General features: G+C 35.9%; 6 protein-coding genes across 12 annotated transcripts; 1 reads left to right on the top strand and 5 right to left on the bottom strand.

The window, feature by feature from the left end:
• Positions 1-7,536: 7,536 nt before the first annotated feature.
• Positions 7,537-10,517, bottom strand: LOC120008687 (transcription factor MYB20-like). The gene is made up of 2 exons (XM_038859070.1): positions 10,430-10,517; positions 7,537-8,345 (listed from the first exon to the last, which is right to left on the bottom strand). Exons 1-2 carry the CDS (start codon positions 10,515-10,517, stop codon positions 7,537-7,539), a joined length of 897 nt encoding a protein of 298 aa, XP_038714998.1.
• A 2,202-nt stretch (positions 10,518-12,719) lies between these two features.
• Positions 12,720-13,126, bottom strand: LOC120008529 (transcription factor MYB122-like). Its single transcript, XM_038858884.1, has 2 exons — positions 12,991-13,126; positions 12,720-12,853 (listed from the first exon to the last, which is right to left on the bottom strand). Exons 1-2 carry the CDS (start codon positions 13,124-13,126, stop codon positions 12,720-12,722), a joined length of 270 nt encoding a protein of 89 aa, XP_038714812.1.
• Positions 13,127-27,208: 14,082 nt separating this feature from the next.
• Positions 27,209-34,173, bottom strand: LOC120009247 (DEAD-box ATP-dependent RNA helicase 46-like). Its single transcript, XM_038859744.1, has 9 exons — positions 34,003-34,173; positions 32,595-32,942; positions 31,842-31,994; positions 31,613-31,681; positions 30,816-31,085; positions 29,897-30,247; positions 29,445-29,722; positions 28,431-28,790; positions 27,209-27,788 (listed from the first exon to the last, which is right to left on the bottom strand). The coding sequence occupies exons 2-9, from the start codon at positions 32,910-32,912 to the stop codon at positions 27,722-27,724; spliced, it is 1,866 nt and encodes a 621-aa protein (XP_038715672.1). The 5' UTR covers positions 32,913-32,942; positions 34,003-34,173; the 3' UTR covers positions 27,209-27,721.
• A 1,891-nt stretch (positions 34,174-36,064) lies between these two features.
• LOC120009708 (shaggy-related protein kinase epsilon-like) lies at positions 36,065-42,146 on the bottom strand. Of its 6 annotated transcripts, none has more exons than XM_038860393.1 (14): positions 41,944-42,146; positions 41,176-41,260; positions 40,323-40,538; positions 40,121-40,213; positions 39,682-39,741; positions 39,323-39,595; positions 38,474-38,548; positions 38,329-38,385; positions 37,525-37,665; positions 37,378-37,428; positions 37,166-37,261; positions 36,982-37,065; positions 36,524-36,626; positions 36,065-36,419 (listed from the first exon to the last, which is right to left on the bottom strand). In XM_038860393.1, exons 3-14 carry the CDS (start codon positions 40,449-40,451, stop codon positions 36,337-36,339), a joined length of 1,245 nt encoding a protein of 414 aa, XP_038716321.1. In that variant the 5' UTR covers positions 40,452-40,538; positions 41,176-41,260; positions 41,944-42,146; the 3' UTR covers positions 36,065-36,336. The 6 variants fall into 6 exon arrangements, with proteins under 6 accessions (XP_038716321.1, XP_038716325.1, XP_038716320.1 ...); XM_038860397.1 differs by having other exon boundaries at positions 40,332-40,538; XM_038860392.1 differs by having other exon boundaries at positions 41,921-42,123.
• Positions 42,147-43,938: 1,792 nt separating this feature from the next.
• On the bottom strand, positions 43,939-49,736 carry LOC120009371 (GPN-loop GTPase QQT1). Of its 2 annotated transcripts, XM_038859936.1 has the most exons (10): positions 49,362-49,736; positions 48,627-48,671; positions 48,468-48,547; positions 47,827-47,901; positions 46,626-46,729; positions 46,338-46,494; positions 46,145-46,232; positions 45,442-45,514; positions 45,223-45,353; positions 43,939-44,308 (listed from the first exon to the last, which is right to left on the bottom strand). In XM_038859936.1, the coding sequence occupies exons 1-10, from the start codon at positions 49,451-49,453 to the stop codon at positions 44,254-44,256; spliced, it is 900 nt and encodes a 299-aa protein (XP_038715864.1). In that variant the 5' UTR covers positions 49,454-49,736; the 3' UTR covers positions 43,939-44,253. The 2 variants fall into 2 exon arrangements, with proteins under 2 accessions (XP_038715864.1, XP_038715865.1); XM_038859937.1 differs by lacking the exon at positions 48,627-48,671 and having other exon boundaries at positions 46,338-46,527.
• Positions 49,737-53,535: 3,799 nt separating this feature from the next.
• On the top strand, positions 53,536-56,551 carry LOC120009370 (polygalacturonase At1g48100-like). The gene is made up of 7 exons (XM_038859935.1): positions 53,536-53,883; positions 54,246-54,374; positions 54,614-54,784; positions 54,877-54,924; positions 55,012-55,219; positions 55,555-55,745; positions 55,898-56,551. The coding sequence occupies exons 1-7, from the start codon at positions 53,587-53,589 to the stop codon at positions 56,288-56,290; spliced, it is 1,437 nt and encodes a 478-aa protein (XP_038715863.1). The 5' UTR covers positions 53,536-53,586; the 3' UTR covers positions 56,291-56,551.
• The last annotated feature ends 15,148 nt before the right edge of the window (positions 56,552-71,699 follow it).

Here is a 71,699-nt window from a genome sequence, read left to right as displayed (position 1 = left end):
CAAGAATTTATTAAAACCATCACTTATGGCGGAGGAATACCAAGGTTACGGATGATGTGCTATGATTTTGATACTTTTGATAATGCTCACTACAGCAAAATTGGGTCTATTGCGGAGGTTTAAATTGTTGCTATATATGTAAAAAAATCATAGCTAATTTATATTCTCGGTTTCTAGTCATTTATTTACTTTAGGTTTCGACAGTGTCCTAAGGGCACTTGTTAAGAAATCACTATAACATATCATATTATGTTAAGTGTGATGAACAGTCTTTCACCTGATTTTTTAAACTTAAAATATATATATATATATTTTTCGGATTTCAATGCACATTTTTCATTCTTATATAGTGTCCTTAGGGCACACATTATCATTTCTTTTTTCTTATCTATAGTTCTCATCTCCTCTTCAATACTCCCTTCGTACCATTTTAATTGTCCTCTATTCCTTTTTGGGATGTCCCAAAATGCATGCCCATTTCAATTAATTTAAACTAATTTCATCTATTTTTCCTATCTTACCCTTATTTACCCTTAAATTGAAAAGCTGATGGAGTGAATTCCAAAGGAGTCATTGACATCTTAATTGTCCTCTATAAATGAGGGTATAAATGTCAAATTGAAGGGGAATAATGCAATTTCTTAAACTGTGTGTAAAATTGAAGGGGACAATTAAAATGGGACGAATAAAATATTTTTTTTCTTTAAATTCCCTTAAGTCTGTTGGTCACCCATCTACACTCCTCATCATTAGCCACCTTCCCTTTTTCTACGTAATTATTCCTTTTTTCATTTGTCTTCCATGCAATAATGAAGAGGGAAAAGAACCAATCAAAGATTGGCTGAAATTATTTCACCAAATTTGCATCATTCAATGGTGGGGTGAGATGTTGTCAAATCCAATACAATCATGCATTGAATCGTGGAGATTTGGTAGAATTAACTGGACTAATTCCAACCTCCAATCCCGTTCACATCAACTCATTTTCTTTCCCATGTATGATAATCATTCCTTCTTATAACTTTTGTCTTTCCTTGGCATGTCAAGCGTCAAATTTCTTATGCCAAAGGTTATTTCCTTTCAAACCTATATACACGTTCATGTCTTCTCATTTGATTGGTTCTTTTCCCTCTTCACTATTGCATACCCTTTTCATATCCAGTTATTCTTCTTCTTCTTCTTCTTCTTTTTGTCTATTCTATGAAATCACTATAATTACTTCACCACCTTGCCTATCTTTGAAACTTGTCAATTCTCATGTTCAATCAATGCCTTTTATAATGTCTCATGATTTCTTGTTCATAAAATGCTTGACTTGTCTTTAACAAATGGGCTTGTTTCCTAGTCCATTTCTCTCCCTTAGAATATGATGGATTTTGAGCAGTGACTTTTTTTTTTTAATTTTATAAACGAGCAATGGTTATTAATGCTTAGCATTGCTGGGTTGATCATACTTCCAAGGCTGTTAAAATATCAATGATTCAGTAGCACGCTGGATACTACATCCCATGATACCGAACATGACCGTTGTACAAATGATCGTTACTACTTACTAGTGTTGTGTATATATACACAGCCTCCTGTATGTATTGTAATTGCAACTTGAGTCATGGCGCACAGTTGATCGAGCCTCATTTGAGTCTCCCACTCCTGTACTGCATGAGAAGACGCATATGAAACAACCTGCACAGTCTCGCCAATTCTTGATTTCCCCATGGATGAACCATTTGTCTGATGGATATAGAAACAAGAACAATGGAACAGATTGCTAGTGCAAGAGAAGTGAGATAAGGAACTTCTATAGAGAGTAACACAGTTCTAGGGTTTGAAGATCAATTCTCATTCAGTAGGAGACACACACTCTTGCATAACCTGAAATGCTAGACATAACAAAAGACCATATAGTCCTCAATGTTAGATTCATGCCCTTCTCCATCGCCTCCTGTTGGTGTGTTGTTCTCCAGAAGCTTCACAAGCTTCTTTGAAGCACGATTGTTCTATTGCCCTAAGTGTTTTTCTTTGGGTTTTTCTCTTGGTCTCATTGTTCATGGGCCAGCTTTTCTTTACATATTGTTTTGGGGCTTTCTTTGTTTCTATGGACTTCTTAATTTCTAAGCCCAATTGTATTTCTTTTATACTTTGTTTTTATTTCTTTAATTGTCTTGTCCAAGTCAGTAGCCGTTTCTCTCAAACAGGCTACTGACTTATTTATGGCAATCTTAGCCATTTGTACTTTTACTTTTGAACTTTGAATCAAATGAATTCCCTCTCTACAGTGTCTTCTTCTTCCTCCTTTCTTTCCTCTGTAATTGTCTGATACTAATTCTGCAAGTTACCAATTCTAAGTTACGCATAAACATCATTTTATATTATGGTATCGGAGCATATGACTCCTCCTGGAATTCCACCACCCATCCCACCACCACCTACAATGGAAGCTACGAATTTCATGACCAATGGCTACATAAATGTACCATTTTCTGGTCCATCTTTAACAGGTACTCATTTTCCATATATGGGTTACACTAATCCACTACCATCTAATCTACCACCTATTTATCCATCACCTTTTCTTCCTATGCCTGCAATGCCTTCCTCCATGCCTGCAACTCCTGCAGTTCCCTCCATGTCTGTAATCCCTCCCATTCTTCCTAACCTTGCAACAGCAACAACACCACCAGCCATCATTTCCACCCCTGCACAAACACCTGCACCAAATCCTTTTAGTAATCCATATACTTTTCTTCCTAATGACTTTGCTATTAGCAAACTCATTCCTTTGGAGCTTGATGGCACCAATTATCATATTTGGAGTGCAAATTTTCGAAACTCCTTGGAAATCAGAAACAAAATAGGGTTTATTGATGGAACCTTACATGTTCCTTCTCCTGAAGATATCAATTTCCAAGTCTGGAAACAAGGAAACAGCTTGATCAAAGCTTGGATCACTAACTGTGTTGCTCCAAGTATCCTCTCCAGCATTTCTATTTCAGACACAGCAGAGGAGTTGTGGTCAGAAATTAAAGGCAGGTATTCAGTGGCAAATGAAACTAGGGTTTTTGAAATCTACAGAGAACTAGGAAACATGAAGCAAAAGGGGCTAACAATCACAGAATATTATTCCAAACTCAAGGCTTTGTGGGAAGAACTCCAAGAGTATGAGCAGATTTCAAAATGCAATCATTGTGACACTCACAGGCAGGTTCTAACAAAGAGAGATAAAGAGAAGCTCATGCAATTTTTATTGGGATTAAATGAGGAGTATCGACATGTTAGCAGTCAAATTATATTGATGAAGCCTTTTCCTGATGTAAAGACAGCATTCAATGTGATATTACAAGAAGAATTGAAACAAAAGGTCACCAGCACAGAGAAAGGTGTACCATCTGATGTCATGGCTATGGCTTTCAACAAATTCAACAATACTCAAGCAAGCCAAGGCACAAAGAACAATTACAAGAATTCTCAACCAAACAGAGACACAGACAGAATCAAAAGAGATAATGATGGTTTCAGACCAGCTCAAGCAAACAAAGAGGCACTATTTTGTAGATACTGCAGAAAAGACAATCATACTATTGAGAAGTGCTACAAGCTTCATGGTAATCCAAACAATCCATCAAAGAGGTTCAAATCAAATAACAACAATAACAATAGGAGCTATTCCGCCAATCAAGTGGAAAGTTCAGGCCAGAACAGTTCTGCTGATTTGAACAATGATCAGTGCCAGCAGCTCATATCTTTTCTTCAAGCAAAAATGGTCAATTCTGACAACTCTACCCAAGAGCATCAATATGTGGCCACTGCAGCTGCAGTGGCAGGTAACAATTCTTCCTATTCTACTAAATTTCCCACTAAATGGATTATTGATAGTGGTGCCACTGATCATGTTGTGTGTGATATACATTTACTTGATACATATCGTACTATCACAAATGCATTTGTGTCACTGCCAAATGGACAGAGACATAATATAACTCACATAGGCACTACTAAACTCACAGAACATATCACTCTCACTCATGTTTTGTGTGTTCCTACTTTCAATTTCAATTTGATTTCTGTTAGCAAATTAACTAGCAATGATAAATATGCAATAGTTTTTAGAAAAAATAGATGTGAATTGCAGGAGATACTCACTATGAAGAATGCTGGGATGGGAATGACTGTTAAGGGATTATATCTGCTGAATCATGATCAAAGAAGGAATTTAGTTTTTGGGAGTTCTGTGAATTCAATCATTAGCTCTAAGATATGGCACATGAGACTTGGACATCCTTCTGGGAATGTGTCCAAGCTTCTGCCCCTAAAGATAAAAGAGGATTCACATGATTGTGTAGATTGTCATTTGGGCAAGATGAAAAGAAAACCTTTTTGTTTAAGTACTACTCATTCTAAGGAATGTTTTGAACTTGTCCACATGGACATTTGGGGTCCTAGCAATGTAATTTCTATTGAAGGTTATAAATATTTCTTAACAATTGTGGATGACTATTCTAGAATGACTTGGATTTTTTTAATGCATTCTAAGGATGAGACAAGAAAATATATTACAGGATTCATCAACTATGTTAAAACTCAGTTTACAAAAAGAATCAAAACAATAAGAACAGATAATGGTAAAGAGTTTCTCATGTATGAATTATTTACCTTAGAAGGCATTATTCATCAGAAAAGTTGTCCTTACACACCCCAGCAAAATGGGGTTGTGGAAAGAAAGCACCAACATTTGTTAAATGTTGCTAGAACTCTCAGATTACAAAGTAATTTGCAAGAAAATTTTTGGGCACATTGTGTCCAAACTGCAGCTTTCTTGATCAATAGACTACCAACTAGAGTGTTAGACAATAAAACACCTCATGAAATTTTATATAAGACCCCTATAGATTACACCATTTTAAGAGTGTTTGGATGTTTTTGCCTAGCTAAAAACAACAAACCTCAAGGATCTAAATTCAATCCTAAAGGTGTCCCTTGTTTATTCTTAGGATATCCAATAGGAACTAAGGGTTATAAGTTACTTAATCTAGAAACACATGAGTTATTTACATCTAGAGATGTTGTTTTTCAAGAACACATTTTTCCCTTCAAACATAATACTGATTTGATAACATCACATGCTCAAAATGATTCAGTGAATACTAGAAACAACATTACAGAAAATGTCAATACAACACCTAAAGAAGTAGATACAAGAACTAGAAAGAAACCTGCACATCTTGCAGATTATGTCTGTGACATTTCTGCCACACAGCATTCATCTTATTTGCCTTTCTTTGCTGCTATATCAAAACACCAAGAACCAAGTAAGTATACAGAGGCTTTAAAAGATGAACAATGGTGTAAAGCTATGAATCTTGAAATGAAAGCTTTGACAGATAATAGGACTTGGACATTAGTTGAATTACCTAAGGATAGGAAAGCAATTGGATGTAAATGGATATATAAAATTAAGTACAATGCAGATGGGAGTATTGAGAGGTACAAGGCTAGACTTGTAGCTCAAGGTTTTAGTCAACATGAGGGATTTGACTACAAGGAGACATTTGCTCCTGTAGTCAAAATAACAACTGTTAGGATATTCTTGGCTTTGGCAGCCATGAATAAATGGATTGTGCATCACTTAGATGTACAAAATGCTTTTTTAAATGGTGATTTAAAGGAGGATGTTTATATGAAACTCCCTCCAGGTTTTCCGAACAAAAATAACAAATTAGTTTGCAAACTAAACAAATCTATCTATGGTTTAAAACAAGCTTCTAGACAATGGAATGTAAAATGTAAGCAGGCTTTAATCAATTTCGGTTTTACTCAGAGTAGGGCAGACTATTCTCTATTTTACTATAACAAAAATGGAAACAACATAGTACTCTTATTATATGTGGATGACATGGCCATAGGTAGCAACAACATCAATTTAATTAATGAAGTCAAGACTTATATAGGTTCCTATTTTAAAGTAAAAGACTTAGGTCCTCTAAAATTTTTTTTGGGAATTGAAGTTACTACCACAGATAAAGGTTTATCAATATGCCAAAGAAAATATGTTACTGATTTGTTAAATGATGCAGGTCTTTCAGAAGCTAAACCCAGCAAGTCCCCTATAGATACCAATGTTAGATTATCTAGTTATCAAGGAAAACCTCTGGAAGACCCTTTCTGTTTTAGAAGGGTAATAGGTAGACTTATGTATCTTACCATTACCAGACCAGATATAAGTTTTACTGTTAACCATTTGAGTCAATTTATGCAAAAGCCTACAGATTTACACATGCAGGCAGCTAACAGAGTCTTAAGGTATGTCAAAGGTACTCTAAATCAAGGTCTTTTTTATCCTTCGACTAACACTCTACAGGTCAAAGGATTTTCTGATTCGGATTGGGCTACATGCCCGGATACTAGAAGGTCTGTTACTGGATACTTCATCAAATTAGGAGATGCCCTCATTTCCTGGAAATCCAAGAAGCAGAAGACTGTTTCAAGGTCCTCTGCAGAAGCAGAGTATAGAGCCCTTGCATCAACAACTAGTGAATTAACATGGATTCATGGTCTTTTCAAAGAACTACGGATTAAAGCAACAACTCCTATGCATCTATTCTGTGATAATCGTGCAGCTATGCACATTGCCACAAATCCTGTTTTCCATGAGAGGACCAAACACATCGAGCTAGATCTCTACTACACCAGAGAGAAGATTGAACAAGGTTTGATTAAGCTTACCCATTTGTCTACGCATGATCAACCAGCGGATCTTCTCACCAAGCCTCTTTCAGCTCAACGGATTGATCATCTAATCTCCAAGCTGAACATGATCTCCTCCCATGCTCAGCTTGTGGGGGGGTGTTAGATTCATGCCCTTCTCCATCGCCTCCTGTTGGTGTGTTGTTCTCCAGAAGCTTCACAAGCTTCTTTGAAGCACGATTGTTCTATTGCCCTAAGTGTTTTTCTTTGGGTTTTTCTCTTGGTCTCATTGTTCATGGGCCAGCTTTTCTTTACATATTGTTTTGGGGCTTTCTTTGTTTCTATGGACTTCTTAATTTCTAAGCCCAATTGTATTTCTTTTATACTTTGTTTTTATTTCTTTAATTGTCTTGTCCAAGTCAGTAGCCGTTTCTCTCAAACAGGCTACTGACTTATTTATGGCAATCTTAGCCATTTGTACTTTTACTTTTGAACTTTGAATCAAATGAATTCCCTCTCTACAGTGTCTTCTTCTTCCTCCTTTCTTTCCTCTGTAATTGTCTGATACTAATTCTGCAAGTTACCAATTCTAAGTTACGCATAAACATCATTTTATATTAGACTAAGGGCATAACAACACATCATAAATAACATAAGAAAGATATTACCAAACTTAACATAAAATAAAATGCAACTCACCAAACAATATTGTCTTTATTTATTTATTTGACACTCACTCACACCCTTATGAGATTCTTTTCTTCTTGTTTCTTCTTTATACTGTAATTTACCAGTCCTTTATGGGGCCTGTCTTAACAAACCACTCTGTCTCAATCCAGGCCAATTAATGATCGATCAATACCATTCACAATCCCACAAGCACATGTTAGGGCTGTCGACACAGCACGTATGAGGAGAATCAAATGGGCTCTCTTGTCTGCAATTCAAGAATGCTTCTTTTTCAGACTCGCCAGCGCCACCAAATATTTCATTTGAATCACATTCTGGCATCCCCGTTGTTGTCGTCGATCCCTCCTTGTTAATATTCGACTCCACGACGTTATAGCTAACGTCCAAAGCAGCGCCGCCGTCACCACCACATTCGCTAGCGTTGGGAGAGAAAACTTCCCAATTGTTGAACAAATCTAGCGAATCCAAGAACTCGAAATTGTCGAGTGAACTCGACCCGATATTATTATGGCTATCGCTCGGACCCACTTCAGCTGGTTTAGGCGACAAAATGGATTTTAGCATGCTAGTCTCAAGCCGTGCTGAGCCGAGCCGTGTAGCCGTTTTGTTAAGCAGCTTAGCCGAAACAGAGACACCTGATTTTTGGACCACGTCAAGGCCAGTATCGTCAATGCATGGCGCTGTGTGAGTCTTACTATTTGATGCCGAGCCCATCATTGACTGTACGGTGTGGAGATGTCGGAAAGGTACGACATTTGTAGCTAATTTGTTGAGCACGTGGGCCGACCATGAAATGCGCCTGGCGGCGGGCTCACTCTTGTCCTCCTGTCCATCCGAAGTCACGTCGTTGTCAGTCAGAGGAGTGGGCCCAATGGGCTTCGGGGGATCAATACGCTTCTCCGTTGTGCGTTTCTTGAGACGAGTGTTCCAGTGATTCTTGATCTCGTTGTCCGTTCTTCCTGGTAAGTGCCTCGCTATGACCGACCACCATTAAAAAAAAAAAAAAAATACTCAAACTTGTAATATTTCTGTAAGAATTTCATCAGCACTGTAAATATTTCTATAATGTAATAATAGAGAGTCGAATCCACAACTCCCATCTTAATTCTAGTAATTTTTTCACTTGTTTATGATAAAAATAAGGCTAAAAAGTACCTCACAGCCATGAATTGTTTGGGACAAGCAAACAGATCTGTGAATCATCATATCCTACTTCTTAGAGCAATTGCAATGATGTATGTAAATTTGTTGGGGCCAATTATGTATTGGGGATGTGTTTTGCTGATATGGCTGAACCAACAAAATGAGGTTAAATTCATAAGTCACTGAAAGATATCCCAATTTGTAATTAGGTCACCTAAAAAAAAGTTTCAAATTTGGTCACTCAGTATTCTAATTTTAAACAATTAGATTATGAGGGTTCAATTTCGATCAATTAGTTGTCGGAATTTGTTGACATGTCGCAAATTTATCGAAATATGATATAAAATTAAAATAAAAAATGTCATGTGGAATTATAAAAATGATATGGAATTTAAAATTAAAATTAAAATAAAAATGAAACGTGGTATATATCAAAAAAAAACACAAATAAAAAGGTTTGAAAAATAAAAAAAATAAAAAATAAAATTCTCTACCCTCCTCTCCACCTCCACCGCCTGCAAACCCTACAAATCGAAATATGTGTTTAATGTCACATTTATTTGATGAAATCCAACAATTATTTCTAATTAGTATTTGTTTGGTATTTATATTCTTGTTAATATTTACTTTTAATTAATCTAGTTTAGGACTTGGGTTTCGGTTAAGGTATAAAGTCATTTTCTATATAGTTTTGGTCTTCTAGTTTGAGTAAGTTTTGGGTTGTTTGCTTTCGCTATATAAGCCGGTAGAGTTGTACTTATTTTAATCAATCAAAGAAATTAAACAAAAATATAGACTTGTTCTCAAAATCGAGAGATTTGTCTCAACCCAACTTTGTTCTTAATTCCTTTAAGATCAAGGTTTTCATCATTAGTACTTTCATTGAAAGAACTCGTCATGGATTCTAACAAGAATCGTATCAAAGCCAACCTTCAAGCATTTCGCATGGAGATTCTACAACAGTTTGCCCTAATCCAGCAACAACTAGTTAAGCTTGACGACTTACTCCTCAAGAGTAAAGATGATCTAAATAAATTATCAACGTCTATTTTCGATTAAGAAAAAGAGGAAAACTTAAACATGAATTCTATTGATGTGGGAATAGATGAATTATCGGTCCCAATATTCGATGGTTATCTAGATGACGGAGATTTGTTGCTGCAAGAAGAGATCAAGGAAGAAATATTGATAGAAAAGTCAAACATTATTCAACTAGCAAATCCCGACAATATTATGGTGTTTGTTGAATATGTTGATTTTGTCATTCCCAACTGGTTTAGCAAGATCAAGAATTTTTCTATCTCTTTGATGATTGAAGTTAAGGGTTCAAGGAAGTATTGGTCAATGATGCTATTCTCGACAGAGTTTTTACTACTACTACTACTACTCTTTAAAATTTGAGCTTGAGTTTTCTCCAACAGGGGGAGATTGATGCAGTGGTTAGAAAGTTGTTCAAGATGCAGTATCATCATTGAGGACAATGATAGTCTTGAAGAGGGAGGGAATGATGGGAACCAAGAATAGACAAAACTATTATTAATATTTATTTCTAATTAGTATTTGTTTAGTATTTATATTCTTGTTGATATTTGCTTTTAATTAGTCTAGTTTAGGACTTGGGTTTCGGTTAAGGTATAAAGTAGTTTTCTAAGTTTTGGTCTTCTAGTTTGAGTAAGTTTTGGGTTGTTTGTTTTGGCTATATAAGCCGGTAGAGTAGTACTTATTTTAATCAATAAAAGAAATTAAACAAAAATCGAGACTTGATCTCAAAATCGAGAGATTTCTCTCAACCCGACTTTGTTCTTAATTCTTTTAAGATCAAGGGTTTCATCACTAATAAAACACACTTTATGCTTATTCATGCCCCCAACAAATGAGTGGGGATCATCATTTGACCCGTGGGCCTAGACATGACCTGAGATCTTGGGCCAAAGCCAGGCCCGAAGGCTGACACCTCGGGGCAACTTTGGGCTAGTCCGAGCCTGGCCAATAGCACCATACATTATTTTTATATATATGTGTGTGCAGTTGTGCATTGTCTTTGTATTATATATATAGACAGTGCACAACTGCATTGTCTCTCTTATTATATATACAGGCAATGCAATGTCTGTATATGTCGATTATATATATAGACAGTGCAATATATATAATATATATACATACGCATATATATAATATGTATATATCACAACTGCATGTCTATTATATATATAGACAATGCCGTTGATATACAATATATAATACATATATAAATAGTAAATAGTAAAAGTCTGAAAAATAAAAAAAATAAAATTCTCCTCTCTCATCAACCCTACCAACCCCCGCCACCACCACCCCACCCACTCCATCTCTACCCTCCTCTCCAACTCCACCCCTGTAAACCCTACAAATCGAAATACATGTTTAATGTCACATTTATTTGAAGAAATCCAACAATTATTTCTCTACCAGAAGAATCAAGGAAGGGTATTGGTTTTTCATTTTTTAATTATTTAATAAATTTTTTTTTCAAAATGACGTGTATGTGCCACATCATAAAAAAATGACAAGTCAACAAATTCAGGCAAGCAATTGATCGGAATTGGACTAAAATTACCTAATTGTTTAAATTTAGAACATTCAATGACCCAATTTGAAATTTTTATCTTTGCGTTACCTAATTGCAAACTGGTTTATCTTTGATTGACCTATTTGAACTTAACCTGGCTTATTTTTTTTGTGTAACAGAAGTGAGACACAATATTAATTTTGGTATAGTTGTTAGTGTGGGTTAAGTGGGGTCCATGTGTTGGAGCCAACACGAAGGTCAATCATGTCCCATGTCTCCATGCTTAGAGCAACCACAATGGTAAAATTTTGCTGGGCCAACAAAAATGTATTGGATTTTGTGTTTTGTTGATGTAACTGTATTGAAAGATTTGTTTTGCTGATGTGATTGTATTGGAATATGTGTTTTGCTGATATGGTTGTATTGGAATTTTGTGTTTTGGTGTAGTTTTGTTGGGGACAACATGGAGACATGAAATGTTGTTGGCCTCCATGTTGGGTGGGAAGAGATAATGTATAGGTATTTGTGTTTTGCTGATGTGACTGTATTGGGAGATTTGTTTTGCTGATGTGGCTGTATTGGAATACGTGTTTGACTTAACTTTTTGTGTAATAGAAGTGATATTTTCGTTGGCCCAGCAAAAATGTCATATTGCATTTGCTCTTAGCTGAACAAAATAGGAACAATAAATTTGCATCATTGTACACTTCCATTATCATGTTTAGACCAATAAAACACACTTTATGCTTATTCATGCCCCCAACAAACGAGTGGGGGTCACCATTTGGTCTGCGGGCCTAGGCCCGACCCGAGACCTTGGGCCAAAGCCCGACCCGAAGCTTGACACCTCGGGTCAATTTTGGATTGGCCCGAGCCTTGCCAATAGCACGATACATTATATATATACATATATATATATGTAGTTGTGCACTGTTTTTCTATTATATATATAGATAGTGCATAACTGCATTGTCTCTCTATTATATATACAGACAGTGCATTGTTTGTATACGTCAATTATATATAGACAGTCCAATATATATATATATATATATATACTTACACATATATAATATGTATATATCACAATTGCATGTCTATTATATATATTGACAATGCAATTGACATATAATATATAATACATATATAAATATTAAATAATTAAAGTCAGGTCGGGTTTAACTCAAATGCCCAAAACCCGAGCCTTAGGGATCCGGGTCTCATTTTGAAGGTTAAACCCAACCTAAAACCCGCTTCTCAAAATCGAGCTCAGGCCTGAAAAAACCGGGCTGGCCCGATATCGACCCTACAAAAGAGTATCGTTATGGTTGTTCAACCTTAAATTGTTTGGGAGAAGCAAATAGACTCCTCAACCATCATATCTAGTTAGTGGAAAGAGATGTTTCAAATCATTTATAGCTTTAAAGGTTTAAAATTCTGATTTGATGGTTCAGGAACCTATTTGCTTGCCCCAATCATTTATTAGTCCGTACTACTTTTTAGCCTCTGATAATAATAATATTTTATAGGTCCTTAATTTTTTCCTACATTCTAGAGTAAAAAATGAAATAACTGCAAACAAAAACTATATTATATATATATATATATATATATATATATTGAATTTCTATATATATATGAAGAAAAATGAGCTTCACCTGTTGCCTAAAGTAGTTTTAAGGTTGATAATGGTTTGCTCTTCATCTGAAGTGAAACCTCCTCTCTTAATGGCTGGACTGAGATAATTAGACCATCTTAGCCTGCAACTCTTCCCACACCTCGAAAGACCTAAAACAAAAACAAAAACAAAAACAAAAACAAGAGCTAAGTTTTAAAGCTAGCTAGTTATATATGGGGGCTGTACATGGAACTCCAATCACAGGTGTATCAAATTCTAACTGCACACAGATTGATCATCAAGTGACCTGCTTTTTGGGGCAAGGTGCGCCACCCTCCTTCGCCGTGCTCTTTAATGGCGGCAATGAGCTTTTGATCTTCATCGGCCGTCCATGCTCCTTTCTTGAGGCCTACTGCATTGCAACATGGAGGAGTCCTCCCCATTGTTTCTCTTCTTGTACGTGTTTGTTGAGAGAGAGAGCGTTGAGAACACCATTACATATTATCAATAGTGGCAGCAGCTATATAGCTAGGTGACCTTTAATGGGACGACGAACAAGACCATCCACACAAAAAAAAAGAAGTATTAGTGTATCACAAAAGCCCACGTACTTTATAAAACGGGTCAATTGAGTCCTCTTATTTTTTTTCGAGTCATTTAAACCCTCATACTTTGAACAATGGGATAGACAAACCCTTCTTGCTCATTCCGTTATAACGACGCTGATGTGGCGGTTAAATTTATGCTAGGTATTTTTTATTTTTTTATAATTATTGACGTTACAGGACATATGACATTGACCAATAAAATAATGACACATGTCATTTTAAAATTAATAATTAAAATATCAAAAAAATCTGAAAAATCATAATCATCTTCTCCAGTCAAATCTCCATCTCCACCGAGATAACAAACCCGAAATCCACTTCAATTGCCCACACCACCGTACCAACCTCTTTCTCTTTCTCTTGACCAAGTATCCTGACTGTATCCTGATCGTACCGACCCATTTTGTAAAATACAGGGACTTTTTCGATACTTCTCTCTTAATAATAATAGCAGCAGCTGATTGGAGATACATTTATTTTCTTCTTTTTATTAGATTAAAGGACATATTGATTCACCATCAGTATCAGTGTGGTCCACTCGTACAATTCATTAGGAATGGGAAACTATTAATGGAAAATGACATATTAATATTACTTTCAAAACTGTTGGACATCTAGGTCTACTCAAAAAAATTTTATCCCTCATAAGTCCATTTTTATTTTTTATAATATTTAAATCATTTAAATTTTATATGATTCCATTTTTGCCCCTTTTTAAAAGAGGATTAGAGCTAATATGGTTTCTCTCTTGTTACTTTCTTTATATGCTACATCTCTCTCTTATCTCACTACATTTTCTCTCTCTACTGCATCTCTTTCATCACAACAACTTTCTCTCTCCTACCGCCTCTCTCTCTCTCATCACAATAGTTTTCTCTCTCCTACTGCATCTCTCTCTTTACTATATCTTTCTTTCTCTCTCATCTCTTTTTATGGTTGTCGTTTTTGTCCAAATATGGTTGGGCATTATGCTTCTCTATAAGGGGAGTCCAATGGTGATTGTGGTGTTATGAATTTTCGTCAAAATCGATCGGATCTGAAGTTTTTTCAAATAGTAACACCGGTCGACCAATATTACTGTTTTAAAATGGTCGGTCATATCCGGTGGTCGTTTTGGGTCGTACTTGACTGGACATTGTGTGCTTCAATGAAGGGAGTCCAACTGTGATGGTGGTATGACGAACAACCGCCAAAATCGACCGAATCTGAAGTTTTTTTTCCAAATAGTAACACTGGCTGACCAATGTTACTGTTTTGAAATAGTAACATTGACCGACCAACGTTATTGTTTTAAAACGGCCATATCCGGTGGTCGTTTTGGATCGTACTTGGCTAGACATTGTGCGTCTCAGTGAGGAGAGTCCAACGGTAGTGGTGGTGTAGCGAATCGTCGTAAAAATCGACCGAATCTAAGGCTTTTGTCTTATGGTGGTCTCGCCTTTCAGATGGTTTTCCAGGCCAAATGGACAGCCGTTGATGGTGGTGGAAGGTCGATCAGAGTATGTTCATGGTGATTAATCCTACAACCATAAGTTGGGAGCATACTAATCCATTTGCATTTAGTATATTTTTGGGTATGCACTGGGCAAACCATCACCTGTGCAATAACCCACTAATCATGCATAGCCGAGCAAGCACTCCATTTGTCAACGTAAAAAAAAATTCAAGCATTAAATTGTCAATATTGAATCGGTGGATTTGTTCTTGTGTAATTGTAGGTAGGTGCTGTAGATAACTTTCATTTTTTTTTTGGGTAAAAATGGGTAGATAATTGATTCATAAGAGAGAAGAAGAAGAAGAGAAGTATAGTTATTGTGAGAGGGGAATAAGACAAAGGTAAAAAAATAATTAGCATATTAGTGATAGTTTAGAGGGATAAATTTTTTTGGATTGGACTTAAGTGTCCAAAAATTTAATAAATGGTACCGGCTTAGAATTTTCTCAACTTTTAATCAGCTGGTCCAGTCCACTCACTCTCATTACTTCAAGGATTTAGAACTTTTCAGTATAGGAAATAGCATACTTTCTTGATATAATTAAGGTACATGCAGCATGCTCACAAGGTCCAAACCCTATTTTATATATATATATATATATATATATATTACGTAAATGTTTCATTACTAACAAAAACCTAGGAATAGGAAAGGAAACGGTTAAAATATTTTATATGTCCTCATCAAACTATCATATTTTTCTCGATTATGTTCTTAAACTTTTTTTTCTACCTTCTATCCTCAAACTATTGTTCTGCACATCCTTTCTATCCCGATTCAGCTTTTCACTGTTACAGTTTACCAAAACGCCTCCGTTTCTTGTCTTACTGCTGCGGCATCGTTTTGTTGCAATCCCTCAACGCATCGTTTCATTTCTTGTACTTTTTATTATTTGTTTATTATTTCCTTTGAATTCAAGATGACCGTTGGTATCATCTCTGTACAAATACTGCAAGGTTACCGTTTCTCTGTAACTTGCATTCTTGAGAATTTGAATTCATCTGCTTCCGCTCTCTCTCTCTCTCTCAAAATTGGTTTTCTCAAACTATTTTATGGTATCGGAGCAGTAGGTTGGAAGAACCGATCTATGGCTCACGGCAAGTTCAACGCCCTTCATAATCCTTCTACTTCTACTTCCACAGCCCCTGTTTCAGAGCAACCAACTCAGTTTCAAGTTCATTCTTTGTTCCCTCAGACAATGAATCAGCCCACAAACCCTTTTCGAAACCCATACTATCTGACCCATTCAGATTTTGGCTCAAACCTGATTTCATTGACTTTGACAGGAGATAATTTTCATCTTTGGATCAATCATCTTGAAACTGCTCTGAAGGCCAGGAATAAAATCGGTTTTGTCAATGGAACACTCAAAGCTCCAGAGGAAGACCACCCTAATCATGAAGACTGGGTTCAAGTGGACAGCTTGGTCAAGAATTGGATTACCAATTGTGTTTCTGAAGACATAATGGTGAGTGTATCCACGGCACGAACATCACATGAGCTATACATGGACCTGAAGAACAAGTATTCCTCTGCAAACCCCACTAGAGATTTTGAATTGACAAAGGCTATTTCAAACATCAAACAAAATGGATCCTCTATTACTGAGTATTATGCAAAAATCAAGGCTCTTTGGGATGAGCTTTACCAATACAAACAAATTCCTACATGTCAATGTGGTAAGTGCACTTGTCATATTGGAAAGGCTTCTATGGCTGAAATGAACAAGCAGAAACTCCTGCAGTTTCTCATGGGGCTGGATGACATGTATGAACATGTCACTAATCAAATCCTTTTAATGGATCCTCTTCCTGACGTCAACAAAGCTTTTGCCCAGGTGGGGCAAGTGGAAAGAAAACTTATCGTAAATCAAAATGGCAAAAGTGCAAACCAGAAGGAAACCACTGCACAAGACTCTATGGCTATGCAGGTTGGAGTCCAGAACTCTGGAAAGGGATCTTACAATGCTGGCAAGGACTTCAAAAACACAAATGGAAAGAGGAATAATGGAGAAAGAGAGAAGCTCTTTTGCAAGTATTGTAAGAAAACAAACCATACTGTGGACAAGTGTTTCAAGTTGGTTGGGTTCCCTGCTGAGTATGATCAAAACAAAAGACCAAGACAGGGAAATTCAAACTTCAATGACAGGAGGAACAACTTCCATGCTAATCAAGTGGAATCCTCAACTCAGAACCAACAAGGAAGTTCAATGAAAATGTCAAATGAACAATGTCAGCAGTTAATTGCTTATCTCAAAGGGAATATGGGACTCGGAGATACTACAAACCACACACCTTCTATTTCAACTGTGGGAGGTAACAAAATTCTCAATTCAAACTGGATCATAGATATTGGTGCATCTGCTCATATAGTATGCATGACAGATTATTTTTTCTCATCACATAAAGTGCATGATTCATTTGTTACATTACCAAATGGCACTAGGCATAATGTCAGTCACATAGGAGAAGTTAAATTAGGAAATGGATTGATTTTGAAGGATATACTTTGTGTCACAGACTTTAGTTTCAACTTGATATCAGTATATAAGTTAATTAAGGATCAAAATGTTGAATTGACCTTCACCCCAACTTCATGTCGAATGCAGGATTTAATCACATTGAGGAAGATTGGGATGGGAGTCGTGCATAGTGGTCTATACCTGTTACTAGACGGTCTGAAACCAGAAAAGAAAACTTTTGGAGTTGTTAATACAGCATTGAAGGACAATATGTGGCACAAAAGATTAGGGCATCCATCATATAAGATTACTCAAATGTTAGGAGGAGATTTTGCTGCGGAAAGTTGTAATGACTGTGACATATGTCACTTAGCTAAGATGAAGATAAATGAATTCTCTCTAAGTAAAACTAGGACCTTAGCACCTTTTGATCTAATTCATGTAGACATATGGGGTCCTAATGCTGTAACCTCTTATGATGAATATAAATATTTCCTTACTATAGTTGATGATTTCACAAGAGCCTCCTGGATTTTTCTAATGAAGGCAAAATCTGAGGTTAAAAATCATATCCAACACTTCCATAACTATATTAAAACACAGTTTAACAGTAGGATAAAGATCATAAGATCTGATAATGGATTGGAGTTCCAAATGACAGACTACTATAAGAATGAAGGGATTATACACCAAAGGAGTTGCCCCTACACACCTCAACAGAATGGTGTGGTAGAAAGGAAACACCAACACATCATCAATGTCAGTAGATCATTAAGATTGCAATCAGGTTTACCAGAAAAGTATTGGACAGATTGTGTACTCACTGCTGTTCATCTTATAAACAAACTACCTACTAGAACCTTAGACAATAAGAGTCCATACCATCTTCTGTATAATTCAGAACCTGACTACAATAATCTTAAGATCTTTGGATGCTTATGTTACTCAAAGATAGTTAAACCTCAGGTGTCAAAATTTGAACCAAGGTCGAGGAAATGTGTTTTCTTAGGATATCCTTGCAATGTGAAAGGATATAAATTGCTGGACTTGGAATCCAATGAAATTTTCTTATCCAGAGATGTTATTTTCAGTGAGGATAGATTTCCTTTTAAGGAAGAACAAATGAATACTCAAGGGACAGCCCAATCAAATAACCAAACACCAAACATAGATGAATCAAACTGCAGAAATAAAGACACTCTACAATTAGAGACTAACATTCAAGTCTCAAAGAGAAATAAGAGAACTCCTGCATATTTGAATGATTACATAATTGATCATGCATCATATTGTAAAGTTATTGATCATAATGCTTCTCAAATCTGCTCTGATAATTCATATTTTACTGCTTCTATTATCACTCATCATGAGCCTAGAAACTTTAGAGAAGCCTCCAAAATTGATCACTGGTGTGATGCCATGACTCAAGAAATAAAGGCCCTACATGAAAATAATACATGGACTGTAGTTAAATTACCTAAGGATAGAATGGCAGTTGGTTCAAGATGGATTTATAAAATCAAATACAAACCTGATGGTTCTATAGAAAGATATAAGGCAAGGTTGGTGGCACAAGGATATACTCAAACACTAGGCTTTGATTACCAGGAGACCTTTTCTCCTGTTGTTAAGTTAGTAACAGTAAGAACTTTTTTGGCTCTAGCCACTTCTAAGAATTGGAGCATGCATCATTTGGATGTACACAATGCCTTCCTTAATGGAGACTTACATGAGGAAGTTTACATGAAAATGCCTCCTGGTTTTGAAACTCACAGTGCTGAATATGTTTGTAAACTAAATAGGTCTTTATATGGGCTTAAGCAAGCTTCTAGACAGTGGAATATTAAGTGTAAAAATGCCTTGTTGAAATATGGTTTTACTCAGTCTAAGTGTGATTATTCTCTCTTCATATACACAAGAAATACTTCTAAGGTTTTATTACTTCTCTATGTTGATGATATGGCTATTGGTGGTAATGACTTAAACCTGATTCAAGAGATAAAAGACTACATAGGAAAATGTTTCAAGGTTAAAGACTTAGGAAACTTAAAATACTTCCTAGGATTGGAAATCCATAGATCAGATAAAGGCATAACAATTGGTCAACAGAAATACATTTTGGATCTTTTGTTTGATACAAATTTCAGGGATTGCCAACCAATCAGCTCTCCCATGGACACAAATTCAAAGCTTGCTTAGGATCAAGGAGAACCTCTAGAAGATCCTATGCAATACAAGAAACTTGTTGGAAAGCTTATGTACCTCAATGCAACCAGACCAGATATAACCTTCACCATTAATACTCTAAGTCAATTCATGCGAACTCCCACAAGCTGCCATCTCAAGGCAGCACACAGAGTCCTAAGATATTTGAAGGGCACCACTGACCAGAGTCTGTTCTTTCCTGCTAAGGAATCCCAAACCGTTGAAGCATACTGTGATGCAGATTGGGCTGCCTATACTGACAGTAGAAGATCAGTCACTGGTTACAACATTATGTTTGGAGATGCTCTAATTGCCTGGAAATCCAAGAAACAGCAAACTGTGTCACGTTCTTCTGCTGAAGCCGAATATCGATCCATGGCCTCTGTCACCAGCGAGCTAGTCTGGATAAATGCTTTGTTGAAAGACATGTGTATTCAAGTGCAGAAACCTATTCATCTCCACTGTGACAGCCAAGCTGCAGTCCACATCGCCACAAACCCAGTTTTTCACGAACGAACAAAGCACATCGAAATCGATTGTCACTTTGTTCGTGAAAGAGTTGATCAGAAATTCATCCTCCTCAAACACATTTCTACTCTGCTGCAGCCAGCTGATATCTTCACCAAACCAATGACAGTGAATCAACTTCACCAATTCATGTTCAAGCTGAACCTAACTGGCAATCAGTTACCTTCAGCTTGAAGGGGGGTGTTACAGTTTACCAAAACGCCTCCGTTTCTTGTCTTACTGCTGCGGCATCGTTTTGTTGCAATCCCTCAACGCATCGTTTCATCTGTGATTTATTTCTTGTACTTTTTATTATTTGTTTATTATTTCCTTTGAATTCAAGATGACCGTTGGTGTCATCTCTGTACAAATACTGCAAGGTTACCGTTTCTCTGTAACTTGCATTCTTGAGAATTTGAATTCATTTGCTTCTGCTCTCTCTCTCTCTCAAAATTGGTTTTCTCAAACTATTTTATTCTCCACAATCTCGTCGGTTCTAGTCTCCAATCCAGGTGCAGCTGAAGTCACCACACAAGTCGCATCTCTGACTTGGGCTCGACGTGAGGGTGTGAGGCATGGAGTGGAGGATTGCTCTCTGATTTCTGGGTTCATGCTTCGTCCAGCAACTTTGGATTAGCTGGAGCTCGATACCCAGACGACAATAATCGTCGATTCTCCGGCGAGGTTGGCTTGATTTTGTTTTGATTTCAATATTGATTGGTTTTCCTTTTCTTTTAATTTGTTTAAAATTTCATATTACATGTGGAATTAAATCAATTTAAAAAATTGATCCAGGTGTCAACTTCGTCAGAGTATATTAGCCACTTGGATGTCATGTCAGCATTTCACCGGAGTCAACATCGAAAAATTGACTCGGGATATAGAAACAATGTGCAAAACAATAGTTCGAAGATAGAATGAAGAAAAAAAATAGTTTAAGGACATAATTGAGAAAAATGTGATAGTCGAAGGACGTATATAATATTTTAGTCATTAAAACAAATTGTGTATCCTTGTGATTTAAAGTTGTTTTAGATTTCACAATCATTGTTTGATTTTTATTAATTCTTTGAGCTTAGTTTATACATCTTCCTAGTCATAGATATTCTTAGTCTTACTATATATATATATAGAGGTCAAACGTACACTATCAATAATTGTAATTCCTCACCAATCACGAGGGTTCAAATACCATCAGAGAAACATGAGTCTAAACATGATTTTTTTTTTGTTTCTATGTGTTTACCCTGACATTGTTGTATCTTCAATCAAACTATCTTTCAGGTTCTAATTGTGATTTTGCATCTCCACTTTCTCTCTATCAGATCTTGCATCCAAGAGAGGGGATCATCATTTTCTGTTGACATGATTTTATGGTTTTATGGAACAAAATCTTCTGCATTTGCATGTATGTCTCCTGAACACTGGAGCATTTAATTTTCAATTATGGGCAGACTAGTTCTTATGGAACAGGACCAGGTCAATTAGTACAAAGACATGTAGAGCTGGGGCCTAATCCTGAATATGAGATCAGAAATGAACATTAAAAAGGTCTCGAACCTTGTACGTTCTGGTTCAAAAGTAATACTAAATTTAAATTTGCTGCAATTGAAGAAGAAGTGCCAAAAGTACTGGACAAAAATTATTTAAGAGACACAACAATAATTGTACCACTCAAACATTTGGCAGTTGAGGCATGTTTTGAGTCCAACAAAGCAAAGAAAACAAAAATATCTATTATAAAAGCTGTAAATTAAGGCAGAGCTTCACTTTTCATTGATACCGATTGTAAATATATACATCTGTGATTTGTAATGTTAACGCACAGATTTGGAAAATTATTGAGTCCTAAATATATTCAATCACATTCCTAGTCTTAAGCTATTTCTCCAAAACTCATGAATATCTTCGTTACGTACATGTCTTGTATCACTCACAGCGGGATCCATTGGCAAAAGAGATAGCTCGGAGCTTCTCTTCAGAGTAAGGTGTTGATATTTTTTTTAATTTAATAATTGTGCATGGGGCCCACAGCTCATCTCAACATTGTCAAAGTTACTTTTCCCACCACAACGATAGGGATCTGCCAGTAGGGCTCGGCATCGGGCCGGGCTGGCCCGGCCCGGCCCGACTTTTTTGGGCCCAGGCCCGGCCCGGGCCCGGGCCCGGTTTATTTCTTCGGGCCTCGGGCCGGGCTCGGGCCGGGCCAAACTAAGAATATGAGGCCCAGGCCCGGCCCGGGCCCATAAAGTTCGGGCTTCGGGCTCGGGCCTCGGGCCGGGCTCCCACGGCCCGTCACTATTCATCCTCTTTGGAAATTATAAAATTAAATTGTTCATCATAGGATTCGAACTTGGGACTTTTAGAAAGGAGAGTAATGAACTAACCAACAAGCCAACTCTACTTTCATGTTATATTTGTCAACTAATTAAATTATTATCTTTACATACCACATGTTATATTTTTAACACAATTAAATAATTTTAGTTTTACCTAATCAGTATTGATTTTAAATTTTATATTATACACATATATAGTTTTAAATAGTTTAATTTTATACTTATTTTATAAAATCTTAGGGTCTTAAGATTTTATCAACATTTATGAGTAGATGGTCATATTATGGCTTTAGGGTTAGTGCTTAGGTTTAGGGTTTAGGATTTAAGATCTTTAGGGTTTAGGGCATTTAGGGTTTAGGGTCTTTAGGGTTAAGGGTTTAGGGCTTTTAGGGTTTAGGGGTTTTGAGTTTTGGGGTTTAGAGTTTAGGGCCTTTAGGGTTTTGGAGGATAAATTGTCATCCCTGCTTACAATTGATTAATGTCATAATTGTACTTTAATTTTTACACAATTGAACAATATTTTATAGAGTGAAATATATACGTATGATGTGTATATATATATACACATACATTGCAATAATATATATATACACACATATATTATATATTATATATACATATATACAGATATATATGTGTGTGTATGTATATATATATATTACATGTATATATGTATGTATATATATGCAGACAGTGCATGCACTGTCTGCATATGTATATATATACACAAATACACAGACTGTGTATTTGTGTATATATATACATTATTTATTTTTATATGTACATAATATAAATACATACACACACACATACATATATATACACACACACATACACAGACAGTGTGCACTGTCTGTGTATGTGTGTGTGTATATATGTATGTGTGTGTGTATGTATTTATATATACATATATGTAAATATATACATATTATGTACATATAAAAAAAAATAACGTCGGGCTTGGGTCGGGCTCGGGCTCGGGCCGGGCCAAAATTGGCCCGAGATGTCGGGCTTCGGGCCGGGCCCGGCCCAAAAAATGGAGCCCAGGCCCACCCAAGGGGTCGGGCCGGGCTGCCCAGGCCCGGTCTACTTTCGGGCCGGGCCGGGCTTTGGCCCGCGGGCCCGGGCCGGACTCGGGCCGGGCCTAGGCCCGCGGGCCAAATGGTGAGCCCTATCTGCCAGAGGGATCCATTGGCAAAAGGGAGGCTCGCAGCTTCTCTTCAGAGTTAGGTCCTGAGTCCTGACATCTTTTTAATTTAATGAAAATGATATGTAGCTCAATAGATTTATTCGTTTGATTTAATCAATGGAATAGTTTTATTTCCACTATTTTATCTCAGAATTTATTATCCAAAAATTTATTATTTCAATATAGATTCTATTGTTTTTTAAAGCACAGTCTAAAATTCATTGTTTTAATTCTCAATTCATTTGTTTTTGAAATTCCATTGAAAAAAACAATGGAATTAAGATTTACTCAATAATACTCATCGACAATGGATCTCGTTAGAAAGGGTTTTATACACTGATTCTGAATATGTAATTTTTTAAAAAATCCAACATGTATTTTGAGAGTTAAAACGTTTTAAAATTTCGTTTAAGAGACTTAAACTTTATGAGCTATTACTATATGGATTACCTAACACTACTGTTAATTTAATAATGAAAAATTTTATTTACATCCCACTAATATACTATCTTTACATCACTTTTTAATTTTATTTAGTTTACATAAATACCTTTTTTACAATAACATATTAACCCTACAAGCTAAGCCAAAAAGACAACCATGAAAACTGAAGACATAAACGCTCATTCACCAGAAACAATGAGGAGAAATAAAAACACAAAACAAAACCTTAGTGAAACAAAATGACATTAATAATTGTGCATGGGCCCACAGCTCATCATTGTAAAATTTACTACTTTCTTTTTTTTAGAAGTAGAAGATGGGCCCACTTTGTATTAATTATTTGTTATTTTATATACTAACGTTAGTTTTTAGTTCACTAAATATCTCACAATATATTTCACATTTCACAACTTTAGCTCAATTTTTTCCATTAGAATTGAAAATTAATCTAACTGCTCTACTAAACGAATCCAAAGACTTGCATGTAGTGCACTAAGAGCACTCACATCAGAGTATCTTAAGAGATTCTTTATTTTATTTACTTAACATCACTTTTTAATAATTTACAGCATCTCTATTTAACAATAATTTGAAGTGGATATCTAGATGTAGATAACCACAATTACAAGTACATATTTTAGCTACTTTTTAGAGATATTGATGCAACAACATTTTTACAACAATATGTCATTTTCGTTATCTATTTTACCTATTTGCATAAGTTTAAAGATACGGATGCAAATGTTCTTAGAAATAAGGATATTAGCAATTAGGGATGTCAATTTGTCCCCGACAAGCCCCGATCCAATCCGTCCCATCCCGCGTGGATTTTTCCAGACCTGAGGCTTGTGCGGGGAGGAGACGGGGCAAAAAATCTCAACCCGCTGGGGGGACGGGTATGCCTCCCAACCCGCCCCGCACCCCGCCCCACTATAGATGTTCATATATGTGTGTGTATATATATATATATATATAAAACATAATATAGAAAAATATTTATTTGTCTAAACATATACGAATTTGATATTATTATTAAAATCAAAGTAACACCTAAACCCTAAATCCCTAAACATAATATCATCATACTCTTAATTAGATTGAATAAATGTTGATAAAAACTTACCCTAAACCCTAAGTTAAATATGATTCTCTAGTCTCTATTCCTAAGTCAATTGAATTAATCATGATAAAAACATAGGACCCTAAACCTTAAGTTAAATATGACCCTATACTCCTAAATCCTAATCTCCAAAAACCTAAAGGCCCTAACCCCAAAAACCCTAAAGACCCTAAACCCTAAAGGCCTTAAACCCTAAACCTAAGTACTAAACCCTAAAGCCATAATATGTCCCTCTACTCATAAATGTTGATAAAATCTGAAGACCCTAAAATTTTAAAAAATAAAGTATAAAGTTAAACAATTTAATACTATAGAAGTGTATGATATAAAATTTAAAATCAATACCCATTAAGTAAAACTAAAATTATTTAATTGTGTTACAAATAAAATAAGTGGTATGTAAAGATAATATTTTAATTAGTTGACAAGTGTAACATAAAAGTAGCTTTGGGTTGTTGATTAGTTCATTACTCTATCACCTAGAAGTCTCAAGTTTGATGCCATCCCTACTAGAAATCCATAGTAGAGTCCGACCTTCTTCGTAACACTCCCGAAACTTCTTCATAGTGGCTCCGTTCTATGCCTCAGTTCATAGGGAACCTAGGATGTGCAATTTAATTTTTCAATTTTCAAAGATGTTGAATAGGGGGGACGGGACGTAGGGACCCATGGGGTGGGATGGGGACTAGGCGTAAAAGTCACCCCGACATGCTGGGCGGGGCGGGCCATCCCTACTAGAAATCCATAGTAGAGTTCGACCTTCTTCATAACACTCTTGGAACTTCTTCATAGTAGCTCCGTTCTATGCCTCAGTTCATAGGGAACCCCGTTCTATGCCTCAGTTCCTAGGAAACCTCAAAGTGGCTCTATTTCATTATATTCCATCCATATCCCAATTCCATTCATTTAATATCTCCCTTCCCTTGGTGAACCTCAAAGTGGCTCTATTTCATTATATTCCATCCATATCCCAATTCCATTCATTTGATATCTCTCTTCCCTTAGTGTCATTGACATAAGAGATGTCGTTTCTAGTCCAGCTCTTTCCATTTCTATATATGGAAATTTCAAAAATCATCATATAAGAATCCAGAAATTGAAAAATGGAAATAGGAACAAAAAAAAAGGGAGGTTTGTGATGATTTTCAAATCTTTTATACTAGGTAATCTAGTATCCTTATCCTGAAGATAATCAATTCGGTCGTTGTGGTCGGACTCTACTATGGATTTCTAACCACATTTTCCATATATAGAAATAATACTTCCCAGGAAAATCAACAATAAAGTTGGCCTAAATATGATCTTCGTGGTACTCTATCGGGAAGGAATTGGAATGTAATAATATCGATTCATACAGATATCGAAGAAAACGTTCTCCATTGATTCAAACGCTATACCTATGGGATTGAGACAGAAAGAGGAGAAACATGAAGGTTTTATGATTTCATATAATACTTTTGATCGAAAAATCAAACTGATTTATTTCATACCCTTAGCTCAATGAGAAAATGGGTCAGATTCTGATTCTACAGGATCAAACCTATGAGACTTAAACTGTGTTTGGATTGAGGGATTTAGAGGAAAGGGAAAAGAAGAGAAATAGAGTTTCATTTAAATTCCCTTGTTTGGATAGTTTATTAAAAATTAAGGGGAGGGATTTGAGGAGATTTGGGATGAAGATTTCATTAAATTTTTGTTAAAATTCTTTCTCTCCAAAATGAAATCATTTGGAGGGAAATGATTACTAATTAAGTCATTTGTAAGTTAAATATCTATTTTACCCTTATACATAATATTTTAACATAAAAATAAAGATAAATTAATAAATTAAACAAATTTTATTTCCTTCTTTATTTTATCTATCCAAACATGAAAGAAGGAAAAATAACCTCCCCTCCCCTCCCTCCCCTCTCTTCCCGCCCCCAAATCCCTCAATCCACACACTCATAAGGAGTGATGGAAGGTAATAAAAAACAGAAAAGAGGGGAAACAAGAATAAATAACTAAATAAATCAAAATGAAGTAAAAGAGCCAGATTTAAAATGAACAAATTCAAACCTAAAGAGGATCTTTCTGATTCTCGTAGAATGCGGGGCAGAGGAGAAAAAACCCTTGTTCTTTATTATAAGATCGTGGTTAGATCCACATGTTCGGTAAAAAGAATATCTTCTCCTCTTTTAGTCCCCAACGTAAGAGAAAAATTAGCCTCGCGTTACAAACACAAAGTTTACTGTTTACTTGAGTAGCATTACACTTGAAACAAATTTAATAAGAGTCGGATTCCCACTCGGAGCCAAAAACAGGGAAAACCAATAGTAAAATACTTCATCCATATCCCCTTGGCCTTGAAAAAAAAGGAAGAAATCACTGACAAATCCAAAAAATAAATTACCAGATTATTAGAAGTTAATGTAGCACCAGTACAGCTAGGTAAAACTCAAGAACTGTGAGGATCACATACTATGCTCTACATACCACCTTGAATCTCAGTCACCTTGAATCATGGCTTCCTTTTCTTCATTGCTGAAGGGCTTCACGATTTTGCAGAACTTCTGTATTCCTTCACATTGTCACTTCTGTCACAAATGATTATTTTGAAGCAGCGGTCAATGGTCCCTTTCCATCATTGCCTGGAGGAAACTTCAAACTGGCGACCGTTCACGTTTGGATTAAGCCCGGTAGAACCTCTCAGGGCTCCTACTGCGATTACGGCCTCTACCATTACCACCAAAGTAACTGCGGTCATGTACAAAACAGAAGACATTCGTTAGTATTGTTTCTAAACATCATTGGTGCAATTTCATAAAGCAGTTGAGCAATTCAAAATCAAATAATGCACCAACAATTCAACATTAACAAAGACACTGCTAGTAAATGAAAAGGCATGAATGACTCGATATTTTGCTTGGCACTTGTATCTTTCATACTTGGTCTTTTCACAGAAGATTCATCATTAGAGAAGGGAAGGATTGAAGCATACTCTTATCACATCCTATGATCACTACTTTAAATAGTCATTTGGCTGCCAATCTGGTCAAAGCTTCAAGAAGAAGAATTGTTTGTCAGCCATCTGGTCAAATTTTTATTTTCCACAGCTTTGGGAAGATGTAATTGTCTTTTCAGCATTTGTTTTACATCTAATTATGAGTATGTCCGCTTCTTTTTTTTGCCCTTCTTCCCGTTAAGTATTTTCAGGGAAAATGTCAAGTACTCGAGTACAACTCAAAGCCATACATAAAATACGTCAACAATTTACTATTAAACCAAGTGGAAGAAAACATGAATCAGCAACAAAACAAAGGAAAAATACGCTCACTTAAGAGAGATCATGGAAATTCAGGTTCTGAAAATTCTTCAAAAGAACAAGAGGTCAAGTACCTATTCTGGGACTCACGACCATATCCACGACCTCCACCTCTTTCTGCCCTGCCAGTCGAGTAACTCGAACCCCTTCCACCAAAACCAAAGTCACTTCCCCCACCATGGCCCCCATCACGACCACCAGAACCCCAACGTCTAGACCTTGCCATGCCACCATTGCGTGAAGCCATCTCACGAATTTCTGGAGGGACTCGCTGATTTGCCCGTTCCAAGACTTTGATGAGTTCTGAAGCATGTTTTGCATCCTGGTCATTGAAGAAAGAGTAAGCCACTCCAGTAGCACCAGCCCTCCCAGTCCTCCCAATCCTGTGAACATAATCCTCAACTCCGGTGGGGAAGTCGTAGTTGATAACCACCCTGCAACAATATCAACCCCAATAAGTTGTTACCAAAACAATTTTTTCACCCAATTAGGAAGAGACAGAACTAAATGAATGAAGCTAACTTTATATGAAAGGTTGAAGTGGAGGGCACATAAACATATTCATAGGATAAGAATGAATCAATGGAAATGACTAAACCTCAATTACTTTCTAATACAGGGATTTCTTGAATGGCTTAAAAGAAACTTTTATGAAAGGGACTAGGCACAAAGTGGGGCACCCGTTTACAAACACAGACACATAACATAGAGCACACAGAAAACCACAATCTTCATTTACAACACCTCAGAATTAAGTTAAGAGACACTGTACTTAAAACCTGAAACTTTGAACCCATTTCAAAGATTCCTCCCTGCTGAAGAAACATTTATCTTAAAACAAAAACACACTAGAAAACTAAAACCGGTTTAAGAGATCCTTGACGGGAGAAGAAACTATAGCCAACAGAGTCCTTGTATGTGCAATAATAAATACATCTACCATAACTTTTAATAGAAGGAATAACACTCCACATCCTCAAACAAGGAAACCCAGAACAAAATCAGGCATTACTATACTTGTCCATCGATTGACGCATCGAGACATTTTAAATATCAGCTCGAACTTACTAGAAGATGGGTAGTCCTACCTGATGTCTTTCACGTCCAGTCCTCTAGCAGCAACATCAGTTGCAACAAGCACCGGTGATCTCCCAGCACGGAATTGATTCAGTACATAATCCCTCTCACTCTGTGATTTATCTCCATGAATGGCAGTAGCCCCGAATTGACGGGTAAGGTTGCGAGCTAGTTGATCGCACATTTTTTTGGTTGAACAGAAAATAATTATCTTTGCCCCATGTTCTTGAGACCTTAATATTTGCTCCAACCGTCTGTGTTTCTCTATGGGTGGCAGTACCTCGACGTACTGCAAGAAAGCCAAAAGCCTAAAATTTTCAACGTTCACCAAAAAGGATACTCCTGCAACTTAGTCAAGAATATGTGTGTAGATAAACAACAAGGGAAACAGAGAATTACACTATCAAATAGCCTAAAATCAGTTCCATTATATAGCAAATTCTTGTAAGGCGAGATTTTTTACCTGCGTGATTGACTTATTGGCTGCAAGCTCATCAACATTCCCAATATTAACCTGAACGGGATTTACCAGTAAATCTGCCGCAATTTTCCGAACTTCCATGGGCCATGTGGCTGTGTACATGAGAGTCTGACGACGAGCAGGTACCTCCTTAACAATCTTTCGTATCTGAGGTTCAAAGCCCATGTCCAACATGCGATCAGCCTCATCCAGCACAAGATAAGAAACTTGACGAAGGCTAATTCTCTTCATCTCAAGAATATCATTCAAGCGGCCAGGAGTAGCGACTACAATATCAATTCCTCTGTCTAGATCTCTTAATTGGGGACCCTTCGGTGCTCCACCATAAAGACACTTCAACAAGTGCAAATAACTAGCATCAGAAACACAAGTAATATCCAGAAACTATTACTCGATTCTGAAACACTTAAATATTCTCTCTCTCGTAAGCAAATAACAGTATCTAAAGCAATACATGATATTTATCAGGGACCAGCTATACACCATACGATGAATGTATTACAAATGTATTTGGAAAGTATCAGAAAAACAACACTTCCATGCCTCTCATTTTGTAATTATTTCAACCGTTTTAGTCCCCTTTCTACTGCTCAGTGACTTTTTCCCTCCCTTTAATAGTTAGGGTAGAAGAAGCGTTGGCAATTTTGACAATAAAAATTCAAGCAAGAATGCAATCAAAAATATGTGCCATGGATGAAAACGCACCACTACAAACATAAGAGAATTTGTAACATTAACAAACAAATAATACCACTCTCTGTAGCCAAAATAATAAATTAATAGACACAGGAAAAATACACAAACACATAAAATGCACAGTAACATCTACAAAGAAAGGTAATAAAAAGAGACTGTTTGTGTGAGTGTGTGCTTTTGTGTGAGAGAGAGACGGTCAACGCACTGTGCAAGAAATTTTTGATGACTTCCCAAACTTCACAGCTTCTTCTTGTATCTGGGTTGCTAACTCCCTCGTTGGTGACAAAATCAACACAGTTGGACCCAACTGAGGGTTATTACTGCAGCGCTTGACCTGAAGAAATCCAGGAATTAAGTAACCCAGAGTCTTCCCAGACCCTGTTTTAGCAATGGCCACTATATCTCTACTTTGCAAAGCGATAGGCCACGATTGTGCCTGAATTGGAGTAGGGGCAGAGAAACCAGCATTCTGTACCTGGAAAGGGGAAAAATCCAGTAACCTTATTAGTGAGGTACCGGCTTCAAAATTTGTGGTGTGTATTTTTTAGGCTTGTAGAGGAGTGGCTGATGGCAGAAGAACCATCATCCCCCATATGCAGATAGCCAAGGCTTGCGACGCAAGCAAGAGCACGAGGAGGCCTCTTTTTCTGTCCGGCAAGAGTGGCAGACTGAATCATCACCAACAACATGCTCGGCCAAGAACTTAGGCGACTCAGATGGCCCGCCACCAATATTGGTCCACCATACCTCGCTCCAAATAATATAGAAGGTTCTCAAACAGAGGGCACCACAGCGTACGACATTAACTCCTCCCAGGAGCAAATATCGCACCTGCGACAAAAAAAGAGTACAGTTGGCTAAAAATATCAATATATGTCTATATCTTAACTTTGATCCCCACCAGTTACAGACCTAATAACAACTCTCCATAAGTTTCCCAACTCATTTGGACTTTGGGCTATCAATAAATCAAAAACAACAAAAGAAAATACAAGCTGGTACCTCTCGAAGAATCTCACGAGGAAGACCAGTAGCTTCAAATGATGTAAAAGGTGCAGGCACTTCACCTCCCTATCAATAGTTGTAGGGAAAAATCATCAACATTAAAATAAGAGAATAAGATTGCAAGGGCCAACATATAAATAAGGGGAATGCACCTATTAACAAGAACTTGCCAATCCACCAAATGTATATATTTCAAAAGTCAAAACATTAATAAATAGATGCTCACAGTAACAGTGATTTCATGCTGACGACAATAAGCCTCCACAGATAAACTACTTCCTCCACCTGATGATCCATGCCCTTTGGGAGATCCTCCATGTCCAGCAACTATAGTCCCATTTGAGTCATTATAAGATTGACCAGGACCTTCCCTCATAGCCTAGTGAAAAATATTTAATGGGGAAAACATAATGATTAATAACCACGTATGAGAATGCATGGAAAACACAAATGGCATAATCAGTTGAGGGGATAAAAAGGTCGAATATTCATTTAAACCCCCAGCTAGAATATTCCAGAATCTTGGGTTAGATTGTGGACGACAACTTCATTTCATATATAACAAGCTCAAGAAAAAAATATTTAGTAGAGGTTGCTTCCCAGTCAATTGGAATGATACGAATAGATATATGATTATTACCAACGAAAATAAGATGCAAAACCTAAAGTATTGTTGTACCAGAAGTCACACAAATACACAATGACTCCAGCACACCGGATGACATCACTTTGATTTTCAACAATGTTTCAAGATCCATTTTAGCATAAAAAATGGTAAACATGTAAGCTTTGAAACCAAAGAAAGTGAACAAGTCCGCTTCTAGCATAGCTTAACACTCAACAAAGGAAATAAAAGGAAGTTCAATAAAAACTATCCTGCTTATAGATCAGCAACCACACTTCAAATACCCAAAGAGATAATCACATTCAGCTAAGAAGGCAAAGTAAAAACTGCAGAAACAAAATTAATTGCAACTACCTGATTATTCCTTGATCCTCCCTCAACTTTTGACCCACCATCTTTGTCTCTGCTATACCTATCATCTCCCTTTTCAGGAATGTAGCTCCGGTACTGTCCTTGAGAAGATTCTTGAACTTGAAATGAAGAACTTACAGAGAATGATGAAGATTTCAGTGGCACAACTAAGCTCGTAGGCCTCTCATACTGGGTGATATTGGTCTGTGGGTTCCAAAAGTAAAGGTACCCAGTTTTTCCATCAACTAGACCTCTCCATGGCTTGGGAAGAGTAGGATCTTCGGGTGCAAATTGAATGGAGGCCGTTGCAGTGGCAGCCATTGCAAGTAGATTACAGATGGAAGACTGAAACTGCACAAAAAAGGAAAGATAAAAGATGAGATGCACTCAATAAATAAATTTATCAAAAAAAGTTAAGGAGAATAGTCACAATTTAACCAGTGACTCCTCCACATGCACATATTTGAAGTTAGGGGGAAACCGAAAAGCAAATACTTAAGATATTTGTGTGTCTGATAAGTTATTTGTCCCCAAGTCCACAAAGTGTCCAAACTTAAGATATTTGTATGTTCTCATTGAAAAGTTCAGATATTGAAAAAAAAAATTTGTAACACCATTTCCTTCAAAATCTGCAATACATTTGCTTCACAGCTAAACAGAGGGTAAGATGAGCGAATCCCACTGAAACTTACAGTAGTACTAATGGGGCAAAAAGGGGGGGGGAAGTAGTGAACTCTCAGATTCCCAAATCCAAGTCCTTGCACTAATTATTGAGTCCTTACAGTCAAACTCAGCAACATGCCAACATCAGCATCATCATCATCATCATCATCATCATCATCAATAAGGAAAGAAGATAGGGAAAAAAAAACTTGACAAGCTCTCTGCAAAGTTCCCTAAAATGTAAACGAAGTTTGGAATTTGGTGGTTCAAATAACACCAAATCCCAAAAATGGAATGTAAAGCAGCCAAGCAAATGGTCTTGTAGTTCTCAGCACACAACCAACACAAAACATATATATACATAACAGGCAGTATAAATCAATATATTTCTGCCTCTTGATTAAAAGTTTGGATATCAGAAAATATATAACAGGCATCTACAGTTTAAACAAATTTCCTCCAAGTGCACTTTCTTAACAACCAAAAAAAGCTTCAAATGAGCAAATCGAATGGAAACTGACAAAAAAAACTAAGACTAAACCTCAAAAAAAAAAGGACCTAACCGACTCCCAAATCCAACCTATTGACGAATAAGCAAACCTAGAAGGACTTTTAAAACGCCAGAAAAACCTAAGTAGTAAACGAAGTTTCCAAGGCAGGATTGAAAACCATCAGATTTAGATCGTAGAAATATCAGATTTTTAGATCTCTTTGAAAAATCCAAAATCAAATGAGAGAAGTAGAGTACCTGGTGGCGTCGATTAGATAACGAAGTTGTTGAAGCGAAAAAATAGAGAAATCGTGTCGGTATACGGTGTTAAGTCTCAACCTTTAGCCCCCTCAACGAGAAAGTTTCAAGGGGGTACAAAGGCTGAGAGAGAAAAGGGAGACTAGTATTCTCCAGCTCCACCGCACAAAAATGTTGGGTTCTGCATTATGTAGGGTTTTGTTAGGTTAAAAGACACTAATACCCCTTTCTTATCTGCCTTAGGCGTGTTTACTCTTAGGGGTCACCAAACGGGCCCGCGGTCCGATGTCCGGCCCAAGCCCGTAAGAAAAGTCGGGTCTGGGCAGCCTGAAAAGACTTTTGGAGGGCTTAGGCCTTAATTTTTTGGTCAAGCCCGGCCCAAATTCCAACTTCATGGGCTAAACTTGGGTCAGACGCGGCCCGACAGGAAACCCTAACAATGGCCCGACACATTATTTATGTTGTTTTACAAATATGTTGGGCTTACATATCCATAAGAAAACATGGGCTTTGGGTGTAACAGCTGCCCTACGTATCTTTGTTTCTTTTCTTGCATTGATATTTATCTATATAAGTGAGTATTTTCCATTTTGAGTGTCTGATGAAACCCTTAATCTTAGCCGAATTAAGAACAATATTGAGTTGAGAGAAAACTCTCGGTTTTGAGAAGAAGTCTCGTTTTTCGTTTAATTTGATTGATAATAATACAATGCAATTCGTTTGGCTTATGTAACCAACGAGTAAACTAGCCAATAAGTCGTCTCAATTTATCTCTCTAATCTTCTTTCACTTCCTAGTCTTCCTTCATAAGATTCAAAATCTTTGCAATTGTAAATTAGTTTCGTGCTTCCGAGTTATAAAAGTTTGAATGGGTTTTCAAGAGATGTATATCTGTCAGTTCTACTTATTCCACCTCCCCTGATAAAAGCATCTCCATTTCATTTGGCTCAAGTGGTGCAACCTTGTTTCTTCCAACCCACACCAGATTCCATTTCCTGAATTCATCTAGAACAAAGTTCTATACACTCAGTCTGTTCAAGAGCTTTGCGAATTTTCTCTGCCAGTTTTGCACTCCCCCAATGCATGTCTGTAAGCAATTTTCTTGAAAATGAACGTCTTCGGATGTGAATAATTCATGTGTTTCTAGGTTAAGTAACTTATAACCTTTAGTTCCTATTGGATTAATCTAAAAACAAGCAAGGTACAGCTCTAGGATTAAACTTAGATCCCTGAGGGAGGGTTTGTTGTTTTTGGCTAAGCAAAAACACCCAAATACCCTTAAACATGGAGTATATAATCTACTGGAATGTTATATAGAATTTCATGAGGGATTTTTATAGTCTTTAACTCTAATTGGTGATCTGTTTATTTGAAATACTACAATTTGTATACAGTGGACCCAAAAATTTTCTTGTAAATTGCTATGTAACGTAAGAGTTCTTGACAACATTTAATAAATGTTGGTGTTTTCTTTCTGCAACCTCGTTCTGTTAACGTGTATAAAGACATGTTCTCTAATGAATGATGTCTTCTAATGTGAAAAATTCATACATGAGAAACTCTCTACCCTTATCTATCTTTACTGTTTTAATTCTTTTTATGAATTGGGTTTTAACAAAGTTAATAAAACCTATAATGAGCTTTCTTGTTTCATCCTTGAAATGCATTAAAAAATCCAGGTCATCTTAAAATAGTCATCTACAATTGTTAAAAAATATTTATAACCTTCAATATACATTAGGTTACTACGACCCCAAACGTCTATGTGAACAAGTTCAAAACAATCATTGGAATGATTGATATTTAAACAAAATAGTTTTCTTTTCATTTTGCCCAAATCACAGTCATGACAATCCTCATTTAATTTCATGGGCAAGAGCTTGGACACATTCCCATAAGGATGTCCAAGTCGTGCGCCCTATCTTAGGGCTAATATAAATCATTGTATCAACACCACAATAGGGAATAAGACATGAAGAGGATGCAGAGTCAAGTTGAATTTCTCATTGCATGGCCAAAGATGCATGAACATGCACACACAAGAAGGTTAAACAATAAACAGTTTAGGGAGTCGTAATCTTGAACCAAATCAATGCATTCCAGCTTTTACATTAGAGTCGATGTAGAGGGCAACAAAAGGGATGACAATCATGATTTTGAAAGCCCAAGTACGTTTCCTTCCAGGCGAAACGAAATGAGGAACCTTTCATAATTCAAACTGTTCTTTTTCCTTAACACCCTAAACAGCAGGGTTCCTGAATTCTACGGACAATGTACACCACAACAGATATAAAATTACATAGTATACTTGGGAACCTGTCAACACACATCAGTCTACAAAGCAAGGAAGGGGCGTTGCTTTTGAGCATGTTCTGGTATCAGCTTGGATAAGAGCTCCAAAGTTGCTCCTTTCACCTCTGCAAGTACACAGGGTCGTTGTTCAGAACTCATTATAATTTCGAATTTGTGAGCAACAAAACTGAAGCAGTCATGAAAGAGTGACTGGAAAAAAACAGTGAACCTTGAGGCTTGAAGTTAAAGAGTGGAGGCAAGGGACGTCCATTAAGTAGACGGGTATTAGGATCACGAAGTTCATCAAAAAATGGGTGGGCACAAGCCTCTAACTGCAAATATAAAGAGGTGAGAACATGGGATGATTTGAACGATAATATAATAAGGAAAAATAGCACAGTGCATTAGGACATTGCACAATACAACTAATTCAAATACTCGTTCTACAAGAATTGGAATAACCACTTTCCTAACTTTCTTTTTCATAGGATGAGATATGAGTTCATGATGACACATAATGTGTTGGTAAAATAAGTACACATATTTTCATAGAGAATTTGAAAACAGTATCAGGATACTTTAGCATAATTGAATCAGTAAAGATGAAAACTGTAGAAAATAGAAGCCAAAACATCTGTTATTACTTATTACGCTAAACCACAATGACAGGAAAAAGTAAATACTTACAGCTGTGCACCTTAGACTTGGAGAGTACTGGAGAAGTCTTGAGACAAGATCTGCTGCTTCAGGAGGCATACGCTTGTGGAATATCTGTCCGTAGACAATAAGTCATGAGATAGAATGCAAAAAAGATACAGAAGTCCAGCAACATAAACAGCACAACAGTCAGCACAGGAACAAGAGTTCTCACCTTGTGCCATGGATGAGCTTTAATTTGTGGGAATTTAAATTCCGTGTAGTTTGGATTCATACACTTGATTTCTTCACGTGTTGGTGTGCCAAGTACCTAAGCATGCAGAAGAATTTTGATTCAAGTGGATAAATGGGAAACAACATGTTAAATTTATAAAATAACTAAGACAGAGCTTTCATCCTACACAAGAAAGGTTTCGAAGATTCTACCTTAATAATCTCAACAAGCTGATCAACTCCACTCTCCCCAGGAAAGAGAGGCTACATGTCCAAGAGAAGGAAAGCAGAAATCCATATTTATATTAACTCACATTTAATAACAAAGGAAAAAGTAAAATTCTAAGGCATGTAGAGAACCTGTCCTAGAAGCAATTCAGCAAGGACACAACCCACAGACCAAACGTCGATTGCAGTTGTGTACTCTGTAGCCCCAAATATGAGTTCAGGTGCTCGATAATAACGAGAACAAATATATGATATATTAGGATCGCCCTTGACCTGCCAAAAATTGTGGATCAAGAAGTTTGAAGCCGATTACACAAAGAGAAAAGACTATGAACTATCATAAGAAAAATAGCACTACTAAGTTCCCAACAAAGAATCCACTGGTCAACCCAACACAGGGGTGGGGGGAGGAAAGAGAGAAGGGAGATGGAAAAAAAAAATGAAGTATTTTCTCTTTGTTTCCAGGGGAACACAAACAGAATTGCTGAGGTGCATTAATCTGATATTACAGAGATGATGTAGTATACATGCACATTAAATATAGTCATGGTCGGAACTGCCTTGATTCAATTGAGTATAAGAATTTCAACAGCCAACAATGTTTCAGAACTCTTCCCTCAAAGTTGAAAGTGGAGATCGACAAGCACAGCTTGGAAAGTTCTCGTCATTTTTAACAAACAAGATATTTTCAAAAACAAAAGTTTGAAGATACAGAAAAGAAGGTAAAAAGGGAAATTACGGAACATCTGTTTAAAAACACGCCACTAACAAAGAATATTCCCAGAAATAATTAACTATGGCTAGTTTCATTACATACTCATTAATATACTAACATCGCAAGAATCAACAACTCCAACTTAATAGGATCTCCGTTCTAAACTCAGAATATAAAACTGGGAGACCTAAGAAAGTAATACACAAGCAATAATACTGTACCAGAACTTTTGCACTTCCGAAATCACAAAGCTTAACCTGATGAGTGTGGGGATTGACCTGCAACAAAAGAGATAACAAAATTAATAATCATTTAATCAAAAGAACCTGAAGTTTTAAGGATTTAGATAAATACAGTCATACAAACCAAAAGATTCTGTGGCTTGATATCCCTGTGACAGACTCCCACACCACCATGAACATATGCCAAAGCTCTGCAAATCTGCCAATAGATCCAACAAGAATTATACAACATTAGAAATATCTAATGAGGTAGACAGCAAATAGACCACTACCACTCATTTGAGGGACTATTTTTTTTTTTCAAAAACCAAGATATTTTGCGACCGGACTAATCACAGGCTCAATATCTCTCCTTTAAGATTACTTTGATAAAATGGAACTAGTTCTGGAATTCAACACCAGGCTTCTTGATCACAGTGGCTTTTTAATGTTTTTCATCCTCCATCAGTTCATCAACCCTATTATTCTTCCTTCTTACTCAGCTACATACTAGCTTTCTACTACATTATCAGTCAACCTGTTCAACACCTACCCTACCCAAATCAACCCCTTCATAACAGCAAGAGTCATTGCATGGCATACAGAATGTTGAGTCCCACTTCTAAACCCTAGGTGTCAGCATGTTAACGCACAAACGACGCATAAAATATGTCTGAAACAAGCATTTGAGCATTTTACTCCAGCAAATAAAGTGATAAACACCGCGTTTGTTAAACAAAATCTCAGCAAAATTCTCTACTTCTGAAGATGAAAGTGGGATTCAAGAGGATGAAATAGTTGATAAAGCATCTAGAGCTAAATAGCAAAGTACAAAGAATTGGGTTTTGAAATATTATAATAATCAGTCCCAAAGGACCCAAACTAATGTTTTTTTCCCCTTTATTTTCCTCAAATCTATGAAAGTAAATTTCTTTTCTTCCTTCTTTGTCATTGAATATAGAATTTCATGTATTTCTCCGATACTGCATACAACCTGATATGTGTAGAGTTTGACATATATTAAAGGCATCCGCTGATTTGCCCTGCTGTAGTGCTTTGCCACACGATAAACAGTCTCAGGTACATATTCAAGCACCAAATTGAGATAGAGCTCATCCTTGTCGGTGGTTGAAAAGAAACAGTGTTTGAGTGACACAACATTGGGGTGATCAAGAAGGCGCATGGTTTGCAATTCACGATTCTTATATCTTTTATCTTGCAAAACCTTCTTGATAGCAACAAATTCTCCTGTTTCTAGACACTTGGCCTGAAAAATAGAAAAAATGTGGTTGAAAACCATAGCACATTGGACAGAAGAATTATAAATCCGATGAAAGGCCAGAGATGTATAACCTGAAATACAATTCCAAAGGAGCCTTGTCCAACCACACGTTCAGCCATATAACTTATGGTCTGAGGCAAAATAAATAAAACACATTTAAAGTAAATAGTACGTGCTAGGTCATAGAACGTTAATAGACATTGCCTAAAAACATAATATGTTACCATACAACAAAAATAAGTAGGTGTGATGCTTAGGTAAATCTCTCTTTTCTTTCTTCGTTTTTATCTATTTTTCCAGCCATTCTAGATACGCTCTTATTTTTTCTAGCCCTAATTATTGTTTTCAAGAACTCAAACCATCCTATATTCTTGATTTAACCAAAAATGCTTAAAATCGCTCTCAAGAACTCCTTAAAAGAGGATTGCGAACGCTGTCCTACATCATGGTGTCAATAGAAATTAATGGAGAGGAAAAATAGATAACATCTCTTATCTCACCAAAACTTACCTGTTTAGGTTTACCATTCCTACCACCAATAGTTGTAACAATAATATGGCCTGTTTCCATTTCGTTGCCATTTACCACTGCTGCTTCCACATCCTATCACAAAGAAACAGTCAACACAGAAAAGATATACAATAAATAAACAACAACAAAAAAATCCCCAACAAGCAGATTCCAACAGATCCAAAACTCATAAGACGTTCACTGTTTCAACCTTATCATCCGTGATCCTCATCTCATTGATTTCCTCGGGAAGCTTATCAACAAATATTGCATTGCCAAAAGGTTTTTCAGCAGTAAAAGCAGATGCTGAAGCATCCGATTCTGATGCCATCTATGGTATAACAAAATATAAGTAGAATACCAAATGTTCACAGCCCTTCACAACACACAATCCGTGCTATAGTAAGGCATTTTTGACCTGAGAATAAAAGAAAAAAATGATATCATACACTACATACCACATGTTCAATAAAATTTGCATGGACTTTGTTTATTATAATTTTTTTCCCAGGCATGGGGAGAGAATTATTAAGCACAAAGCATGGACCACTGATAACCTAATAAGAACTGTTGTTCATTAGTTGGCACTTGGCAGTTAACTTTGGGAAGAATTAATAGATTCAACATGTTCTCCAGTATTGACATGAAAGTTTAAAGAAGTGAAAATATAAAATAAGTCAGATGCTTTTGGAAAGTTGAAATAATTCCTTCATATACCTAATGAGTAGTGATGCTGCATCATAAGCAAGGAAATTGTATTATAACACAAGCAAATATATAGAGAGTCAGAGACAGTTATCTAAATGCAGTGCTAATAATAAACCGGTTCACTCTCAATTTTGAGGGTACCGCAACGCAATCCAATAATCCTATTAATCCAGAGAACATGCAAAGCTTGGATTTATGGGCTTAGAAGTCGACATGTATTATTGCGGCAAGTCACTAACTCTGCTTTCTTGACCATCATTGTATAATGGTCAACAGTTGACTAACAATAACTTGAGACAATCGGCTCATTACATAATTTAGAATGTGGACTTTTAGATAACTATCACCTCTAACATACTCCTCCCTTCTGATAGATAGAATAGTGCTAAAGTCATTCAACTTGGTAACTTTTCAATCTTCAAACCTTCATGGCTGTGGAAAAAGATAACGAGCTTTAGCAATTAGCATTCAAGCAAAGGGAAATTTTTAGCACTCATCTTTTACATATACATACTGACATATAAGAAGTTCACTTTCCCACTCTATTCTTGCACCCTCTATTATTTCTCTTACAATTTTTGCAAAGTTAATTGTCTCCGCAACATGCACAATCAACAATACTTTAAACAATATTTCTGTCTCACAATTTTGAGAGCCCAGAGAATTTGAGCTGGTTCCATTAAAGTCTACCAAGCCAATATCTTTAAGAAACTTATAGCTAGCACCATTTGTACAAAAAATGAAATCGCTGATCCATTGTTATGACTAGCAACTTTTAATCAAAAGCCATGAACAAAACTTGCTTAACAGTAGTCCAAAAGTTGAATGTCAGAACAATTTAACCACCCGCAATAATGACAGGAAGCTCTCCCACTTTGAGATATAATATATCATACCACTCATCCACGAACCTATAAATCTTACAATAAAAAAAAAAACATACTAAAGTGATAATGGCGATCTATAGAATCAAGTCAGGCATTCCAATTACATAAGCTATTAATTGAGAAAGAGAAGCTTTAAATTACTTGCAACGAAATTTGATTCTCTGTACCAGTGAAGGAAACGAAAGAGAAAGGAAAAGGACCCTACCAGTGAAACACCGAATTACTCACATTTCGCAAGCGATTCCACCCAAAAAGCTCCAAACCCTTACAGTCTTTGTTTTCTTCAAGTCTCAGCAATTTCTTGAGAGTTTTGACTGACTTCGAACGAGACCCTCTTTGGATGCTCTTGTTCTCGTGCTTCTCCGATTCTGATCGAGCAGAGCGGACCCAAGAGGTGTATTTGTCAAATCTGATTGAGAATTTCTTTTTGACGTCCGTCGGGGATCGAAGTATTCGGTTTCTGACGTGGCAGAGAGTGGTTGGGTTGGTTTAGACTTACGTCAATGTGTTGACCAGCTTTACTAACAGAGAAAATGTTAGCTACGCGAGGGTTTATCTTCCCGTAGAATACGAACCGTCGATTTCATAAAACTTGATTTTTCTTCAAACAAACCGATCGAGATGCTCATTTAGTCTTCATTTGGCTCATATTTAGGGAACCATGTAGGATTATACTTTGCACCCCCGCAAGGCTGAAAAGGCCTATCGCATGGGATTCTGGCGTAATCTCGCTTATAGCATATATGAATCTCATGCAACTGTAAATCATTATTGGTGTTTCTACTGCAAACAATTGTAGTCTGTGTTCTTAAAGACTTCTTTAAAGCAGCTTCAATGGCACGCGATCGATATCCATGAGCATTAGTAGGAACAATTTGTTCTTTCTGTTTCATTTAAGGAAAAAAATATATATGTATAGATTAAGGTCTTATTTGGTATCACATAAAAAAAATTATGAAAACAAGAACAAGAAAATAGAAATAAGAAAATGAAAACATATTTACAACTTGTTTGTTTGGTTGCGTACCTAAATCAAAAATGAAAAACATGAATTTGATTAAAAATAAGATCATCATGTAAGATGTCGTGAAGCCGTGTTCTTGATTCATAGAAATAGTTATTGTCATTGATTCAAATATTAGTAGGGGTCACCAAAGGGCCTGCAGGCAAAGGCCCAGCCCGAGCTCAAGGGTAAAAGCCCGGCCCAAGCCCTAAAAGACATAGGGCATGGACAGCCTGAAAATACTTATGGGTGGGCCAAACAAGCCAAAAGCTTGACTCAAACCCCAACTATTGAACAATAACATGGACCCAAATTTGAGACAGAAACACAGCTCAGGACTGATGCCTTAGCCAAGATTGACCTGGGCAGACCCAAGACAGAAACCCATCCCGAGATTGAATTGGGATAGAAATCTAGTCCGAGACTAACATGGGCCAATCCGTGACTGAAACCTTGACCGGGACTGACATAGCACCAATGTTCGCCCTGGGAACGAAACCCAGCCTGGGATTGTCCCGAGACCGACTTTGGACCGAATCCCAGCCAACGACAAAAGCCCTACCAGAGACTCACCCGGGATCGAAACTCGACTCGAGACTAACCCAATACCAAATCTCATCATGGGACTGAGGCCTGGCCAGGGCCGAGTTGGGATCAAATTTGGGCTCAAACGAACAACCCTAACCCAAAGCTTGGCCTAGGATTGACCTGGGCACAAAGCATGTCTCATAAGCCTGATTTATCTTGGCTTTGGTCGTCCTTGGGCTACCATTTTTGTTCCAAGCCATGCCAGAAATCCGAATGGTCAATCCAGACTTGGGCCGTAAATTTTCTGCTCGGCCAGATGCCGAGGCCTAAATATGAGCCCTTAGAACAAGAAAAACGAGAGAAAATGGTTGATAGGTATGTCATGTGAGAGAGAAAAGTGGTCGTCGTGTGTGTTATGTATTTACCTTCAGTCTCAGCTGCAGAGAGGATACCAAGCAAGTCCATTTCGTTTGTGACATTTAAAGTGGTCTCGAAAAAATGTAAAGGTTAGTTAGGCTTGTCAAAACACATCCCATGTCTTCTCCATTGATATCGCCAATTACCTATATTCTTGTAATTGTTTCGAGGATGTACTGCTTCTGGCCAATTTGTATCGATATCACCTCATATTTGTATTAATAAGTCAAAACAAAAATAAAAAAAAATCTGATTAACTCACAAGAACCTTAAGATAAACTCACAAGAATTCTGCTTTGATGCTGATTAAATAAATATCTAGACATCAAACCCCGCTGACAAAGGAAACATACAAAGGAACCGTATTACATTGTTAACAGTTTAACTAATCTTGATGCTATGAAGTATGAACAATGCTACAGTGTACGATCCACACACCATTCTTTTCATCTTGATCCAACTCCAGATACATCCAACAAAAATTGGAACACGACAGGATAAAGTTCCATTTAATCCACAAGTCATTAGAGGCAAATACAGCATGAAAAATAAGCAGACAATTCTCAAATAAACCCGGTGCCCTGGTTCTCTTAATCAAAAGCTATTTCATCATCCTTCATATACTTCTCCTGCACTTCAGCAGCTGTGGGATGTTCTGTTAAGCAAAACTTAATAAACTCATCAATAGAAATCAGCATTTGCAGGTTGTAGAGAATGGACAACTTAACCTAGAAACTCCAGAGATGACATTTCTCTTAAAACCGTGCATGAAATGTATGGCCTACTCAAAAACATAAAATATATATATGAATATATTAAAAAAAGTATTTCCCGATATTATGCATAAGGGAAATCTCATTAAACCACACCGGTGATTTACTCACCAGACTATCAGTCAATCATAAATCTGGTTCAATTGATAGAACAGAAATTGCAGATTCAGGAGCAAGACTTCCTTAAGAATTCGTAATCATACAGTGACAAAAGTCCAAAAAAGAAAAGAGCTCTTCTTAGTTCTTTCTAATAAGCTTCCAAACAGCATTGACTTGTAGCCAGCACCTTAGACTAGCACAAGGTGCAAGATTGACTGCCTCCTCCCTCAACAAACTAGGAATAGAAGCTCGTAACTTATCAAAAAATGCCCAGGGCGCTTATTAGAAATTCCAAAGAGAACAAAAATCAAAATAAACAAACAAAGTAATGTGTGTTACTAGTGATTCAGGCAACTAATTTATCGCATGCAATGACTACGGGACTAACTATGTTTCTGATTTATCAAAGACTTTCCTCAAAGGACAGAAGTCAGTTTTACTACAGCATGGGGAAGACATGCATCTGTACTGTTGTTGCAGCATAAAACCAACCTAGAGGGAAATATTTGGACATGATCTTTCTCATGAAGGCAATGAAAATATCTGTATAACTTCCAAGAGATAGGTCCGATTCAAAAAGACAATGCAAGTTGTTCTAATCCTCCCAAGTCTGACGAGCTATTATTTAAAACTAACTCTCAAAACCAAGGAAAGCATTTGAACATTAAAACATGAGTAAAAGGATATCTGTAGTATTCCCAGTCAACTGGACGGACTGCAATCTTGCTGAATTCAACAGCACTAGCTTCGATACCAGCAAATATGTACCCATTGCTACTGTCTATTAGTTTCACAAGATTCGCAACACTCTCTTTGTCCTGAAATGGATTGCTGGACAATAACACACAATCCACGAAATGCAATCCAATGAAACAAGAACAAGGAAATGGAGGGAAGTTCACCGACCTGAATATTTAAGGTTGTAAAGTTTACGAGACTAAAGTTTTCAATTACATCACAGAGCTCCTTCGTGAGCTTTCTGCAACAACAATGGGAACAAGCTTATATCAAGAAAGCAGATTAAGGCAGATTAAAGCAACAATGCATTTCATCAAAGAGCAAATGTGATTCCATTTCAGACCGACAACATTGGCAGTAAACTCAAAATGATCGAAGGCCTTGAACCTTACCAAAACCTGATTGCATCAGTGCATGTACCCCTACCACTCTGGGTGATTATATCCCAGAGTGCATACTAGCCGACAACAAAATTGCAACAGGAATACCAGTATAACATCTGACACAAAATTATCAAAGAAGGTACCTTCACAGAAAGTTCCCTGGTAGTTTAAAAAAGTACCATATAAAAACCACCATATGAACAGGGGCCCAAAAAGTATCCAACAAAAAACAATTCCCCAAATTTGCCTGAACTTATAATTCTACACATGAGTTTATGACATTTATCAGTGAAAAAAATCTCATTAGGAGGAGGTGGACTTTTACAACAAGAAAGATCTTAGCAACAACCATCTAAACAATCTTACTGAATCAGAGAAAAGAAACAACTAGAGTTAAAATGGCATAGAAAATCAACATCACATGACTACATGAGCAAACTGATGAGTGATGAACACAAGTCACTTGATAAATTTCTTAATAGCAAAACCTATATTTAGCAGCACGAGGATCCTGATCAAGATGCTTCTCTAAATACGATAAATCTTGCACATCTGTGTAAAAATCAAGATTAAAAGCTGCAAAGAATGAAAACAAAAAAACAACTATCATTAGCAAAAAGACCTATGTATCAAATATGCAACATTATAGAATCAGTACTAAAAGAAAAAACTACAACCAACCTAGCCTTCCATAGCTCTCAATAAGATCAATTTTAGATAACACATTGATGTGCGGGAGTTCCAGATGTAGCATGGTCGATAATGAGAGAAGCAATGCGCTAATGTATTTCCCAGGATCGCTGCAAAGATGGGCATCAACTAAATGCACGGCCGTCAACTGCATAAAATGTAGAACCCAATGAAATTCTTCCAGTAACATCAAGAATATCAATCTGAAGTCACATCAACTACTCAGGCTTCAGCAGAAGTGTTCAGAAAATACAAAAGCACTACTGCAAATAATCATACCCGAAGATTTAACTTCTTTATAAGCTTCATGATTACATTCTTGGCATTGGAGTGAAGGAAAAATAATTCCACCTGCCCCGGAAAATCAAAGAGAAGGTAGTGATCTGCAAAGAAAAGGTATGATGCAGTGAAACCACCAAGTATCCTAAGTTATTTCAGCAGCAGGCTTTTCTTCACTGTTCTTGTTATTGCTCAAAAGTGGAATAACTATATTATAATAGTAAGGTATCTTGCTTGATTTCATTCCCCAAATCAGCAATTATCAAATGGCTTTACAAAAAGAAATGTAGACATACATACGGACCTGCAAGCAAGTGCACATACAACCATAGATATCCATCAAGCACATCCACGAAAGAATGAAAAAGCCAAGAATATATAAAACATAGTGCCAAATTTCAGTATACTGAGGCACATTAGATTCCATTTTGTCATAAGGAAATTTATATCCACAAGAAATCAAGCCATATAATTGCCAATGACATGTGGCCCAGTGATAGAATTGCAAGGGTGCAACCTAAATGTCACATGTTCAATTCTTATAAACAAGTCCCTCCACATATTATGTGGGGTAAGATCTGAGCACATCATGCTGGTATCCAACCCCGCCACTACGAGAGTCTTGTACATGAGAGTGGCTTTTATAATTGTCAATGTCATCAGCATGAGGAAATTTGACAAGCTCATGGGAAATTACACTATTAAATCCCATCTCTCATTCAATTCAGGTAATCTTATGCCCATAGTTCAAACTTTTAGTATTGCGTAAAAAAATTTGGAAAAGTATAGTATGTGAACAACGGACAAATAATTATGATTACAGCTTATCCTTAGCTCTTTACCTGATTCCTAAGGCACTCGTTATAGTTATGATTACAGCTTATCCTTAGTTCTTGCCTGATTACCTAAGGCACTTGTTCATAAAATATTCCTTATAGATCAATAAAGTATACTTATATCTCTTCGGCTTTCATCAACCGATATAACTTTATTTGGATACTGCAAAGCTTAATATAGCTTTGGAGAGAACAGAAGCATATGAAGCAATTCCCCAGTTCCCAATGCAGGCTAAGTTACTTGATAGTGACCTTAAAATACTCTAAAGATTCGCGATGAGAAAACAAAGTAAAATGGAGCATGCATACAGTAAAGTTGCATAGTCTAAGAACTTAAATAAATAGTAAAGACATAATATACTAACCTTTCAAAAGAGGTTCCAATTTAGATTGCAACCAGTCAATATTCTTCTCTAAATAATCCATGCAGTACACCAGACCTGGTTGCAGACAAAAAGTATAACTTAGGAATTGCAAGAAAAAAATATAGACACTAGGCTATCGAGTAGGAAAACCATTGCCCAGTTTCAAAAATATTCTGACGTTCTAACCTTCCCCCCAGCAAAAAAAACCCTTCTTCCTCCCCTCCCCCATGGGCGCAAAAAGAAAAACCACAAAAAAGGCCTTTGCCAAAGAGGGGGAAAAAAAAAAGGTCAACGTGATTCCCTTACCAGTTTCTTTGGTGTAAAAAAAAAGGATCATATTATAGCACCATGAAGTAACGCTTGGCACCTCATCATCTGCCCTTAGGGGGAGATTTCTACTTCCATCTAATATACAAGCACTTGCCGATAGAAACAAAGCTTATTAACCAGTAAAAGAAATAGCATATTTAGTACTTTTGAAAGTGCTACTCCTTAATGTAGTCAGTGGCTCAGTGAATCCCCGGCGTCGGGCTTTCAAATAAACTAGATTTAGTGATCTTGCCTTTTTCCTTTTACATGGGATTTCAGAATAGTTTGTCCAATAAACACTCACGGAAGTTATAGCAATAAAGTGGGCTTACCTCCATTGGGACCAAGAGAATGCTCTGCCATTACATCACTTAGTTTTATAAGATCTTCAATATTCACAGCACACTCATACCTTAATCATGTGAAGGAAACTTTTTTCATCAAATATGAGTATAGGAAAAGATTATTGAAACATATTGAGAAAAGGATACGGTAACATATCATTTGCAGGATCTAAATTGATAACAGCAACCTTCCTGCATAAGTAGCAATGTCAACGAATTTTAATCCCGGGAATAAATTCAAGTTTTAATACATTTATTTGCATATAATAAAAGAATGAAACACAAGTTTGAAGGTTTCACAGGGTATGACGTCAAGTTTACTCTACATCCATTCACATTAGCAAAATAGAACAAACACATATTTGAAGGCTTACAGCAGTATATTCAAATATCATTATTTGTCAAAAGGATGTACCCAAGGCGAAAAATTTGCAGAGACATAAAAATCCAAGCTGGTTACTAATTTTTCAATCGAGCTATACATCCAAGAATTACATTTGTAACAATACGATTGGTGTCGACACAACTTCCAACCTTATCGGCCTAAAAACCCCTTCAGCACACCAGAGGCTGTGTTATAATGATTGCTAAGGCCCTTCTTCGCAAAAACAAAAAAGAGTTCCAAATTGGAATAGGTAACAAATAATACCAGGGAAGAGAAGACCTTTGGTCCATCAATCATCTCTAAAAAGAAACTATAATCATCGTTTCCATACACTAGCAATCATCCCACTTAACATATTCCACAGACAGACAGGTGACAGGTGTTCCTATGTCTCATTAGCATTGTTAATGTCTGAATAGTTACCATTCAAAGTTTATACTGAAAAAAAAATGACAAGAGAAAGAGGTCTGAAGGAAAAGGATAGTCAAATAATAAACCTGCCGATGAGAGGGAGGAACTGAGACATGCCGTTGCAGTAAGTGGTCTTGCCAGAACCGGGTGGGCCAATCACCACCTGCCCAAACACCATCTTCCTCACTAATTTTCTCTCAAATTACTTACAACAGAAAATTTTGCCGCTTTGAATTGGTGCCTCTGGGGGTGGTGGTGGTTTAGGGTTTATGATATTTAAATCCCCCCAAAAACACAAGCAGAGACAGAGAAAACTCTGTATTGATGGAAACCTGAAACTAGAAACTGAATATTCAACCGAATCAGAGTAACTGCATATGCAAAAGAGCTCTGGTTCAGAGCGGCGATGGAGAACCGATGTTGAAAACAGAGAGCAGACACAGGTGGGAAAGTATTGAAAACTTGAAACAAATAGAAGACTAGAAAAGGATCTTGGATTTTGATTTGGGCCCAGTTTGAAAATTTAGAGGCTAGGCCCAGTTTTACGGGCCTTTTGTTAAATATGCTCTGATGGAAAATTAGTCCATGCTTTGTAATTGGGTTTCATTAAAGCTTTTTAACATACGGGCTTTGTTTCTAGTGGTCTGGGCTTTGCAATTGGGTCTAGAGCCGAGTTTATGGGCTTGTTTGCATGATAATGCAAGTACGCGTTAACAGGACAGGATTTGTAGTGAAGAGGAGAGAATAAAGAGAATTTGTGAGAGAGATATATAGGGATGGCAAAAAAAAAAAGAAAAGGTTCCAGGTTGGATAATATTATATGTTTGTGAAATATTTACATGTCCAGACCCTAATCTGGATTGGATTTCATGCGTACCTGATTGACCAAACCCATATTGGTTTAAATCCGAACAAGTAACTATTAGAGATAGCCTACAACAGACAAGTTGAAAGAATTGAGGGCTAGGGTGGTCTGGGTAGAGGTGGCTGGGACGGTGACAGAGTTGGCTGGGATAGTGACAGAGGTGGCTGGGCTGTGCTCTCAGTGACCATGGTGAAAGACGAAAAGAGAGAGAGGGAAAAAAAACTCGTTGGAGCGTGCTACTGCTCCGATACCATGAGTTCATTTGGTAAAACAGTTTGATTGATTTTCAATGTTAGCGGAAAAGCTGTGGAAAAAAAAAAAGCTGAGCTTAAAGTTGTGAAATATGTTGTGAGGTGTTTGGCGAACTAAAAATTGATGCTAACGGAAAAACTGTTTAACGGTTCCGTTGTGATTAACGCCTCACCAAACGGGCGGTATATAAGAGAGGGAGACAGGATCGAAGTTATTTTTGTATTGCTCAAAGGCACAATTATATAGCGTACAAGTTATAACAAACTAAACAACTTGTAACAAATTACATTCAAGTATATTTGTGCAAATTCTATCATTATCTATGCAAACAAATTTGACAAACCCAATTGGTCATCGTCTCACTCACACAAAGATTTTGCTTTAAACATGAAGATTCTACACCATGTGAGTAGCCGCCATTGATGATTCTGTCCAAGAAAATTTTGATGCATTTTTCTTTCCAGTACGTGCCCACATGTTTAGGACCTATAGGAGTCTAGAACCCTCAATATATCCATATATATATATATATATATATATATATATCTATATATATATATATATATATATATATATATAGGAATTCTCCTATGTGGACCAAAAAGTGTGGAGCAAGTTTGTGGACCAAAATCCAATGGTTGTAATAAAACACAACATAAGTGGGGGCCACACATTTATTATGGGACCCACCACATCTATGGTTGAAAAACAAGTTCACAAACTTGGTCCACACTTTTGGTTCACATAGGAAAATTTCTATATATATATATATATCATGCAAATAAGATAATCCACACATCAAGAGTTCTGGATCATTCTAGCTATCATTGAATTGTACAATGTATGTAAGTATGCAGCACAATTCCAGGACTAGAAAGTCATGAAGTTTTGGTAGAAAAAGATTCAGTCACGACTTATCATTGCGTATATAATAATGCAGCATGACATGGTTGAATTTAGAACATATAATATGGTGTTAATTGTGAGATTAAGTTGAAGCAAATCTTTCAATCAACAGTAGATCTTCTCGTGATATTAATTTTGATTTTGTTATATACAGTAGTCGAGTTTCTTTACAGATTCTCTTTTAAGTTTTATCTACTTAAATATCATTTTTTTTGAAATTTGCATCATTTCTATTCAACAACAACTGCATTAGTTTCTCTATCAAAAATTTATACAATATTTAAATGGGAAAATTAAATATTAGTCTCTCATTGAAGAGTTTTATTCTAAGAATGACATTCTTAAAATTCTTATTCATAAAATACATATAGTTTGAAACTAATATTTCAAAAAGATAAAAAGTTAAAATATATGATTTTATCATCTAAAATACCCTCATCTTTATCCTCAAACATGGCACATACCTCCTGCAGATGATTCATCTCTGACCACACTGCCGAAAGCTTTGTCTATACCCCTTATGGCTTATTCGAGAGTTCTATGACATTTTTTAGTGATCTTTCATCTCAATTTTTTTTATTCGAACTAAATCTACTCACCGCGAGACTTGTAGATCTTGTTCTTTTCCTTCGATCTGTCATCACATCATTATTTTCGATAATTTCTATGATAATTTCCGTGGTTTTTTGGTTTTGATTTGGGATCTACAGACTGGAGGTGATTTGTTATCTCTTTTGATTAATTTGATATCTGTCATAATGTTATTTGACTTGTTAAAATGTTATCTGCCTTTAATGAAATGTTGTCGGTTTGAAATTCAGAAACAGATAACATATCATAACAGATCTGAAACAGATACAATATTTGCAGATTCTGATCCGATTTTAGAAGGAAAAAAAAAGATTTCGAAAAAGTAATAAAACCTCAAAGGTGAGCGCCTTAGTCCGTGGAGTTGAGTAGGGGTATTGATGGTTGCCGGCGTTGGCCGTATTGGCTGGATCTAGCTCTTTTCCAAACAGTGACCGTGATTTCACAAAGCTTTTTTGACGACTCGAATGATAATCGAGTGTTGATGATGACTGAGCTTTGATCGGACTAACCTAGAGCTTCATTTTGATAGTTCATTCTTCGAAAATGATGACTGGACGGTCAACTTCCGATATGGCGGAGTAAGGAAGAAGGAGGAGGAAGAAGAAAGAAGGAAGAATGAGGGAGGATATTTTTGTAAGTTGATAGACTTTGTTCTTTTTTCAAAGGCTTTTTTTAGATTGTCATTGTTTGGAATACAATTTTAATTTTTGTCCTTATGGGTAAAAACCCCAATTAAAATTGCATGCCCATAAGTTTTTCAAGAGATAAGATGGAGAGAAAGGAGAGAATAAGCTAATAATTTTTTTTGGAAACACGCCTTTTTGTATACTATAAAGTAGCGCATGCGGGCCAGAAGTAGAGCAAATGCTCGATTTACTATAGTATATTCTATTTTGGAGCACCTTTAACAGATACCATTGCGAGGATATTTTGTCAAAATCTATACTTTCCATACTCTATTAACCCTACTCAGCCACTTTTACAGATAATAATTGTCAATGCTCTTAATATACAGAAATTCTTATATCCAGCATTTCATTGCTTATTTTATTTTATTCTGAAGATTATAAAAGCTCATCGCTGGGTCATGTCGCCCATGACCTTCAGTTTTTCATTTTTTTCAACACTATATCATATGAACCTTGAGTCAGTCCAAGTAATTAAATTAGTATAATGTCAAATATATATGTGCAAGACGTGCTCACTTGCCATGGATTTTAAAGAGTAAAATACAAGTAGAACACGATCTTAAAACAATCCGTAATGCCTTTTGGCACTTTTTTTTAAACAGGGAAGGGGGATTCGAACCCTGATTACCAGGGTGATATACATCATTCTTACCAATTCCAATTAGTGGCTCATGTGTGCCGTTGGTACCTTCTTATACTTCATCAAACTTACTTAAAACAATCAATGTCACACTCCTTAAATCATGCCAGTTAACAAGATCTTTTTGTTTCTTTTATCCCCAAACTTCTTCATTGACTTTAAGGTCAAGCAATTAAATTGTCTTTATAACATAATCAAAGGACGAAAAAAATTAACCACGGAAGACAAAAAGTTACTGGAGGGAGTAATGCATCCAAATAGCAAGCTTTGTCTATATCCAACTGTATTCAGGATGTGTCCATTGTGCACAGTGAAATGACCTTCCATTTATCTATATAAACCCACTTTTATATCACAAGCATTGAGCTATGCATAAACCCATTTCACCTTCTCCTCCCTCTCCTAATACAAAAATGAGCAGTTCCAATCTTTGTAATGCTATGTTAACAACACTAACCATCTTGTTTTCTTGGTGTTCTACCTTGGAAACATGCAATGCAAGGGCAGGAAATCAGTGGGGGCAAAGTGAAGGATTTCCAGCTTATGCCTTTCCCATGACAGGGAGAGGGCCTGAAACTATACCAACACAACAAGTAGACAACTCTGCAACATTCAATATATTGGACTACGGTGGTAAAGGTGATGGCCAGACCGATGATACCAAGGTGATTCATATGAAGCTTACTTTCTTTTCTTCACTTCATTTTTTTGTTAAGAGTAGTTTGTGTTCAAATTGAACAACTCATTTTCTGCATCATCTTGAGCATGATTGTGTTCTGTTTTTCTGAACAAGGATGGGATAGGGTGTGTATATATATTCATAATCTATGTCGTGGCAACTCTTGCCAACATAAGCAGAATCACTTACTTCAAGACTCGAATAATGTTTATAGCTCAGATCATAGTATACTGCCATCAGTGTGAAAGGTGCTAGTTGATGTAAAGCAACACAGCATCTCAAATTAGTAAACCTTTCTCATTTTCCTCAATTTAGTGATATAACTCTGAAGTTCTTACCACTTACCAGGCATTTGTGGCAGCGTGGGCACTTGCCTGTAAAGTCGAGGGATCGATTCTGGCTGTTCCATCAGGGTCTGTGTTTCTTGTCCAACCCATTTCCTTCTCAGGGCCCTGTGAACCAAACATTGTTTTTCAGGTAATTGTATCTTTTTCCCCTTCTATGGCATAGTTTTTCTTCATGCTGTAAAAGGAACAAAAACAGATCATACAAATTGGTAAATCTCTCACATTCACCATGCCAATAAGTATTAGGCCCTGTAAGGCAAGACAATACATATTCCCATCCAATTAGACTGTCCTTGTTGAAGTACCAGCAATCTACCATATAATAGAAACAGTATGGAAATCACAACAATATCAACTGATACCTTGCAGTTAGACGGCAAGATCATAGCTCCTACAAGTTCTGGATCCTGGGGTTCAGGACTCTTACAGTGGCTTGTGTTCTCTGAGTTAAAAGGGATTAAAGTCCAAGGCAAAGGTATCATCGACGGGCAAGGTTCAGTCTGGTGGAATGATTCACCCACATATAATCTCCAGTCAGAGGTAAAGATCCAGGCTAGAAGTACCAAATTTAATAGACAACTTCAACTTTATCTCTCACAACTAACCATGCGCTTCATGCAATTCATGTTCAGGACCCATACAATGAGCTCCGCAGCAAAATGCCAAGCACCAAGCCAACAGTAAGCCTCTTCTTCAAAATGCTTATTTTAGCCTTACCACAACGTTTGCAGATGAGATTGATATGCCAATGTTATTTCTGCACGCAGGCACTAAGATTTTATGGAAGTAATGATGTAACAGTCACAGGCATAACACTGCAAAACAGTCCACAGACCCATCTGAAATTTGATGATTGCACAGGTGTCAAGGTTTACAGTATAAGTGTTTCATCTCCTGCTGACAGCCCTAACACAGATGGAATCCACCTACAGAACTCCAAAGATGTGCTCATTTATAGCACCAATCTTGCTTGTGGTAATTCTATAAAGAAACCAAGTATAACCAGTGAAACCAATTTATACATTTTAAACAAAATAGAAGCATACTGCCAGATGCATCATAACATTGTAGAAGGCACAAGTTACCTCAAATCTTCACTAAAATTTTAACAGGGGTAATCCAAAAGTACACCTGATATTAAACTTAACAACAATGATAGGAAACAAATTCTATGCATCAACAAAGTTTATGCATTTAGAAACATTGCAGGGTACAGATTTAGAAGCTCAGAACAAGTTATTCAAGAAATCAAAGTTTCCAATTCCATGCATTATAATCAAAGCTACATTAATTCCTATTATATTCTACAGGAGATGATTGTGTATCTATACAGACTGGATGCTCAAACGTATACATACACAATGTCAACTGTGGACCCGGACATGGAATTAGCATTGGGGGGCTAGGCAAAGATAACACAAAGGCTTGTGTTTCAAACATCACTGTCAGAGATGTCACCATGCAGAATACATTAACCGGTGTCAGGATAAAGACGTGGCAGGTATGAACACCATCTACCACTACTTTCATCCTTCTATCTAGAAAATATTCCGCAGAAACCTGTATGTCTATTTCATCTGCACTTACAGCATATTAAAATCTGAACATTTTGCTTGGCTGAAACCATCTAACAGCCTCATTGCTCGACTGCAGGGAGGCTCAGGCTTAGTACAAGGAGTCATGTTCTCTAATATTCAAGTTTCTGAAGTCGAAACTCCAATCATGATTGACCAATACTACTGTGACAAGAGCAAATGCCGTAATGAATCTTCAGCTGTGGCAGTATCAGGCATAAACTACGCAAATATTAAAGGAACCTACACTATAAAACCTGTAGACTTCGCTTGCAGTGACAGTGTGCCATGCACAGACATATCTCTAGATACCATACAGCTAAAAGCAGTTCAAGAGAATGAAAATTCCAATAAACCTTTCTGTTGGGAGGTATATGGAGACCTAAGAACTGCAACTGTCCCTCCAATTGACTGTTTAGAGTCGGGCAAGACATCCATCGCTGGACCTCATAAAACTCAGAACTCCTGCTGAGCTTAGCCAAAGCTTTTATGCATACACTTGATCTGCGGATGAGACAATTTCTCCAACGTTACATGAAGCGTAGCATGTATCAAAGTCTATACCAATTTATGGCGAACCCTAATTGTCTTGACAATGAGAAATCTTTGCTTGCTAGGGTTGTAGCGGGATACCTATATAAAATAGTAATTTTCAACCCATAGAATGAATCCGGCACAACTTTATTCTTCACTAGTGTTCCCAATACACTGCCAATGCAAGAAATCACATTAATTAAACTCATTACACTGCTTTTCATTTTAAACTACTACAATTCTGCCTGTTCAATCTCTTCCTTACTATATTAAAATTAAAACAGAAAACAACAAATTTTCAAAATCCTCGCCGATTTAGATCTCTAACATCAAGACACTTCAATTCCGTAAGCTATATAAACAAGCTATAATTTGAAAATCATAACTTGAAGAAAAAAAAATCAGAATCAGAATGTGAAAGAAATGTGTATTACGTTCCGGGCACAACCGCCTCCATCCATGGCGAGGTGGGACCAGTCGGAGGGTGTCCCGTAAGCTGAGTGCCACCGATTTCCACCTCGGTGGATCTTGCGCCGAGCCACCCGGAGTGGAGCTCTTTATCTTCCCTATCTCCGCCATTGCTGGATTCTGCAAACGCAAAAGCTAGACCTGCAATAGAGTGATGAAGAAGAAGAAGTGTGACTTCAGTGGGAGTCTAACAAGAAGTCAATGATTCTTAGATTTAAAAAAAGAAAAGAAATAAAAACTGAATCTGCTAGTTTGTCGTTGTGGAAAGCAACAACGGCACGACACGTATTATTGCGGTGGTCACGTGTTAATCTGTCAGTCTCCATACGATCTTATCGAAATTATTTTAATTTTAATATTATCGATATTATGTTTGGACTGGTATGATACACGAATAATAATAAAAAATTATAATTTCATCGAAATGCTTGATAATAGAAGGAGCAACACATAAAATGAATTTATATTGAGTTTGGAATAGAATGACCAATACATAAAATGAGTTTCCAAAAAAGTGTATATATAATGGTATTTGCCATAGAATAATGATATAGAAATATTTTGATAAATAGAGTTTGGATTAGAGTTATCTAGTTTTTTTAAATATCTAACATAAAATTTTAGGGAAAAGAAAATAATACCCAGATGACATAATATTCAAGATGACTCCCAAAGATCACATGTTACGAAGTTATTCAGTCTTGGAAGAAAGCCTCTCGAGACACATAATCAGTGGAATTAAACAATATAACAACTGGATGAATGAATTTATCGACATAATTCAATTTAAAGCCTATGATCTTCAATGGAGAGTTTTCAGACTTATTCAAGAAAAGATAGTTTCATGCTTCTATTTCTTGTGAAGACAAAAGAAAATAAAGGAGAAGAAGACTCAATGATAGGAGTATACCTCATACTGAGAGAGTTGTTAATGTACATTAATATTTGCAAATACAACAAACATATTGGACTTGTAGAATGTATATTTTCTACCCTTTTGTCAAGAACCTCAAGTTACAATTTGGTAAATCCTTGTTCAAAAACCTGTGAGCATAGAAGAAAATAAGAAATTATTAGTATGGATAAAACCAATGCAAAAAAGAGTGGAGAAAGAGAAAATGAATTAGCATACCCAACATGTCTGACTTCATTCCTCCCTACTTTTTACTCCAGAGAGTGCAATATATAATTGTCCATGACTAAAAATCGGTTTTGGCAAATACAAACCAATATGAGAAAGTGATTGTTCTTGACTTTTTGTTTATTGTCATAATTTAAATAACTAATGGATATTGTCTTCTTTGAAATTTAAATGGCAACCGAGAATCCAATGAGGATAATATCATTTAAGAAATATATCTCTTGTGACACCTTGCTTAATGAAATAACATTAACTTCTATAACATACTTTCCCAATTGTGTCACTATTAATGCAATATTTCTAAGCAGCATGATTGGAAAAACCAATCTTTTTTAATTCCCACGGAAGACCAGAAGATGCAATAGAATTTAAGAATTCAGTTGTGTATAAATTTTTATGACATTCACATATGTTATGAAAGCATATGTCAGAACGAAAATAAGTTTCAGAACTAAAATAAGTTATGTATTCACCTAGAACTAATGAAAGCATATAATTATTCACCGTTTACACAACTTCAAGAGTAGGTGCTTGAATTTTCATCTCATACAAATACTTAGAATCACTCATTTTTTAAAGCAAAGAACGATATGTGCTATCAACAATTACTGACAAGGGATTGTCTTAGTCCTTGATAATAATTTGGATTTATATAATTTCCTTGTCATTATGATCTCTAATTTTACCGTCACCAATTTATAATATCCATTCTAAGAACTCCTTTATATTGTTTAAATTAAATTGATGATTGCTTGTTAGAAGCCTCATATTTTTTTCTCAATCTTAAAATCTTAACAAATTTCCATGAATATGAATAGTTTATTGTTACAAATATGATGTCTTGTCTTGTCCTCTTTTGAACAACACTCAAAATCTGTCTAAAATCACCCCCAAAAACTATGACTTTATCTCCAAAGGGTTATAAAGTTAACATATCTTCAATGTAAATGTTGATATATAAATACCCCTAACAATCATTTATAATTATAGTTTATCACTATGTAAACTATAATTTAACAATTATTCTTTATCACTATTTAAATAGTTGTGTCCTTTATCACTATGTATATCACAATTTCATAATATGATACTTTTATCACTGTTTAAAATAATATGATTATCCTTTATCACTATGCAAATCATAAATGAATAATTTCAAATTAAGACGACTTTAGACTATAATAATCATAAAAATGTATAAAATTTTAATTATTTTAAAAATTAATTAAAGCGAACATATTTTAAATGTAAAAATTTGTTTATCATTTATCAATATTTAAATGATATTCTAAAAATTTAAATTTATGATGAAATATTTTAAAACTATACATGATAATAATAACTGCAATCAAATCTAAATTTTTTTTATCATAACTGTAAACATATTTTAATTTTATCCTTATCCATTCTACCGTCTCTGAAATAAGAAATTCAAGGAGTTTACCTGACATCCTCCTAACAAAAAAATCTAGGAAATATAACGTATGAGGAAGTTGTTGGAGAGTGTGCACTAAAGTCAATCATATGATGATTCTTTAGCACATTACATTATCATGAATATTTTATTAATAAAGTTTGTTTTAGTTATTGCAATTATTTATATCTGTGTAGTATGAATTATTGTAATAATGTCCTTAGAATATAATGTATATTCTTAAATATCCTTAGCCAAGTATTATTGTAAATAGGGACGACAATAAAGGCAATACCGGCAATTTCTAAAAGTAGAAATCGGTATGACAGTGAGGAGCGCATGTGGTCTTATTCCTGACCATGAAAACAAGGAGTTAATATCATCCAAAAAATACATAGGATGATCCTTTCCTCCCAAACCTCAACTTTCCACACATCATCCGACCCTAAACATCATTCAATTAAATAATAAAAATAGTAAGTAATTTTCATATTTTAGTAGTACCTTGTTGCCAATTGGATTAGTGTTGATAAATAAGAAAAAAATTTAAGACACGAGTCAAATGATTGAAGTGAGTCAAACATAAACTTTGCAAATACTCGTCAAAAGTTGTTGATGTTGTAAATGGTGGTCTGTATTTTTTTAATTATCGAAGTTCTACTATTTTTTCTTGTGGAACGTATTTGTATCAAGTAATCATACTCTCTTGTCATATATTGAGGAGATAGTTCTCATTTCTAGCAAAGAAGCACAAAAATTAATAAACGAGATTTATCTCACAAATCCTCTTGTTTAGACTTAGGTTTGAGCAAGTTCTATCAATGCACCCCAGCTTTTTCGAATGACATCGCTTGTTAATCGCACCCTCTAAAAATTTAAAATTTAAGATATTTCTAATCACACCAAAAAGTAATCAAATGCTCAAAATCTCAAACAATTTTGAAATACACCCCAAGCTCGTGAAAGCACTGGCGTGCGACACAACTTGATGAAGAGAAGATCGTGCGAGAGTCTTCAATTCCATCTAGCCACATGAAAAAAAAAAAAAGTATTTCTCAAGATGGGTTTGTTGTTGAGATCCTCCATTGATGGATCTCCATCACACTACCATCCATCTCTGACTGTATTGTAGCATCCTCAAGGACGGATAGATGGTATGCAGCTCACATGGTGATGATCTTCAACAAGAGTGGAGATTACCGTTGGATTTGATGTGAACTCTATTAGCATTTCCTGCGTGAAACCTATTTAAGTGCTTTGTAATAGTTTTTTCAGATATTATTATTATGATAACTTTGCTTAAATAATAGCTGTAATGGCCCGACCCACTAAAGCCCAATCTCCCCACCAACCACTAGACAAGGCCCATACCAAGTCCAGCCTGGCAGTTCCCAATCCCTCTGGCCCATACCAGAAAAGATTGGACAATAGTTTAAGGTCTGCAGCACATTATATTCTGCACCCAGGGACCTTCCTTGGCCGATGTGGTATTTCATCACAGAACAGTAACCCCCACACCTCGCACCTCAATGTACGCAGAGCAGAGCATCACAGTCCACCCCCCTTAGGAGCCCACGTCCCCGTGGGTCACGCCAGACACGGGCACCGCGCCCCGGCTAGACGCAAGGGACGAAACCCACATACCAAACCAAGGTCGGCTTCGATACCAACTGTAACAGCCCGACCCACTAAAGCCCAATCTCCCCACCAACCACTAGACATGGCCCATACCAAGCCCAGCCTGGCAGTTCCCAATCCCTCTGGCCCATACCAGAAAAGATTGGACAATAGTTTAAGGTCTGCAGCGCATTATATTCTGCACCCAGGGACCTTCCTTGGCCGATGTGGTATTTCATCACAGAACAGTAACCCCCACACCTCGCACCTCAATGTACGCAGAGCAGAGCATCACAATAGCCATATTTGAGCGAATGTTGATTCCCATATTCCTAGCTTGTGTGTAAAATAGGATTGTGGAAGAGTTGGATTGTCCTTGTGTGTTGGATTTCTACGTGAGTAATCTGCATTGAATTAGTTTCATTGCGAGCTGGTCATTGATTGGATGTTTGTTTTTAATTTGAGTTCTTTGTAAATAAGTGTTCTTTGTATCCTGTTTTAAATTTGTAGATGAAGTAAATAGAGTTAAGAAGCAAATTCTATCAATTTTAGTTATGTCTCTGTTGTTGTCCTGACATGAGGCCCCTATGATTAGTACTGGCTGACTATGGATTTTTCATTAAATTACTGGGAATCTTAAAAATGATTGATTTGCTTATCTAAAAAATCTTTCATTTACTTGCTAAAATGTGGATGTGATGATATATTTTCACAAAGTTTATCAAGAATCATCACCTTGCTCACGTCTCTGGTTATTCATATGTTTTTATACATCATCATTCATCTCCATCTAATGAAACCCTATAAGAGAAACATATCAAACCCACAATTTCAGAGCACAAACCAAAGGAAAAAACAAAACTATGTAAAATACAAAAAATAGCATTGAGGAAAACCATACCACCATGAGACAAAAATGGACAATCACTGTTAGAGCCATTGTAAATATAGCATTGAGGACGACCAACTTTCCAATCGACCACTATAAACTGCAGGTGCGATTGCGAGCAGTCTTTATCAATAAGATCTTTGAAAGCGGCCTCACAGGTTTTGCAACGTCTCTTGACGTTCATTAAGATCTGGGATACCACGACAGTGCAGGAGTCTTCATACTCTCAGTTGCCCTCTGACAACAAGCTTATGAGAATTAAACTAGTAATAACTCACGTATTTGGAGTCCAACCCTTCTTAACCATTGTAAGCATCCCCAACCCAGGGTTGGCATCACCATAGTGAATAAAAAAACCCATAATACTACAAAAATTGATAGTGAACATCCCGCTCCATGCAAAATTATAGCTAAAGCAGCCGTAATAATCCAGTTGGTTGGCATGTAGGCTCTTGCTTCAGCCATTGCTTCATCTCCATGCTTCTCCAAGCTAGCGAGTTGCTTCCATACCTTTGTTGTAGGAATATAAGTTTTCTTAACTTTCCTTACAAATTCAGATAGCTGAATTCCCAAATTATCAAAGAAACCTAACAAATCATCACCACAACAACAAAAATTAAGTGAAAAAAAATCTAGTCTGTATGCATTTGATATTTATTTATTAGATTTTTTCAATCATTAGTTTTAAAATAACAGATAACACATATACATAATTTGTGTATATGTGTATATAATTGTGTATATACATAATTTGTGTATATCTCTGTCAGAGACTATATAATATTAAATGAAAAAAAAATCTAGTCTATATGCATTTGGTAGTTATTTCTTAGATTTTCTCAATCATTAGTTTTAAAATAACAGATAACATATCTACATAATTTGTGTATATATGTATATAATTGTGTATATGCATAATTTGTGTATATGTCTGTCAGAGACTATATAATATTAAATGAAAAAAAATCTTGTCTATATGCATTTGATATTTATTTATTATATTTTCCCAATCATTAGTTTTAAAATAACAGATAACACATATACATAATTTGTGTATATGTGTATATAATTGTGTATATACATAATTTGTGTATATACATAATTTGTGTATATGTCTGTTAGAGACTATATAATATTAAATGAAAAAAAATATAGTCTATATGAATTTGATATTTATTTATTATATTTTTCCAATCATTAGTTTTAAAATAACAGATAACACATATACATAATTTGTGTATATGTGTATATAATTGTGTATATATGTAATTTGTGTATATGTCTGTTAGAGACTATATAATATTAAATGAAAAAAAATCTAGTCTATATGCAATGTACTCTTGACGTTCATTAAGATCTGGGATACCACGACGGTGCAGGAGTCTCCATACTCTCAGTTGCCCTCCGACAGCAAGCTTATGAGAATTAAACTAGTAATAACTCACGGATTTGGAGTCCAACCCTTCTTAATCATTGTAAGCATCCCCAACCCAGGGTTGGCATCACCATAGTGAACAAAAAACCCATAATACTACAAAAATTGATAGTGAACATCCCGCTCCATGCAAAATTATAGCTAAAGCAGCCGCAATAATCCAGTTGGTTGGCATGTAGGCTCTTGCTTCAGCCATTGCTTCATCTCCATGCTTCTCCAAGCTAACGAGTTGCTTCCATACCTTTGTTGTATGAATATAAGTTTTCTTAACTTTCCTTACAAATTCAGATAACTGAATTTCCAAATTATCAAAGAAACCTAACAAATCATCACCACAACAACAAAAATTAAGTGAAAAAAAATCTAGTCTATATGCATTTGATATTTATTTATTAGATTTTTTCAATCATTAGTTTTAAAATAACAAATAACACATATACATAATTTGTGTATATGTGTATATAATAGTGTATATACATAATTTGTGTATATGTCTGTTAGAGACTATATAATATTAAATGAAAGAAAAATCTAGTCTATGTGCATTTGGTAGTTATTTATTAGATTTTCCCAATCATTAGTTTTAAAATAACAGATAACACATATACATAATTTGTGTATATGTGTATATAATTGTGTATATGCATAATTTGTGTATATGTCTGTCAGAGACTATATAATATTAAATGAAAAGAAAATCTTGTCTATATGCATTTGATATTTATTTATTATATTTTCTCAATCATTAGTTTTAAAATAACAGATAACATATATACATAATTTGTGTATATGTGTATATAATTGTGTATATACATAATTTGTGTATATACATAATTTGTGTATATGTCTGTTAGAGACTATATAATATTAAATGAAAAAAAATATAGTCTATATGAATTTGATATTTATTTATTATATTTTCCCAATCATTAGTTTTAAAATAACAGATAACACATATACATAATTTATGTATATGTGTATATACATAATTTGTGTATATACATAATTTGTGTGTATGTCTGTTAGAGACTATATAATATTAAATGAAAAAAATCTAGTCTATATGCATTTGATATTTATTTATTATATTTTCCCAATCATTTGTTTTAAAATAGCAGATAACACATATACATAATTTGTGTATATGTGTATATAATTGTGTATATACATAATTTATGTATATACATAATTTGTGTATATGCCTGTTAGAGACTATATAATATTAAATGAAAAAAAATCTAGTCTATATGCATTTGATATTTATTTATTATATTTTCCCAATCGTTAGTTTTAAAATAACAGATAACACATATACATAATTTGTGTATATGTGTATATAATTGTGTATATACATAATTTGTGTATATGTCTATCAGAGACTATATAATATTGCACACTTGTAATACATAGATGTAATGCAAACAGATATTTAATACCTGTTAGTAGTGGCTCCTCGTCTTCTATGAATTTACAAACCAGAACAACAAGCTCTACCTTCAGGTCATTCAAAATGCCTATAATGCCCAAAAAAAACACAAAGCATCACAATGGGAGTTTCAAACTGAAGAAAAAAAAGCAAAGTATCCATACTTGATTTCATTTCTTCCACCATTGCTTCCATCTCTCCCGCCATTGCTTCCATCTCTCTCTTTTCTTCTGTTTGTCTGCTTCGTCTTCTCAGTGAGTAGAGAAGACTATCATAGTTGGTAGTCACTATGAGGTCAAAGGAAAAAGAATACAATCGTCTGATCATCATGTTTATTTTAATTTTGTCTTTGACGGTATATTTTAATTATTATGTAACAATAATTATGTAATATTCTATCAGTTTTGGTTAGGTATTTACTGTTGTCCTGACTTGAGGCCTCCATGATTGATACTGGCTGGCTATGGATTTTTCATTAAATTGCTAAAAATCTTAGAAATGATTGATTTGCTTGCTAAAATGTGGATGTGATGATACTTTTTCACAAATTTTGTCAAGAATCATCACCTTGCTTATTTCACTGGGTTATTCATATGTTTTTCTACATCCTTTATGGGTTGTGAAAGTAATACATTTAATTGAAATATGTTATGTGTGAAGTGTCCTCCCAGGCTCCCAAGCTGACTACTCTAGATGATTTGGCTTTGCCCACGCATGACCTCTTACATCCTTCCTTCGCCGCCTAAATACATATTTATCCGGAAGTATAACATGATCATTGCAAAATAGAACATTTAGAGTCTGCCTACACAAAATTCCCCTGAACTCGAATCTCATGCAAGAACAAATGATGTCAACTCCATTGTACATAACAGTGAACAACATCTGTTAGAAAAAGAGATGAGAAGAACAATGAAGGAATGACTGGAACCTTTAGAACAGTAAGGCGATTTGAGAATCTGTCTCTCAAACAAATATTGCTCCCTTATAATAGCAATGGGAATCACAGCAATTTTGTTCTTAGGATACAATACTGTCTAGATGTTATGTGCAGTTTGCTATGCCTGAACACAACCAAGAAAAGAAGAAAAAAAAAATTCTTATATCTTTTGTATTGATAGATGGTCCCTTTATAAGAAGAATATGAACAGATGTAACTGTTCAAGTAACTGTTCAAATATAACTACTTATTTGAAATTATTCCTCTACATGACCATTAAATGAACAGGTGTAACTGTTCAAATATAACCGCTTATTTGAAATTATTCCAACAATCCCCCACTAATTTCAAATAAAATACTTGGATATAATATACACATGTATCAATACATAAGCAAAAGTACCTGTAAGGCTTGAACTTTTACATAGTATTATATTCTCAAGGAATTACCGGTAAAATAGTAGATATAAAATCTTTGAACTATCTAACTCGTTTGATAAAACCGGAGAACATATACATATTGACATAATAGAAGCTCTTCTTTCTTTCCAGCCGCGCATTTTAGGCCGTACGCGTAAATCCCAACTTCATGAGTGCTCTAGGTAGCTTACCAAAACCCCGACAAAAGCGGCCTGACTTTACACTCACATAGGTTAAGTTCTTCTAGGTGTCCCTGTAGTATAAAACACCTTTTATGTGAACTTATTAAGAGTTGAACTCAACCTTAACCATATCATTACAGGACTAGTACTTTCAAACCATGGTTTGATGGATTTAGTTTAGTACTATAACATTCACCTTCAAGACTCGTTTTTCCCTTTGAACCTATAAACTTGTTGAACAAGTATAGGTAGAGTTGCTATCTATTAGTGAATTATTTTGATTGGTTTTAAACCCATCTCAACCGTTGTTTTTCTTATCAGATCTCTACTTAGGCCTTTAGTAAAAGGATCTGCCAAATTTGTACATGACTTTACATAGTCAACTGTGATAATATCTTCTTCCAACATTTGTCTCACAGTATTATGTCGAAGACTAATATGTCTTGACTTTCCATTATAAGACTTGCTATACACTCTTGACAAAGTAGCTTGACTATCACAGTGTATAGAAATAGGAGGCAATGGATCTTTCCACAATGGCAAATCAATTATAAGATTTCTTATCCATTCAGCCTCTTTTCCTGCAGCACCTAGGGCTACTAACTCCGACTCCATGGTTGAGTGAGTTATGCAAGTTTGTTTCTTTGAAACCCATGAAATAGCACCACCACCAAGGGTAAAAACCCATCCAGTAGTAGACTTTGAACCATCACCCACACAATTCCAATTTGCATCACTAAAACCTTCTATCACAGATGGTTTCCCTTCATAATGAAGAGCATAGGTTTTAGTTCCTTTCAAATATCCCAATACATTAGAAATTGCTTTCCAATGCTCCAAACTTGGACAACTTGTATATCTACTTAACTTGCCCACGGCAAAAGCAATGTCTGGACGTGTGCAATACATTGCATACATCAGATTACCAATAACTTGAGAATATTCAAGTTGTGATACACAACGACCTTTATTTATTTCAAGTTTCAAAATAGGATTATAAGGAATGGCAGAAACTTTCTCAGATAAATGACTAAATTTCTTCAAAACCATTTCAACATAATGACTTTGAGAAATAACGTAAGCATCATTTAATTTGTGTATCTTTATACCAAGAATAGTATTAGCTACACCCAAATCTTTCATATCAAAATGTAATGACAAAAAATCTTTTGTCGATTGAATGCAAATGTCACTACCACTAAATATTAGCATATCATCAACATATAAACATATAATAACAATATTATTATTCATCATTTTGGTGTAAATACATTTATCACCTTCATTTAATTTAAAACTATTAGATAATAAAACATTATCAAACCTTTCATGCCATTGTTTCGGAGACTGTTTTAAACCATACAATGATCTAATTAATTTACACACTTTATGTTCTTGTCCTTGTACTACAAAACCTGTTGGTTGTTCCATATATACCTCTTCATCCAAATAACCATTCAAGAATGCTGTTTTCACATCCATTTGATGAATTTTTAGACTAAATATAGAAGCTAAGGATATTAAAATTCTAATGGATGAAATCCTAGCAACAGGGGCATAAGTATCAAAATAATCAACCCCTTTGGATTGTTTAAATCCTTTGGCTACTAATCTAGCCTTATACTTGTCTATGGTTCCATCGGGTTTCATCTTTCGTTTGAACACCCATTTACATCCAATAGGTTTAGAACCTGGAGGTAAATCAACAAGAACCCAAGTATTGTTCATCATTATTGAAGCCATTTCATCATCAACAGCTTCTCGCCAAAAAGTGGAGTTTTTGCTGAACACTTTGAAAGTGCGATATGTTTTGGATACTGAATGTCCAACAGTTCCTGTCGAAAATCCTACTCCTCAACAGATTACTGCAAAGCGGACTTGGGATGATGATAACTACACTTGTCGTGGAAATATCCTCAACACTCTATCTGATTCCTTGTTCGAGATGTATGTTCCGTTGAAGATGGCACGTCAAATTTGGGAGGCTTTGGACAGCAAATACAAAACTGAAGATTCTGGCAATAAAAGCTATCTTGTGAGTAATTATTTCGAATTTAAGATGATTGATAACAAACCTATTTTGCCACAGGTTCATGATCTACAATTAATTGTTCATCAATTATTGTATGAGGGCATTTCCCTTGATGAAAGATTCCAAGTTGGTGCTATCATTGCCAAACTACCTCCATCATGGAAAGACTATCGTAAAAGTCTCAAAAGGAAGAGTGAAACTCTCAACCTTGATGCACTTCAAAGACAGATACGAATTGAAGAAGAATCACGTGTACGTGATAAGCAAGATGAAACAATTGAAATGACAAAGGCCGCACATGTTGTTGAAATAGACAACAAAGAGAGCAAAAAATCTCGTTTTGATAATGTTTCCAAAGGGAAAGGAAAACAGAAATATAAAAAAGGTGTTTGTCATTTCTGTAAAAAGAAAGGTCACTACATCAGAGATTGTAGACTTAAGAAGAAGAAAGACCAAGCCAACAATGTTGAAGAGAATCTAGTTGTTGTTTTGTCTGAAGTTAATTTGATTGCAAATGATGATGGGTGGTGGGTTGATACAGGAGCAACCCGTCATGTATGTGGCAATAAGAGTTTATTCAAGAAATATGAGGAAGGTGGTGACGACATAGAGTTATATATGGGAAATTCTTCAACTACAAAAGTTGCTGGAAAAGGCAATGTGGAATTGAAGTTTACTTCTGGGAAGATGGTCACACTTCTTGATGTATATCATGCACCAAAAATTCGAAAGAATTTGGTATCTGGTGGTCTTTTGTCCAAACATGGCTATAAGTTAGTATTTGAGTCTGACAAGTTTATCTTGTCAAAGAATGGTAACTTTGTAGGAAAAGGCTACGCAGCCAATGGAATGTTCAAGTTGAATCTAATGAATGAATCTGTTTTTGTGTATATTGTTGATTCTTTTTCTCTATGGCATGCTAGGTTAGGACATGTGAATTATGATTCTATTCAAAGAATGATTAATGTAGGAATTCTTCATTCTACTTTAAAAAATGATAGGCATAAGTGTGAAACATGTGTCAAAACGAAATTGACAAGAAAACCTTTTCTTAATTCGAATAGGTTGTCTATTGAATTGTTAGAATTAGTGCATTCTGATATATGTGATTTGCATAGCAAATTAACAAGAGGAGGAAAAAGATATTTTATTACTTTTATAGATGATATGTCTAAGTATGCATATGTTTATTTGCTTAAAACTAAAGATGAAGCATTGGAAAAATTTAAGCTGTATAAAGCTGAAGTGGAAAATCATCTTGGGTGTAAAATTAAATCTTTACGTAGTGATAGAGGTGGTGAATATTTTAGTACAGATTTTGATAATTTTTGTGAAATTAATGGGATTATTTACCAAAGTACTGCACCATACACACCACAACAGAATGGTGTGGCCGAACGTAAAAATCGAACACTTATGGATATGGTAAATGCTATGTTAGAATATTCTGGTTTGCCTTCTAATCTTTGGGGAGAAGCAATATTTACTGCTACACATATTTTGAATAGAGTACCCTCCAAACGTAATAAATTGTCACCTTATGAATTATGGTTTAAACGTAAGCCTAGTTTAAATTATTTTAAGTTGTGGGGGTGTGTAGCATATGTAAGGTTACCGGATCTTAAACGGTCTAAGTTAGGACCTAGAACAACTAAATGTGCATTTCTTGGATATGCTACAAATAGTAAAGCATACAGATTTTTAGATTTAGAATCTAATACTATTATTGAGTCTAGGGATGCAGAATTTTTTGAAGATATTTTCTTTAAAGATTCCAAGACTCTTGAACCTAGTTCTTCTAAACAACAAATTATTTTGGAAGAAAATAATCCTTTAAAAGAGGTTGATATGGAGGTTAGAAAGCCAAAAAGAGTTAGAAAAATAAAAGATTTTGGTCCTGATTTTGTTACATATTTAGTAGAAGGTAGTTCTAAAGATAACTTTTTTCATGAGTTCGAATTTTGTTTGAGAATTGTTAGAAAAAGAGATGAGAAGAACAATGAAGGAATGACTGGAACCTTTAGAACAGTAAGGCGATTTGAGAATCTGTCTCTCAAACAAATATTGCTCCCTTATAATAGCAATGGGAATCACAACAATTTTGTTCTTAGGATACAATACTGTCTAGATGTTATGTGCAGTTTGCTATGCCTGAACACAACCAAGAAAAGAAGAAAAAAAAAATTCTTATATCTTTTGTATTGATAGATGGTCCCTTTATAAGAAGAATATGAACAGATGTAACTGTTCAAGTAACTGTTCAAATATAACTACTTATTTGAAATTATTCCTCTACATGACCAATAAATGAACAGGTGTAACTGTTCAAATATAACCGCTTATTTGAAATTATTCCAACAACATCTTCTTTCTACCTCTTTCGCCATACACCATATCTTCATATATAATATATTAAATAGAATACTCACCTCTTTCCATTGCTTTAATGTCACAATACATCATTCCAATGATTTCCATTTGGAACTCACCAAATTTTTTCGCAATGTACAAATCTCGGATTTACTTCTCCATTACATTGAAAGTTGTATATGAGAGTTGCTTGTTGCAAGACTCAAAATTAGCTTGACACTCCTTCTCTACTTTCTTCCATAATGCCTTCTCATATTGTTCAACAAAAGCATTCATACTCTCACTACAATCGGTTGTTGGCATTCCTGCTTAGAAATACTTTTTCACGAACACTGGGGGTGGTGGTTTAGGGTTTATGATATTTAAATCCCCCAAAAACACAAGCAGAGACAGAGAAAACCCTGAAGTGATGGAAAACTGAAACTAGAAACTGAATATTCAACCGAATCAGAGTTACTGCATATGCAACAGAGCTCTGGTTCAAAGCGGCGATGGAGAACCGATGTTGAAAACAGAGAGCAGACACAGAGGTGGGAAAGTATAGAAGACTAGAAACAAATAGAAGACTAGAAAAGGATCTTGGATTTTGATTTGGGCCCAGTTTAAAAATTTAGAGGCTAGGCCCAGTTTTATGGGCCTTTTGTTAGATATGCTCTGATGGAAAATTAGTCCATGCTTTGTAATTGGGTTTCATTAAGGCTTTTTAACATACGGGCTTTGTTTCTAGTGGTCTGGGCTTTGCAATTGGGTCTAGAGCCGAGTTTATGGGCTTGTTTGCATGCTAATGCAAGTACTTGTTAACAGGACAGGATTTGTTGTGAAGAGGACAGCAGGCTGGGCTGCCCAAGCCCGATAGAATTTTGGACCGGGCCGGGCCTTGGCCCGCGGGTCAAATTGTGACCTAATAGGAATGGCAAAAAAAAAAAAAGAGGAGGTTTCAGGTCGGACAATATTACATGTTTACGAAATATTTACATGTCCGGACCCTAACTCGGATTGGATTTCGAACGTAC

This window comes from Tripterygium wilfordii, chromosome 11, assembly GCF_013401445.1.
Source record: "Tripterygium wilfordii isolate XIE 37 chromosome 11, ASM1340144v1, whole genome shotgun sequence".
NCBI lineage: Eukaryota > Viridiplantae > Streptophyta > Magnoliopsida > Celastrales > Celastraceae > Tripterygium > Tripterygium wilfordii.
This window is presented reverse-complemented; position numbering and strand designations above follow the sequence as displayed.

Bases quoted from the DNA above. Each gene is read 5' to 3' on its own strand.
- LOC120008687 (XM_038859070.1), bottom strand. From the start codon at position 10,517: ATGTATGGTGCTATTGGCCAGGCTCGGACTAGCCCAAAGTTGCCCCGA. The intron at 8,346-10,429 runs GTCATGTCTAGG...GGTCGGTCATAG, and splicing joins GCTTTGGCCCAAGATCTCAG to CGAGGCACTTACCAGGAAGA.
- LOC120008529 (XM_038858884.1), bottom strand. From the start codon at position 13,126: ATGGGGAGGACTCCTCCATGTTGCAATGCAGTAGGCCTCAAGAAAGGA. The intron at 12,854-12,990 runs GTCACTTGATGA...TTTTTGTTTTAG, and splicing joins CACCTTGCCCCAAAAAGCAG to GTCTTTCGAGGTGTGGGAAG.
- LOC120009247 (XM_038859744.1), bottom strand. From the start codon at position 32,912: ATGGCTGCCACTGCAACGGCCTCCATTCAATTTGCACCCGAAGATCCT. The intron at 30,248-30,815 runs GTGCGTTGACCG...CACTTGTTGAAG, and splicing joins CATCAAAAATTTCTTGCACA to TGTCTTTATGGTGGAGCACC. The intron at 27,789-28,430 runs GTACTTGACCTC...ACATGACCGCAG, and splicing joins GGTCGTGAGTCCCAGAATAG to TTACTTTGGTGGTAATGGTA.
- LOC120009708 (XM_038860393.1), bottom strand. From the start codon at position 40,451: ATGGCATCAGAATCGGATGCTTCAGCATCTGCTTTTACTGCTGAAAAA. The intron at 37,666-38,328 runs GTACAGTATTAT...AATTTTTGGCAG, and splicing joins TCGGAAGTGCAAAAGTTCTG to GTCAAGGGCGATCCTAATAT. The intron at 37,066-37,165 runs GTGAGAACTCTT...GTCTACGGACAG, and splicing joins AAGCTCATCCATGGCACAAG to ATATTCCACAAGCGTATGCC.
- LOC120009371 (XM_038859936.1), bottom strand. From the start codon at position 49,453: ATGGTGTTTGGGCAGGTGGTGATTGGCCCACCCGGTTCTGGCAAGACC. The intron at 46,730-47,826 runs GTTAGTATATTA...TTTTCTTTGCAG, and splicing joins ATTGGAACCTCTTTTGAAAG to ATCACTACCTTCTCTTTGAT. The intron at 46,233-46,337 runs GTTGGTTGTAGT...CATTCTTTGCAG, and splicing joins TGAGAGCTATGGAAGGCTAG to CTTTTAATCTTGATTTTTAC.
- LOC120009370 (XM_038859935.1), top strand. From the start codon at position 53,587: ATGCATAAACCCATTTCACCTTCTCCTCCCTCTCCTAATACAAAAATG. The intron at 54,375-54,613 runs GTAATTGTATCT...GATACCTTGCAG, and splicing joins AACCAAACATTGTTTTTCAG to TTAGACGGCAAGATCATAGC. The intron at 55,220-55,554 runs GTAATTCTATAA...TATATTCTACAG, and splicing joins TAGCACCAATCTTGCTTGTG to GAGATGATTGTGTATCTATA.